This window comes from Arvicola amphibius, chromosome 5, assembly GCF_903992535.2.
Source record: "Arvicola amphibius chromosome 5, mArvAmp1.2, whole genome shotgun sequence".
NCBI classification, from domain to species: domain Eukaryota; kingdom Metazoa; phylum Chordata; class Mammalia; order Rodentia; family Cricetidae; genus Arvicola; species Arvicola amphibius.
In genome coordinates this window covers 20,070,589-20,141,130 of record NC_052051.1, presented here as the reverse complement: position 1 = coordinate 20,141,130, position 70,542 = coordinate 20,070,589, and the positions used below count along the sequence as shown (strand labels likewise).

The following is a 70,542-nucleotide window of genomic DNA, read 5'->3' as shown; positions in this document are numbered from 1 at the left end:
GGGTATAGCTCAGCTAGTTGAGTGCTGTGAGCAGGCACAGAGCCCTGAGTTTGGTCCCCAGCACTGCATGAATCAGGCCTGGTGGCCCCATCTGTAATCTCAGCCCTTGGTGAAGTCAGGAGAAACAAGAAATTACGCAGCAAATCTGAGGCCAACTTGGCCTACATGAGCCCCTATTAAAATGATTCTAGGGCCTGGAGAAATGGGTCAGCGGTTAAGAGCACTGGCTGCTCTTCCAGAGGACCAGAGTTCAAGTCCCTGTACCTACATAGCAGCTCACAACAGTCTGAAACTCCAGTTCCAGAAGATCTGACACCCTCACACAAATGCTCACTAAAAAGGTTAAATTAAAATTTAAAAAATGATTCTAATGTTATATTTGTGGAAATGCCACAGACACAATGGCATATGGGTACCCCCAATGCAAGGATACAATAGGATGTTATGTTAACCAGACCTTGCAGTGTACCTACTGTTCCCCTGCCTGCTGTTACACAAATAATAAAAACCCAGAGACAGATATTGGGGTTCAGGCTGAAGACTGCTGTATGAGGCTACTTGTTCGTTTCTCAGCTGCCCAGACTCCAGAAATAATCACACAGAGAGTATATTATTTGCAATACTGTTCGGCCTATTAATTCTAGCTTCTTATTGGCTAGCTCTTACATATTAATTTAACCCATTTCTATTAATCTGTGTATCGCCACGTGGCTGTGGCTTACTGGGTTAAGTTCCGGTGTCTGTCTCTGGTGGGGCTACATGGCTTCTCTCTGACTCTGCCCTCTTTCTCCCAGCATTCAGCCTAGCTTTCCCTGCCTAGTTCTGTTCTGCCCTGCTGTAGGCTCAAAGCAGTTCTTTATTAATCAATGGTATTCACAGCATACAGAGGGGAATCCCATATCAGAAGATCAGAAAAGCAAAGCAGCAAACCACTAGAGAGATCTTACCTCTGCCAAGGCTCAGACAAACAAAGGGGTGATCCTGCAATGGTCTCCACCAACCTCAGACTCCACACACCACCGAGTTCCAGTCTCTTCCTCTTTATATTCCTCTATCCATCCAGCCATATTGCTCCTGTCTCCACCTCCCTTAGAGCTGGGATTAAAGGCGGTGATCCCAAGTGCCAGGATCACCTTTGTGTGAGCTCTGTTTCTCTTTCAGACAGATTCAACCTTGCACAGCCCAGGGTAGCCTTGAACTCACAGAGATCCCTCTGCCTCTGTCCCGGGATTAAAGGTGTGTGCCACCACTCCCTGGCCTGTATGGCTGACTAGTGTGACTGCTTTGCCCTCTGATCTTCAGGCAAGCTTTATTTATTAAAACACAAATACTACACCTCTATAGCCTGCCCAGTGATTGTTCCCAGCAAGTTTATTTATGGGGGTGACTGAATGACAAATTGGAGACACTAAGGCCAGGGAAGAAAAAATTTGTGGGTGAGGTATGCCATGCCACCTATAGGAGGCAAGACATTGGTAAAGCCAAGAACTGTCCTTAGGTTCCACAGGGCAGGTTAGGAGGGAGACAGGGCAGAGCAAGCCCCAGAGCTACTAGAGGAAAGAGCCTGCAGAATCCAGGCTCAGGGCCAGTCTCTAGCTGTCTGCCCCTCTGTCCCCACCTCTAGCCCCCGGGAGACTGTGTGGTTTACCAATCAATTGCAGGCTTCTGAGCACAGGTGTGGGGCTCCCTTCTCTTGCAAGTGAAAGGCTGAGTCCAGCCAACCTTCTTGTTAATCCAGGCCAGAGCAGACACTATTGTTTGGTTGCTGGATTTTTTTTTCTTTTTTTTTTAATCTTAGGGGGGCCCACCACCCAGTTCCCAAATAATCACAGGAAAATTTAGTCTTAAGAATGCCTGCCCTAAGCTTGCTGGCTTGGTTCTAGCCAGCTTTTCTAACTTAAATTATCCTGTTTCTCTTTAACTACATTTTGCCTCTGGGCTTTTTACGGTTCTTTATTTTACTCCATGGCTGGCTTTGTGGCTGGGTGGCTGGCCTCTGGCATCACCCTCTCCTCTTTTTCTCTCTTCTTTCCCTCCTCCCCAGATTTCTCCTCCTATTTATTCTCTCTGCCCACCAGTCCCAACCCTATTTCTCTCTCCTGCCTTGCTATTGGCCATTCAGCTCTTTATCAGATCCATCAGGTGTTTTAAGCAGGCAAAGTGACACAGCTTCACAGAGTTAAACAAATGCAGCATAAAAGAATGCAATGCATCTTCGCATCATTAAACAAATATTCCCCAGCATAAATGAACAAGCCACCTCTGCTCAGTCAGAAAACAAAGTAAACAAGCATTTAAAAATCATGAGCCGCACAGCCACTCCCTCCAGGCCCCGGTGCCCAGACATTGATAGAAACCCTTGACCAGAATGGGTGTTCTGTCGTCGAGTTTTACCGCTTACATCTAAGTCGATAATCCATGCACAATGGATTTCAATGGGCAGTGTGATGCAGCGGTCATGTTCACATGAAGGGCTGGTTATTTTGGCATTATTGGTTGGGAAGACCCTTTCTCCTTCCAGGACATGCCATGGGAGCTGTGTGGAAGCCTTCCACATATGCTCAGAGAAAGGGGCATTAAGGGAGGATAAGAGAATGAGTGGCAGGTGACTCTGTGCCAGTAAGCTCATATCTGGGAATTTATCCTGAGGACATAACTGTAAATAGGATGCTGCTTTAAGAGCCAAAATTAGAAGACAATCCAAGAGTGTACCAACACGTCAGGATCGTTTAATGAAGTTTGGGATATATATATATATATATATATATATATATATATATATATATATATATATATATATATGGAGAGGGGGTAGGGATGTAGCTCAATGGTAATTCTACCATGACTAGAATGTACAAGGACCTAGGTTCAATCCCCAGCGTGGAAAAAAAAAATAACAAAAGCAAAACAATGTGGAAGCTCAGGAAAAATTTCCCCTGTAAGAGCCCTTCCTGACATAGTTTCCCAAACCTGTCAAGGAGGATCTGTGGCACATCCATGTGAGAGGCGAACTATGAGCACAAAGACACGCACACAGATGCACACTGGAAAAGGGCCTGCAGGACACGCACCTCTGTGCGGACTGATGGAAGCTGTGGGCCTTTATTTTCTTTGTCTCTCCTTTCTCACAGTGGCCACACTTGGCTCTGGCTTCAGGACCCTCTAGAGTCCAGGACTGATTCAGGGAGGATGGAGGAGGCTGCCCGCCGTGGGCCATGCCGGAGGAGCTGCGAGCTGCAATTAAAGTTCCAGGTGTCAGCGTACCAGAAGGGAATTCTCTGATGGGCCGGGCTCGTGTAGACAAGGCACGGGACTGCAGACCCCAGAATATCTTTTGCTTCTGCTGTGCCTTTACATGTTTGCTGCGGCTCTTTCTCTGGTATCTAGCTTGGCATGAATGGATGTGGGAAGATCCCCCACTACCTGTAATACAGTGTGTTTATCTCTTGGAAACTTCCTGTTCTACTGGGCATTTCTACCTGTGGATTGTCAAGAAGACGACCCCTCCCTAAGCTGTATGGTCTAATTTGATAATAATAATGATAGCTTATACAGAGTTTTGATGAATAAAAATAAATACAAGGATATGTTTCACAGCCAGGGTCTGTGAGTCTCACCTAAGGAGCTGCATGGATTGTCGCTCAAGTTAATGAGTAACAGTTGAGTCCCAGTAGCCCAGCTAATTTAAGTTCTTTTAACCTTAATGTCGGGAGATGTGTTCATAGTCAGAGGGCATCAGAGCTGAAACAAAGCTGTGGAAATAACAAAGTTAGACTAAGATGTTGTTGTTAAATAACTTGCAGGTGAAAAACCCAAGAAGACAATCTGAAGTTTAGGAAGGTACTCTTTAAGGTCAGGGAACAGGAACAAAGCAGCCCAATTATTACTGGCTGACATATTCTCCTTGCTAGGTTTGGTTGATGACCAGAGGTGATGATTAATTCCTTATACCCATTTCCGTCCTCAATCTCCTGATGTAAAAAATCATTAATGAATGGATATGTAGCCCAAAGATTTAAAGTAGAGCTGACTAATCCTTTTTCATATATAAAAGTTAGGTTTGTGATTCCTTTAAGATTCCTTATAAGATTACCTTTCAAGATAACTAATAAAGTAATTGGCCCTTTCTTTGTAACTGCAATGCAGCCTGCCAGCAAGAGACCTGATAAGAACACCTTGCTTGCCCACACGGTTAATCTATAACAAGTTGCTTGGGTATGAATGTATGTGGGTTCTTGGGATAACTGGTTTTTCACCTGTAATATGTAAAATGTTTAATCATGTGAGGAAGATGGAAAACATGTTTTTACCCAAAATCATTCACTTGAGAAATGGAGTACAACCGTTTTGACTCTTGCACTGCCTGGAAAATTCTGTTGGGGTATAAAAGCTGTGAAGAAGCATGAGAGGAGAGAGAGAGAGAGAGAGAGAGAGAGAGAGAGAGAGAGAGAGAGAGAGAGAGAGAGAGAGAGAGAGAGAGAGAGAGAGAGAGAGAGAGAGAATATAAAGAAGGAAATCATCAGCCGGGCGGTGGTGGCGCACGCCTTTAATCCCAGCACTCGGGAGGCAGAGGCAGGCGGATCTCTGTGAGTTCGAGGCCAGCCTGGTCTACAAGAGCTAGTTCCAGGACAGGCTCTAAAAAAGCTGCAGAGAAACCCTGTCTCAAAAAAACCAAAAAAAAAAAAAAAAAAAGAAGGAAATCATCAAGAGAGTTTGTGAGTGCCTTTTCCCCTAACTCCTCTCAGATAGAGAAGTCTGGCTTTGCCAGCCCCGTGGGTTCCTATCAAAGCCCTGGGCTGCTGGAGGCTGGCTCCCCACACAGCGGTAGCTGCCCCTCCACAGCTGGGAAAATAGCAGTTGCACATGAACCCTGGGTCCCACCCTGTTAATGTTTAGTTACCTTCCTGGGCAGAGGAGGTTGAAGATTGAAGGCATGGGCATGAATCCAGGCTCAGGTCTTCAGATGTCCCCAGGCAGCTGGGCTCTCGGAGCCTGCGGTTCCCGGTCAGTGGCTATTTCTTGGGAAAGAGAACTAAGAGGTCACTCTCTGATCAACTTCCCACTTGTCAACTTAGCTTTGAGGCTCTGTGCCTTGTCTGCATCTAGAACACTGAGATAGCTATTATGCCTGTCTCTTTGGGGTGTCTTGTACATAGTCTGCACATAATAAGCACATGCACAAGCCCCCTTAGAACTGCACCCAGACTCCCTTACATGCTCAGTAATGATCCCAGGTTACAGAGCATCGTTTCTGGGAAGTCAGAATGGTGGGAACGTGAAGCATCAAGTCACAGCCGCAGTCAAGAACAGAGAGAGGTTGAGTGTGTGCCTTCTAGTGCTCAACTCCCTTTCTCCTTTTGTATACAGTTAAGCACCCAAGCCCCGGGAATGGTGCTGCCCACTTTTAGGCTGGGTTTTCCCATGTCAATTCATGAAGGGAAAACAACCTCCACCATTGCATGAGCTCCCCAAGCCAACCTGATCTAGACAAGCCCTCACTGAGACTCACTCCCCAAGTAATTCTACATTGTGCCAAGCTGATAATTGAAACGAGCCATGACACTCCTATCTTCATCTATAAAGGAAAGCCTCCCCCCACCACTCGTCAGATGCAGTACAGGAAAACATTTTGTAGTGTTCATCTTCCTTTTCTCTCAGGAAGTGTGCTAGCTAGTTTTATGTCAACTTGACACAAGCTAATGTCATTTGAGAGATGAGAACCTCAACTGAGAAAAAAGCCTCCATAAGATCCAGCTGTAAGCAAGACAGTAGGGAATTTTCTTAATTAATGATTGGTGTTGGAAGTCTTGGCCCTGTAACACAATTAATAAAAACCCAGAGACAAGTACTGTGGTTCAACCTGCAGGTCAGGAAAACAAAGCAGCCAACCACTAGCTCTTACTTCTACCTCAGTCCAAAATGGCAATCCTGCCTCCAGTAATCTCAGAATGAGACTGACTTGAAAACTGTCTCCTTCCATCTTTATTCCTCCCTAATGCTGGGATTAAAGGCCTATACCACTACCACCCGGGTTCTATGGCAAGTTAACGTGGCTACTGGGATTAAAGGTGTGCGTTGCCATTGCCTGGTCCGTAAGGCTGACCAGGGCGGCTGGTTTACTCTCTGATTTTCAGGCAAGCTTTAGTTATTAAAATATAAATGAAATATCACTACACACCCCATTGTGGCTGGGGTACCCCTGGGCTGGTGGTACTGGGTTCTATAAAAAAAAGCAGACTGAGCAAGCCATAGAGAGCAAGTCAGTAAGCAGCACCCCTCCATGGCCTCTGCATCAGCTCCTGCCTCCAGGTTCCTGCTGTATTTGAGCTCCTGTCCTGACTCCCTTCAGTGATGGACTATGATTCAGGCTCTATAAGCCAAGTTGCTTTTGGTCATGGTGTTTTTCATCACAGTGATAGTAACCCTAACAAGAACAAGAAGGAAGCCTCCACCTTCAGGACAGAAGACTCCCAGGACAGTGCCAGTGATGGGTGGCTCCTGTGGAGTGGCTACCTCGATTACATATTACCTTGTACATAGTCTGGGGTGCCAGAGAGTCCTTGGGTGACATCGGAAGATATGCCAGGCTCTGCATACCCTGAGAGCAGCCCTGAGTACATTTGGTACCTACCTGGTGCCCAGACACTTCCTGAAGCCCCCACCCTGCTTTTGTGACTCCCTAGTCACCTGAGACTATAAATCCATTGCATTCCACAAGAGGGCCATGCTGATACCTGTGGGCTGGTGCCCCACCTGCCAGCATTCTTCATGTCTTGTCAACCCACCCGAATCACAGTCTACAGCAAGATCCCTGGCAAGGGACAGTTGACTGCCACAGATACTGTTCTGGGAAGGCAGCATCACTGCCAGGTCCCCTGCTGGAATGTCTGCCCTAACTCCGACCCCCAGAAAACATCAGACCATCCCTAACTGACGTTCTTCAGATAGTAGCTGGCTTGTTCTTCAGAAATGTCGAGGTCATGAAACACAAGGGAACACAGAGGAGCTGTGTCAGCTCACAGGAGGTTTGAGGGACACAAGTGACGTCAGTGGCAGATCCTGGGTCCTATGGACACTACACATGAGACCTGAATGGGGTCGGTGAGCTGGCTGCTGGTTCTGGAAGGATGTCGGTGCTGTGATCATGTGGGAGAATGCCCTTGTTTCTAGGAAATACATGCTACGTTTATGCTCAGACAACTCTGAGAGAACATTTAACATGCATATCTATACACATAGATTCGTATGTGCACACAACAGTGTTCTGAAATGTTAATAACTCCGTGAGCCTGAAATTTTTGTGCATAGGTGTGTGCATTTGCAGGCCATCAAGTGTCTTCCTCGGTCTCTCTCTGCATATTTAAAACTTTTTAAATATTTTACGTGGATAAGTGTTTTCATTCATGGTCACCACATTCTGACTGGGGCCCATGGGGGCCAGATAAGGGTGTCAGGTCCCCTGGGACTGTAATTACATAGTTGTGAACCCTCATGTGGATGCAAGCAACTGAACCCAAGGCCTTCGAAACCTGAAGGGACAGGTCTCTGAGGTGTTGCTGGGCCGTGCCAGCTTGGAGATGGAAACACTGGCTTTTTGTCCTCTATTTACAAACGCCTTCCATGTGACACCTGGAGTCCCGACCTCCCACAGTCTCTTTTGAATTTCCCAATGTGACTGTGGACACTGTAGGTGTGAGAGACCCTCATAACTGCCTTCTGCTCTCTTCCTGTGTTCCTGTGGGGACTCCCGGAAGCCATGCAGCCTCCCCTTCCCTCAGGAGCCCTTTGCCGCCTCTCAGCTGAGGAGTCCTGAGTGAGTCGCTTCACTTCTCTGAGCCTCAATTTTCTGGTCTGTGAAGCAACCCCCCTGATAGCTCTGGAAGTTAGAGGAAGATTAAAAGTGTCAGTCAGGACCTTGGAGGGATTTTGTTTGTTTTGTTTTTGGAATAGATTCAGCCCTTCCAAGATGGTGACTGTTCTTATGGTTAAGGCCTTGGAACCCAGGGGGGCACTGAGACATCCAGGCATCCAGAGGAGGCAAGTTCATGAGCAGGCTCTGTCCTCTCCCTCCTCCTGTCCTTCTTTGTCCTCTCTGGCCCTGGTTTTAGCTCCCTGTACCACTAAGGGCAGAGTGAGGTCTGCAGCCGAGCTTGGCAGGAAAAGCTGGCTTCAGGACAAACCCTTCTCTTCCTCAGCTGAGCACATGCAAATTTCCCAACAGGCTGTGTGTGACAGCTCCCCTGTCAAGTGAGGGGCCCTTGGACAACTAACTGCTGGCTATTCTCTTCCTGGGGTTGCTCCCTGGCTTGGTTGAAGCAGAGCCTGCCAGGAGAGCAAGAATTCCAGGCCTTGAGAGTAGCAAGAGGGAGACCCGCTGTCTGCCCTCTCAGGGGAGTCACTTGGTGCCTTTTCATTCTCACTATCTATGGCTCTTCAGGGGACTGCTTCTGCTACTGCCTCTGAAGCCCCCTCCTTTCCCAGCCCTAAGGCCCACCTGGCTCCTCTCACCCTCTGGAAGTCAGAGGGCAGCTGGGAGAGAGTGGCTGTCTCCAAACGCATCCTCCATGTATGCCTCACAGGCTACACAATTCCTGGCCTGGGTTTCTCCTTTGCTTCCCTCCTGAGCACTAGAGACTAGATCTGCTAGGCCAAGTCAGCTTGGCAGCAGTCATGATGGTGAGGAGGAGGAGGAGGAGGATGGTGATGAGGATGGTTATGGTGATGGTGAAGATGGTGATGAGGATGGTTATGGTGATGATGAAGATGGTGATGAGGATGGTGGTGGTGACGATAATGGCAATGGGAAGTATCTGTTTGTCCTGATCAGATTTTTTTTTATCAACCAGATACTAGAGTTATCTGGGAAGAGGGACTTCAGTTGAGAAAATGCCTCCATCAGATTGCCTATAAGCAAGTTTCAACAGTCATTGCCTTGATTAGTGATAGATGCGGGAGGACCCAGCCCACCGGGGGCAGTCCCACCACAGGCAGGCGCAGTGGTTCTGGGTGGTAGAAGAAAGCAAGCTGAGACATCCATGGAGAGCAAGCCAGTAAGAAGCACTCTTGCATGGTCTCTGCTTCAGTTCCTATCTTGAGCTCCTGTCCTGACTTCCCTCACGATGGACTTCAACTGTAAGCTGAAACAAACCCTCTCCTCCTCAAGTTGCTTTTGGTCGTGGTGTGTATCACAGCAACAGAAAGCAAACTAAAACTTTCCTCTGCCTCCTGGTGGTTAGTGTCTTCCAGTACCAAGTAACTCAGAGGGCCCCTGGGAATCTAGGAGAGACTGGGCAGCATAACAAAGTGTCTGATGGCCCTTGGGTCCTGGTCCATTAGCCCAGGTCTGCCCTGTGCCTTCACACCCTCCGTGTACACCTCCACACCTGCATCTCCAAGCCAAGAACAGGGGGTTATCACAGCATGTACTGGAAGCCAGGTACCCAGCGGAGGAGGAGAGTCCCAGGTGGGGAAGGTGGTGGAAAAGGCCTGAGCATGCATGCTGAGGCAGGGGGAGAGGCCTGTATGGTTTCGCTGGCCACAAGATGGCCTCACGGGAAAGCTGAGTGTTCAAGGCTAATGAGAGGCATGATGCCTAAGGATGGAGTAAGGAAACAAAGGAGAAAAGATAAGATTCAGCAAAATTAAGTCACTAACAAACAAGCAGTTTGTCCAGAACTTGGGACCATGAGAGTCCACCCCATTCTCAACTGCTGCTGCTGCTGGGGCCTGCTGACCACGGGAGTGACTGAGAGAAGGCCACAAGAGCCATGGAGTCCTCTGTCTGCACTCGCTCAGGACAAACCCAGAAGCCAGAGGTTCCACAGCTCTGCAGTGGGGCCCTAGTGCGCTGTCATAGAGTCTGGGCCTCCCAGCCAGCTCAAAGCTGAACCATGACTAAGCTGGCATCTGTGTGTGCAAATACACTCCTATCTGATGGCTCACTCTGTCGTCAGTGCACCCCCAGGACAGGACAGGTACTGTCTCTCATGCATAAATGAGGAAACACAACTTCAGACAGGGCTTGAAGCTTAGCCAGACTCTCGCAGGAGCAGAGATGTCAGGGCGGGACCAGGAACCCAGGTCTGGATGGCTCTCACCCACCCTAGTTTACCTTTCAACAGAGTAAGGACCAGGAGCAGAAGAGTGCACAGAACGGGACTCTGGACCAGCCCACTCTTGACAGTCCGCATGAAGTCCTGCTGTGATCACAGGTTTCTGTTCATCACTGAAGCCATGTTGAATCAGGATGGCAGAATAGGCTGTGGGGTGGTGATGAAGCAAGGATACATTCTGAGGAGAATAAAATTCCAGGCCAGAGAGGGCTCTGTGGTTGAAAGAATGTATTCCAACTCAGGAAGAGGACCGGGAGTCAGCAGCCAGCTTCCACTTCAGACATCTCACAACTGTCTGTAATTCCTGCTCAGGGATCTGATGTCCCGAAGTCACCTGCGCTAATGTGCGCGTGTGCACAGACACACAAGCACACAGGCTATATATAATTTAAAAAAAAAAAATCTTAGGAAGATCAGAAGTCCATAGGAATAAAAAAAAATGACCCCGGGGTATATGAACAATGTCAAGATTTCATAAGCCTGGGGCATCTGTGTGTGTTTGTGCATTGCTTTACAATTTTATCTTTTTTTTAAAAAAAAAAAAGATTTATTTATTGATTATGTATACAACATTCTGCCTCCATGTATGCCTGCACACCAGAGGAGGGCGCCAGATCTCATTACAGATGGTTGTGAGCTACCATGTGGTTGCTGGGAATTGAACTCAGGACCTCTGGAAGAGCAGTCAGTGCTCTTAACCACTGAGCCATCTCTCCAGCCCTACAATTTTATCTTGTTAAAGATGTGTTTAGTTTCACTTTGCACAGGTGCTTTCTTTGCCTGAGTGTATGTCTGCATGTGAAAGTGTCCAAGATTGTTTTCTAAAATGGCGTTTTTATGACAGATCATAGATTCTGGCTGCTTGTGGGTAAAGAAGGAAGGTTCTGGGTGTAGAAGTGCAAGGGGGGAAACCTGGTGACAAGTCTTCCTGCTGAAAGACAGCGACCATTACCTGACTCGGTATGGTCACATGGGGGAGCAGCCAGCCCTCCTTTAGCCGTGGCGAGGATCTCTGGGAAAGATCTGGCAGGCCCTGTGCACACAGCTCTGTGCTCCTTCCTAGGCAGGGCGGGAGACTCCAGCTGGGACAGACAGCAGGAGCAGGGACCGCTTAGAACCAGCTGATGGAAAAAACAAACAAACAAACAAACAAAAGAAAACCTCAGGAAGACCCAGGCTTCTTAGATTTCCATAAAATCCACTGGGTGAGAACCCCTGAGCCCCGGAAGCCCAGCCCTCTCTGGTGACCACGGAGACTAGGGTAGCCTGACAGGGTCATGCCCACAGGAACCCTGAGGCTGCTGCAGCCCCAGGGCAGGGACTGTAGAACTGCCCTGTCCTGTAAGCAAAGATGAAAGGGGTTGAGTGGTCCCCATCTCGCCCCTCCAGCCAGGCACCCCTAGTTTCCATGGTGTTAGAAGTATCTTGGTTCTCAAAGTAGCCTACTGTCCCTACTGTCCCCGCAGGAAGCCTCGAGTCCTCTTCCCGTCAGAGGTCGGAGGGAGGATAAAATGTGGGAAAACAGATACGTGGTTGAGAAAACTGTGGGCTGAGGAAATGACGGAATATTGAATGCTGGGTGAGAACACCCGCTGCTTATTATTCAGAAAAAGGGAACTTTACAGAGCTACCTAGTGTGATCCCATTTCTGACAGAAAAACAAACAGGCAGGACCAACTGCACACTCTTGCCAGGAAAAAAAAAATAGGACAGGAGAAAATTAAAATATGTTTGGTCTTGTTTCTTGGAGAAGAGTCCAAAGTTATTCTCGTGTTTATTTCTGAAGCTCTGGCTGATGCTGCCATCTGGATTCTCTTTTCCCTCAAGGCAAATCGCCTGCTTTCCCGGCTGTAAGGCCATCTGGCCTCAGTCCTCTCGGTAAGCTAGGGGCAGGGGTGACAGTCTTCCCTGCGCTGTAGAGGAGGAGACTGAGGCTCAGCTTAGAGAGTAGCAGAGAAATCAAGGACAAGACTCCAGAATTAGAGCAGTTAGAAATCCCCCTAAGGCCTCCCAGGGTGGGGGGTGGGGGTAGGGAAATAAAGTTCCCAAGGTCCTGTTTTCTTCAACATCTTACTAAGGAAACTATCAAAGGAATAGAAAACGGATAAAGCGACTCTCAGTGTGGTCTCCACTCCACTTCGAAGAAAGCCTTAAATGAGGTGGGGAGGGGGACTCAGGGAAGGGATGGGGGGCTTAGGAAGAGGGATCAGCCCCAGAGCCACAGGCCTCAACAGGCTCGCAAGTGCATGCACGCATGTGCGCGCGCACGTGAGCAGCACATGCGCACATGCACATGCTCGCACAGACCTCTAGGCTCCACCGGGACAGTCCCGGGACTGGTCCCCAACGTTGATGGGGAACCGCAGCTGCCCTCCCCCTCCCGCCCCCACGGGTGCCTTCCTCCTTCCTCTTTCTACTACTGCCCTGCCCTTCCCCAGGCGGATTCTTTATAGGTCTCAGGTTCCCCTCCGAGGCCTTGAGGTCTGGGCTGCCCTGGAGGACATGGCCTGGGCCCCTGACAACGTGCGGAAATGGTCAACCCTGGCGCTGCTGGCCCTCATGGGCACAACCCTGACAGCGGCCATCAACCCTGGCTTCTCGGCCGTAATCTCCCAGAAGGGTCTGGACTTCGGTAATTGCCTTTCTCCCTTCCTCCCTTATCCTGGGGCTCAGGGGGAGCACTTGTTGATCACTTAGGGTGCACAGCCCTTTAAATCTGGCGGCTGGCAAGTTCATAGCTCTGCTAAGGAGACCTCCTTTCCCTTGTTTTATGTAGGAAGAAACTAAGGCACAAACTCATAGGGCTGGGTAGTAGTAGATCTGGGACTTGGCCACACTATTCTTAAAAATTCCAAACGTCCCCGGGGCCCTAAAGGTCCTATGGTTCCCCTCTTTCTACACTGTCGCCTGGCACAAATTTCTAGGCCTTTCTTTCCAAAGCCTGACGTCTGCCTTGCCTCGTTTGCTAGAGGCTGAGCAGGCTGGAGAGGGGCTCTCACCAGTGAGATGTTTAAACTCCGCTGGCAGACCCAGAGAAAGCTACCCCAGACTACTCCCCCAAGTCCAAGCAGGTAACAACTCCGCTCACCTGCTTCGCTGCCAGGCGCCTCACGGACCTACCGGGTCCCGTTTCTTCCACCGAAGGACTGGGTGGGACACACTACTCATGTCCACTCCTGCAGGTGAGCACATCGGAGTTGCCCAGAGGCTCTGGGAAGTGCACACCTGATTTTCAGCTCAGGTCATCACTGAGGCCCTTCACAGAGCTTCTTCTTGGTGCTGCCCCCTAGTGATAGAGAGAGGAACTGCAGTACTCTGGGTGATCCCAGCTCAAACCAGACCAGACAGGTCCACAAAACCAGTGCGCACAGGCCCCAGGGGATCTGCTTTTCTACCCCAAAACTCAAGTTCTAGCCTAGGCAGGACTTTTCAGAATCTCAGGGATGCGGAAAGATTCCCCCATTGAGCTTTGAGGGTTGTGTTTAAACCCAGAACGTGTGTTTGTGTGTGTGTGTGTGTGTGTGTGTGTGTGTGTGTGTGTGTACATGTCCTCACAGAAGTGCACGTTTGACAGCTTGGGGGGGGGGTTCAGAGGCTCAGTCAGAACTCCTCATGCTGCCACAGCTGCCTCGCTTTTCTCTTCTGCTGGTGTCCCATGTGGCATCAGGAGTAGGATTTTAAAAGTGCGACAAGCCTATTCATGGGTGTGCCCCACACCCAAAGGCTGGCCCTGGGGCCTAAGCTCAGGGAACAGGAGACCTGCATTCCCATCCTACCTCTGTCTACCACAGGTCAGCTGTGGGCTCTTGAACAAAGCACTGGCCTCCCCCAGCCTGTTTCCTCTATGGGGGATGGGAGGGGTGAAAGGATTTCTCGGATTGCTCAGCCTTGTTGCAAGCAGGGCTTGGTGGACAGGAAGACCCCATGCGCTTTATTGTTGCTGTCCATCCCACTTGGTTCTCGGGGAAACCAGAAGCCTGTTCGGCTCACCTCTCTGCCTCCCTCCTCTCCCCTCAGGCGACGGGTTTGCCTGGTTAATTGGATCCTTGAGCTGTTAGCCGCTTCCTCACTGGTGGCAGAATTCCTGCCTTTGGGGCATTCATTTATTTACCCAACAAACAGTAAGTGCCAGGCACCCCGGTAAATACCAGAGATGCATTAATACATAACAACCGACATTGCCTCCAACTTCCAGGGACTTTCATTTAGTGAAGGAGAGCGACATCAACAGAGTCATTGCGAATAGATGCCTAATCACAAAGAAAGATGGGTGCTTCGAATGAGATGCTCAAGACTGCCAGGATAGTAATATCTGTGTCAGGAAGCTTCCCGAAGGAAGTTAGAGGTAGAACAGGGGACTCCAGATGAAGGTCCTGTAGAAAGCCTGGAGGCTGTAGAGGTGGGTGTCAGTGGGAATACAGCCCAGAGCAAGGTGTGGAGGAAGATGCTTGGCTGGATGTTTGGGGCTGTTATATCAGACCGGGATTCACAGTCTATAGCCCACAAGCTCAATGTGGCTTGCTGTGTATTTCTGTATCAGCTATGATCTAGTAAGGAGGGATGTTCGTTTTGAGTGGTTGTATTTGTACATGATCATGGGGGTGAACACATGGGTGTGGGTACATCTGGGAGCAAGGGGAAACCTCAGTTGTTGTCCCTCGGCACCATGCACTGTTGGCGGGGGGGATTCTTCACGTTCATGTATGTGTGTGGGCACACATGATTGTGTGAGCGAGGGGTCATGTGGATGCCAGAGGTTGACACCGGGTGTCTTTCTTGGGCGCGCTCCATTTTACATTTCGAGGCAAATCTTCAGTTCGGAGCTCACTGGTACAGCTGTTCTAGGCAGCCGGCTTGCTCTGGGACTCCTGGCCCCCTTAATAGCCCTGGTATTACGGACAAGTCACCACACCATCCAGCATTTATATGGGGCCTGGGGATCTGGGCTCTGGTCCTTATACTGTGTGGCCATCACTCTAACTACTGAGCCATTCCCCCCCCCCCCAGGCAGTTGCTTTGTTTCTTAGAAATAGGGTCTTGCTCTATGGCCTTAAATACAAGCCCTCGGGCCTCAACATCCCCAGTGCTGGCATTTCAGGTGCACCCACACACCCCTTAAAGACTGTCTTTGGACTTCAAATGGTTGGAAAAAGTTCAAAAGAATGGCCCATTGCATGTGAATGACTTATCCCAGGGTTCCCCGTGCAGTGCTGGGACACGGCCACCTTTCTGTCTTTGCTTCAGTGATATCGAAGTGGCAAACAGTGCAGGAGGAGTGGGTGAGCCAAAGGCTCAAATCCTGGCTGTCTGAAGACAGAGCCTGCTCAGCCCTGCCCTTTCCGCTGTTGTCACTGAAGCCAGGCCCAGGGGTCTGGAACTGCTGGGAACCTCCAGTCCTGCTCCTAAGCTGAGCGTGTCTCTGCTCTGCCCTCTAGCATGCCAGGAGGGTGTGACCGAGCTGCAGAAGGAGCTAGAAGCCATCAAAGTTCCCAACTTCTCTGGAATCTTCAAGACGAAGCATATGGGAAAAGGTTCCTATGAGTTCTACAGGTGAGGTTAGCTGAGGCTTAGGCCTCCCAACACAGGTTGCGGGGACCCGAGTCCTGTGGCCAAGTTCTCAGCTCATGGACTTCAACCCTCCCAACCCAGCATGCACACCAGCCCAAGGTTTACCACGCCTCAAGCTGAGCCTGGAGGTTGTCTTTCCAACACCCTCCACCACTCCATAATAGACATCAGGAAACCCAAACCTGCGCTACACACGTGGATTCCAGGGACAGGAAAATGGCCTGTGCCTGAGGCACAGCCTCACACGACCGGGTAGCCTAGCTGCAGCGCCTGCTTGAGCCAGGCTCTTGCTTCACTGGACGTTGGTCTCTCTTACCACCTCAGCGTCAGGTCCTTTCAGTCCCCCAGAGACAAGAGCGTCACCAGGTAGTTCTAAGAGCGCAGTCCCTAAGCTCTCTGTCCAGGAAGAAGCCTTCTCCTGCAACACCAGCCAAAGCTCTGAGGTACACTCTGATAGGCCAGTTTAAATAATGTACATGCCCCTAAATCAATCACTGTGCCAGAGGAGTTAAAAAACAAAAACAAACAAACAAAAAAAAACTAACCTTCTAAGCTTAAGTCGACCCCCCACCCCAGAAAGACAGGTGGGTTCCTATCACGGAACGGGTGAGATGGGCTCCCTAAATACACTTGCGTGTCTGCTGTCCCAAGAAAGGGGGTGTAACTGCTGGACAGAAAACCCCCAGTGTTTCCTTCAGAATTTCATGCCAGGTCCATTCAGCAGACATCTGAAGCACCTACTGTGTGTCTCTGGCAGACATTGGGCGGGCGCACCTACTATGTGTCAAGGCAGCATATCTCAGGTTTCCAACAGTGAGAACAGGTAGACACTTAACACCCTATACAGAGCCCGTGGTCAAGGCTCAGTGTTGGCCATCTTTGTTGACTGTCACTCACCCTACGAGATGGAGACCGCCTGTCCGCTGTGAACCCAAGCAGCCCAAATGACACACCTAGGGTGGCGCGTAGGTGAAGGGCCTCACGAAGCCCTCCTGGCCCAGGATGCTGACTGGGCGCTTTTTCCTCCACAGTATGACAGTGGACGGATTTCACATCCCTAATCCCCGGATCAGTCTGCTGCCCACGAGCAGGCTCCAGCTGTCTATCAAGGATGCCAGCATCAACATCAAAGGAAGATGGAAATCAAAGAAGAACTTCCTGTGAGTCTCAGGCGCTAGGGTTGCTAGGTGGGCTGGTGACACTTGGAGACTTCTGAGCCAAGGTGTTGGGCATGTCCACTTCTGCCTTGTCTAGAGACATAGACGTGTGTCGCCACCGGGTGGGAAGGTCACTTAAAAACACTCCACCTTGCATGAATAGCTGAGTTGGGTCACATCCTAGTGCAGGACGTGGCAAGGCAGAATGGGTGAAGAGGGAAAGCTAAGCAGGACTTTTTGTTTCTTCCTGTGTTCACCGGCTACTGCTGCTGTGTAACAAACATCCCCGTCTCAGTGACTTGAAACAGTAACCGTGATGTGTTGTCTCTATCTTGTGTATCAACAAGGCCCAGCTGAGAGGTGCGGCTTCTTCTCTGAAGTCCTGTGTGTCACCCAGAGCACAGTCTTAGAAACAGAAAAAGTGCAAAAGGCAGAGTTGGTCAAGCACACTGTGTCCCCTGTCTTATATAAATTCACTTTATGCCTACAAGGGAAGTGATTAATTAAGTTCATTAATCAATTACTGGGTCAGTAACTGCTTAAAGTTGCGACACGAAACCGTCAAATCTTGAGTGATGAAACTGAGATGTACATGCGCATGTTTAGCTGCTAGTGAAGAAACAGAAGCTCAGAGAGGTTAAGAAACCTTCACAAAGCCACACAGCAAAGGCTCTGGTGGGACGGGGCGTGGGAGGGCAGAATGCCAAGTGAAAATCAGGTTGGGATATCAGGTTAGAACCCCGAAGTCAAGTGCTGCCTCTTGTCTCTGACACACCCCTATCCCCAGGGCGGTGCTGACAGGGAACCTGAGGTCCCCCGCTGATGGGAGAAGTATGAGGAGGAAAGGGTTTGCTCCAGGTCACTTCTCTCTGTCTCCCCATCAGCAAAGCCCGCGGCAAGTTTGATCTGAGTGTCCAAGGCGTCTTCATCTCCGCTGACCTGCAGCTGGGCAGGAACCCCCCAGGCCGCCTCACTGTGGAATGTTCTGCCTGCATCAGTCACATTGACAGGGTTCATATCCAAATCTCGGGCAGCATGCTGGGGTAGGTCTCCTGGGGCTGCAATCCCAAGAGGAGACTGTCCCTCAAACTCCTTTCCTCAGAAAGTGTATCAGTAGACTCTCCTCTGTACAGACCTTCTCAGAGCCTTGGGTGTGAGCAGGGCAGGACGTGGTGGTGGTGGGGTGTGTGTGTGGAGAGACATTGCCTCAAGGCCCAGCTCAGTACTGGCAGGCATCCACCTGCAGACCTCCAATCACCTGTGTGCTGGCCCTAAACCAGAAGCCTGCACAGAAGATGGCAGGCCTTAACCAAACCTCACAACTAACTTCATCAACCAGAGCCTCACTGTGCAGCCGGCACTGCTCAGCATCTCTCTCACGCTGTCTGCCCAGGGGCCACCCGGAGTAGTCAAGACCGGCTGTCTGACCCTAGGCCCTCAGGCAACCCAGCCTGTTCTCGTAAAACTACAGGTCTGGGGTGGTTGGGGGGCGGGGGACCTTAGCAAGGTTATTACATCAGTGAAGGGCTCACTTAGGGCGGTAAGAACCTAGACTTTAAAAAGGTACAAAGTGCCCCGGACACTTAGAACTGGAGACCTGGCCCAGTCTGGGGGCAGGAGAAAATGACATTTGAACCGAGATGAAAAGGGTGAGTAGGTAGAAGTTGGCAATGGGGTGTTGGGACGGGGGAGGGGGGACCCACATGTGCAAACGGTGGCGAGAGGAAGCTGAGATACCAGGGAACACGGCAAGCCAATGTGGCTGGTTTACAGAGGGGGAGGGCCGTGGGGAGGTGGGTATGGGGTGGGGCAGGTGTCTGTAGCTATTAAGAAAATAGTCCCGTAAATGGGTTGCTGCAAGTGGGGAGAAATGTCTAGTGAAGGCTGCATGAGCCAGGGCTAGTTGCCAAGGTTCCCAGGCACACCCAAAAATCCCTTGTATATCCCCACACATCCCCTCCAGGTGGCTGATTCAGCTGTTCCACAAGAAAATCGAGACTTCCCTGAGAAACAGCATCAATGAAAAGGTAGGTGGGCATCAGTGGTGGCAGAGCCAAGGCCTCAAAGCGACATCTTAATCGTGCTGGGCACCTTGGCCTTCATCTCAACCCCTCAGCATCCACAGAGCCTTTAAATCCATAGAGCCCAGCGGCGTGCTTTACAGACAGTCCCACAAACAGAGCAGGGAAGGGCAGGGCCCCCTACTCAGCAAGCCTTCCTGTAACTGCCAAGAGGCTTCTGCTTACCTCCCGCTAGCTCCTTCACAGCAGCTTCTGCTGTCTCCCCCTAGCCTCCCTCCCCTCCCCTGCTCACCCCTGCTGAGCCCTGCCCTAGACTACACACCACTGAGGAAGACGCTGCGTCTCCGTGATTTCTTGCTGCCACTAGGAGGGACCCCTGTGGAGTATGGAGCAGGGTGATGGCAAGGGTACAGATGGCAAGGTATCCCCCATGCTGAGGACAGACATAGCTTAGCACTATTACAAGAACTCTCTGTATGTGCTCTGGCATTGGGTCCCTGAAGGTCATCACCAGTAGAGCATCCTGCTGGGCAGTAGCCCTGGCTTGAGAAAGTGAGGTGTCAGGTGGCACAAGGCTACAAGTGGGCCTGAGCAGGCTGGAGTGGGCTGGGGAGTCAGCCAAGAGGGGAACTGAGGCCATGGGAGCCACAGAGACTCCACGAGAATTGGATGATTTGGGGCCCCCCCCCCCCCCCATTGGCCTGTTGGGTGAGCAATGGGGCAATGGAGCAGGCAGTATCTGAGAAGCAGCCAGAGTGTTCAGCCGTCCCCTACCCCTCCCAGTCTGGGACAGTGAGAGAAATGACACAGGAGCCACAGAGGATGGTCCAGTTCCTATTGGGACTTCAGAGCCTCCTGTGACAGAAGCACATTCCAGGGCCAGCTTCTCTTCCCTTTTCCCTTCTTCCTTGCCAGATCTTCCATCCCTCCTTACCTCCCCCATCCACTGCGAAGACCTAGGAGGTCTTGCAAACCAAGGTCCAGCAAATAAGTGGACACTTTATTCCTTAATCCATTCAGCCAATCTGCATTTTTTAGGTTGTTTTGTTTTGTTGTTTTTCTATGTAGCGCTGTCTGTCCTGGAACTCACTCCATAGACCAGGCTGGCCTTGAACTCAGAGAGATCAGCCTGCCTCGGCCTCCTCAGTGCTGGGATTACAGTCTGCATCTTTTCATTGGCGAGTTAAGACCATTTACATTAGCAGAGTGTGTGTGTGTGTTTGTGTGTACACACTGGGTATGTGTGTACTCATGTGTGTGAATGTAGACACACTGTGCCATTCTTCTTCTGGGCACTTTTCTGCCACCACCTTCCATCTCTCCATAGGGAGCACCAGGGTTCCAGGTGCTTGTGCTACCTGCCCAGCTTCTACATAGGTTCTGGGGATTCAAACTCAGGCCCTCACTCTTGCGTGGCAAGCATTTTTACCACCAAATTGCACATTCAGGGTTGTCACTGAGGGGTGCACACTAACTTCTTTCTCCTGAAGGCTTTCTGGTTTACTGTGAGAATGTGAGAGATGTATCCTTGCCCGAGCTCTCAGGCTGTTGTGTGTCTCCACTGTGTCACGCACCCCCCTCACCCCAGTTCCTCTAAGTATCACCTGCAGCACTGGTGTAGTAGAAAGAGTTGCTTTAGCTTGCGGATGGACATTGTAGCTCTAGCTTGCGGATGGACGCTGTAGCTTTAGCTTGCGGATGGACGCTGTAGCTTTAGCATGCAGATGGGCATTGTAGAAGATCTGTATTTCCCTTGGTGTTGTCCCAGGATAGCTGTTTTGGGGCAGAGCTCTTGGTTGGAAGTTCTGTTTCAGGGCTGAAATGCATCACCGCTCCCATTGCCTTAGGGCTTCAGTGGTCAGGTATGCTTTGCTCTGCTCATTTTGCCTTTGTAAGCGCCCTTTCTCCTGCTAGCTTCTTGGTTTTAGCTACAATATGACCTGAGATGGTTTTCTTCCGGTAGAGCCAACACGAGGTCCCAAATACTTAGTGTACTTAAATGTCATTTCTTTCCCCAGACTGAGGGAATTTTCACCTCGCTTGCTTGTTTTAATTGAGTAGGGGTCTCACCCTAACTCTGTCTTGGTTCCCTCTTCACCCACTCATCTTGTCATCATGACCCAGCGTCTTGGATGTTGTCATCATAACCCTCGATCCCTTGCTGCTCTCTATGTGCAGTAGCCACTCAGCCTTGTCTTCAATTCCCAACATTCCTTTTTCCTCTTGTCCTAGTCTCTCAGCAATTGCATTAACTACTCTACTCATTGCTGGTTCAAAACCTGACAAAGGTAGGAAGGGTTAATTTGTGATTTGCAGGCCTGGTCCATCATGGAAGGGCAGACAGGGCAGCAAGACACCGAGGTGGCTAGTCACAGAACATCCAGTCACGAGCAGAGAGACGAATACTGGGGGATCGTCTCCTTTTATCCAGCTGGAGGCCCGGCCCATAGAATGCTGTCACCCCATTCCAGCCTTTTCCTGCCTTTAGGGACAAATCTTAGGCACTGTATCAGCCCAAGGATGAAACGCATCCTAAATGAGCGTACGCCGTGGCTCAGATTTGATAAGAGACCGTTGTAAGGGTTCCTGCTGCAGCAGGCCCAACCTTAGAGTCTGTTTCAAGTCAGGCCTGGCTGCATGAGCACAAACACGGAGGTCAATCTGAGGACCCGTGTGGCTACTGAGTAACTGATCGCAGGTAGTGTATACAGCTTGGATAGGAAGGACAAAGGGGCCATTCGTGTCTTAGGTGGGGTGGAGGGAGGTTGCATTATCTCTTCAAACTGACCCACAATTTAAAACTTGAAAATTCTTTATTTCTAGAACTTTTCACTTAATAGTTTTGGATCGTGGTTGATCATAGGTAACTCCAGTTTTGCCAAAGGCAGAGGTCTGGTTATCCAGGCTGCTGTAATTGATCTGTTCCTTGCCGCAGCAGAGGGAAGAGGGCTCTAGAGAAAGGAAGAGAACAAGGTCAGCCAGTGAGGTGGAGAAGCTGCCAAAAACAGCTTCTCCAGCCACAAGGCTAAGGTGAGGGCGCCTACACACACCCAAGCCTAGAAGGTGCCCTGCTATCCAAAACCCGGAGAAGGGAAGCTGACCATGGACCACCTTGTATTTGTTTGCCACTTCATTCTGTGAAGGATCTGCGATAACGAAAAACAGATAAAGAGAAGAAAAAGTCAGACAACTGAGAACAACAGAGAACACAACACTATAGCCCAGGTCCCATAAATACCCGTTAGGGAAGTTCTCATGCAGGAAAAACACAGGGCGCAGATATGCAGACAATGTAGTCTTATACAGTTAATTGTTTCTGAGCTTCCAGTGGCCAAAGACAAAAAGGAAACTTGATTAGCTGTGTGATTTTTTTCTTTTTCTTTTTTTTTTTGGGGGGGGGGGGGGGTCCAGACAAGGTTTCTCTGTAGCTTTGGGGCCTGTCCTGGAACTATTCTTGTAGACCAGGCTGGCCTCGAATTCACAGAGATCCGCCTGCCTCTGCCTCCCAAGTGCTGGGATTAAAGGTGTGCACCACCACCACCCAGCTAGCTGCGTGGTTTTTAACAAGACACTAAAGGAAGACAAAGCGTGTGCTGTGGTTTGGATTTATCTCCACAGAGTTCATGTGCTGGACTCTTAATCCCCAAATTAATCTGTTAATGGTGTTTAGCGGTGCAGCCCGTGGGTTAAATGAGCCCCGTGGTGGCCTTGGTGGCTTTATATGGGTAGAGGTGGGGTTCCTAAGCTAGCACATGCCTCTGTCTAGCCATGTTACACTTTCCACCTCGTTACAATCTGGAAGCCTCTTGGCAGACTCTGCCCCCTTGTCGTCGTGGACTTGAAGGAGCCATGAGCTAACTAAACCTGTGTTCCCTGTGAATCACTTGGTCTCTGGTGTTTTGCTGTCACCACAGAGAGAAGATGGAGATGGTGTGTCTGGACTCTCACCACTTCTGGAGCTCACTGGCATTTCTTTGGTTGTCCCTAGATCTGCAGAATTGTCACCATCTCGGTGTCCACCAAGCTGCAGCCTTACATCCAGACTCTTCCAGGTGAGGGCTGGGAGTGGCTGAGGATGGAAGAGGATGGGGGGCAGCTAGAAGGGGGGCAGCGTGGATGGAGCAGGCCTGAGCCTGGTGGCGAGGGGAAGGGCGGGCTGCAGTCCTCCACAGCTAGCATCGGGCCAGTTCCTTGTGCATTCAGAAGTGAAGTGGAAGCCAACTCCTTCCTCCAGCCAGGCAGAAGGCTAACACCCTGGACCCCAGCACTCCAGTACCCCTGTACCTTGGCACCCCAACACCCCAGCATCCCCGCACGTACCCTGGCTCTCTGAGGCCAATGACACACACAACCTGAGATGAGAGACTGCCCACTTCTCTCTAGACCTCAGTTCCCACGCCCTGCAAAGGGAACAATATCTCTATATACAGCAAATGACAATGAGTCACAGCTCCTGCTGGCAGGCATCCTCCTGCCCCAGCCTTCTCACTTCACTCCTGGAGAAACTAAGACTCAGAGAGGGACAGAGCTATCTAGAAGAATCCAGATCCCAGTGTGGAGATCAAATTTTATTCTTGGCAATTTCATACATTTATATGGTGTGTCTCGATTACACCCACTGGAAGCTGGGGTCTTAAAAACCTCAGATAGGACTGCCCCCTTGTGGACTATGTGCTGCTGGCCCATAACACATGTTCTGGTGCAGGACCAAAGAACAGCCTCCTCTTTCTCTCTCTTCTCCGATTTCACACTGCAGCCCAGGCTAGCCTCAAACTCTCAGTCTCTGCCTCAAACTCCCACCTCTGCCTCTCATATGATGGGATTACAAGCATGTTGCCCCCTCACTGAGCCATTGCTATCTGTGCAAATGCGTGCATGTATGTATGTGCACGCGTGCATGTGTGAATGTATATGTGTGTGTATACATGTGTACATGAGTCTGGGGACTGAACCCAGAGCCTGATGTTGACACACTGGGTGCTCCAACCCAGTCTCCATCTCCAGACTTCACATCTTTTCTGGGAACCTCAGGGAGTCCTGCAGGGGTCCTGCAGGGGTGATGGAAAGAGACCACAGTTCCCCTTGCAGCCGTGCAGGCTACTGCCACTGGAGCCGGCTCACAGCCCATCTTCTCTGTGTCTAGTGGTTGCCAGAGTGGATGAAATGGCCGCAATTGACTACAGTTTGCTGACTCTTAGAACCACAGTGGAGTTCCTGGAAGGGCAGCTAAAGGTGAGGATTCCACAGAGATGGGCATCTGCTCAAATGACCCTGTGACCCTGGAAACTGACCTCTTCCTATTTGCTTTGCCCCACTCCACACTCCCCTGCATCCCCTGCTCCAGTCATGCTGGCCACCAACATTCCAGAAACTGACTGTGCCTGCCTGGGCCCCAGGGCCTTTGTGCTCACTCTTCCCTCTGCCCAGGGTGCTCCACGGCAGATATGCACATTGCTCTCCCTGCTTCCTTCCGGTTCTTGGTCAAACTGGGCCCTCCCAGGAAAGTCTTCCTAGGGATGCTTTCTCCAACCACTCTTGCTGAAATAGCCCCCAACACTGCCTTTATCTCAGCAGAGCTAATCACACCCCAACACCACCCACCCACACCCACACCCACACACACACACACACAGTATGTCAGGAGAGGACAGGGACTGCATTGTTCACTGCCATATGTACAGCACCTGGAAATAGGCCTGGTGAAGGGTAGGTGTCGGGAAATTTGTTGGATGGGGGTAAAGGTTGGCAAGACAGAGGGAAGAACAGGAGTGACATTGCCTAAATCAGTGGTTTTCAACTCTCTTAATGCTGTGACCCTTTACCACAGTTCCTCATGTTGTGGTGACCCCAACCATAAAATTATTTCATTGCTACTTCATAGCTGTAAATTTGCTACTATTATGAATCATAATATAAATATCTGATATGTGTCCCCTATGGGGATCGCAACTCATGATTGAGAACTACTGGCCTAAATCATACCATGCAGAAATAAGCACACTCAAGACTGATTTAGAGCCTCCAAAACTTCTCTACAGTAATACAACATACACAGAGAGAGCAAGAGGGGGAACAGACACAAGGAGAAACAGAAACAGAGCATACAGAGGCATAGAAACAGATCCACACAGCACAGATGCAAACACACACATACACACACACACACACACACACACACACCATGATCCTCTTGTAAGCACAGCTATTCATCACTGAGCCAGAAGAGTACAACATGGACGGCTCCTAAGACACCCACAAAAATGTCTGCTGTGGCCTCCCATTGATGACTCTGTCCTTCAGTGAACAGCCACAATGAGGTCCCACCCTGGACAGCAGTGCCCCACCTGAGACAGCTGGACTTTACTCAGATGTCCCCATGCAGCTAACCAGAGCTACAGTTGGTACCAAACCAGACCATTTTGTCCAGTGTGTGGCATGCTGGTTACCAAAATGACAAGAGTTATTCATATGATGGGCAAGTGTGAGTAGGGAGCCTGGGTCTCTATCCCCAAAGACAAGCTTGGGGCATTTATGGGCTGGGACCTGGGGAGAGGTGATGGATGTTAACTGGGCAGATGGAGGATAGAAAAACAAGGAACTTGGGGCAGGCAAAGCTGCGTGGTGATCTAGGAAGAAAGAGCAGGCAGCTGCATCCTCAGGAATCATCCTGAAAGCTCTCTGTCCACTCAAGACTACTCTCTAGAGGTGCCAGACAAGACTGAATGCTCAAAATACCCACATATACACAAGCAGTGCACACACCTACACATACACATGGACACACATGCATGCACACACACATACTCCACACACATGCACACATCAGGGTACATTCATATGTGCAAATGTATGCATGCACCTACACATAGTGCACACACATGCACATACCTATGGCATACATACATGTACACATACACACATGCATATACATACACACTTGCACACATATATACATATACACACATGCAAATGCATTCACCTGCTCTTGGCTGGTGACCTGTTTTGCATGGGGGATGGTGCTGTCCTGCTCATATTTCTCTCTAAGGATGCATATTGGAGCTAGTGTCCACTATCTCTGAGAACTGCCTGGTCAGCTGGGTGTGGTGATGCAGGCCTTTAATCCCAGCACTCAAATGGCAGAAGCAGGAGGATCTCTGTGAGTTCGGTCTGGTCTACATAGGAGGTTTCAGGTCAGTCAGGGCTACAAAGAGACCCTGTCTCAGAAAGAAAGAAGGAATGGAGGAAGGGAAAAAGAAAAGAAAAAAGGAAAAGAAAGGAACTATATGGTCTTCCACTGTATGGGCAATGTGGAATTAACTTTAAATGGCAGCGTGATTCAAAGGCTCAGAGAACATGGCTGGGCTGTAACTCAGTGGCACAGGCTCACCAGCACGAATGATGCCAAAGCTTCAGGGAATGTTCCCCACTGCCCTCCTGCCCACACCAGGCACCACACTGAAATGACGTTTGTCCTTTGGTACACATTTAGACTTTCTGTGCTCTTTAAATTTTACGTAAGTGGTATTCTACCATATGTGTCTACAAGTGGCTTTCCGAGCTAGACATTGTTTTTCTTCCTAATAAGCAATCTGTTCTCGTCGCACGTTGTCAGAACACTTCTTAGAGACACAAGGGACAGGTGTCCTCTCAGTAGCATGTGATGCTTACCAAAAATGCACACTCCAGCCTTCCTGAGTCTGTTAACGGGACAGAGGAAGCAACCTGGAGGCCACTGTTCTTTTGGTGGCTGCTGAGCTGACTGGCAAGAGGGAGGGCAATGGTGCAGTGGGAGGAGGTGTTGGGCTGTGTGACCGTCTTGTGCCCCAGGATGCTGGAAAGTACCCCCCGGTGCCCCATGCTGCCACCAACAGTTCCTGGTTGTGCCCAGCTGGTTCCCTCCCATCTTGTACTGGACTCGAGTTGCTCACCTGCAATCCTAGGACACCCAGACCTGCTCTGTGCTTTCTACCCAGGGGGAGTTTTTCTGGAGGAGACACCACGACCCACTCCCTATTACCCCACCAGCAATGAGATTCTCCCCCAACAAGAGCTACATGGTACAACTGGGCATCTCCGACTACTTCTTTAACACTGCCGGGTTTGCATATCAAGAGTCTGGAACCTTGCAAATGACCCTGAGGGACCAAATGGTGAGTGTGGCTGACTAGCACAGAAGAGCATGGACTCCATGTCCAGCAGACCTAGGGAGGCTTTGTTCCCGGGGGTAGAGCCCCAGGGTCAAGTGTCTCAACCGAGGGACTCTAGGCCACTAACGTATCCCTGTACCTCAGACTCAACTGTAAGTCACCCACACTAGTGTCCTCCCCAAAGGCCATTGTGAGTTTTAATTGAAAGAACAGTGCAAGAGGCTGGGAGCCCAGAGCTCAGTGCATAGCAGCCACACCCCACAATATGCTATTCCCACTGCTGACTTAGCATCATTGACTCTTACAATGTGTTCATGGCTGGACTCGCTCTGGACCTCAGTTTCCCCATCTGTATATGATGAAGTAACCCCCTTCTCTACAGCCTGGGAGGTACAGCCATCCCAGCCAGGCCACTTGCATTGTGGCCCCTTTTACAGCACTCCTCAAAACCGTCAGGTTCTCCTCTCTTTATAGGAAGACATGCAGAATGGCCACGGCTCACTATGGAAGCAAACACAGACCACCCATGGGGGCCAGCCAGGCTGCTTACCCCAGCAAGACTGGGCCCCATGGCTGGTGTACCTCAGGAGTCAAAGTTGGCAGGGGTGGGGCCTCGCGGGATTGGAGGGGTAGCACAGAGGCAGGCTGGATGAAGCGGGCCATCCTGTGACTGGTGTGACAGCAGCAGTCACTGACCACGCCCACCCTTCCTTGCCAATAACTAACCAAGTTGTAGAGCAAAGTGGTACTGGCACAGGGCCCCAGTGTGTGCTGACATGCAGTGTCTCACCCCCGGCCTGGCATGCACCTATTCCTCTCAGCTTTAACCGTCTCCCAATGTCCTCACCCCTCCTCACCGCAGTTGCCAAAGGATTCCAAATTCCGCCTGAACACTGAGTTCCTTGGGACCTTCCTGCCCAAGGTAGGAAAGCCTTGTCTCCTCGCTCGCTCTCTAGAGTGCCAGGGAGGCTCATTTACCCATCAAATCTCTGCCGAACTGGGGACCAACAGAACAGACTGCCTACCCACCGTCCCCCCACCTATCTTTTCTGCTTCCCCCCACCCCTGAACGTCCCTCCCTCACTGCCCTCCTCTCCTCTCTCTATTCCTTCATGTTCCTCTCTCAGTCCTGTGAAGACAGAACTTTCCATTCAGGTGCACACGAACAAACCATGCGTGTGCCCTGTGATGGTGACAGCAATGGGTGGATGAGGTTGCGGCAGACAAGGTGGACAGGCAGATTCCTTCTATAGGCTGAATGGCTTAAGCCAGAAATTTATTTCTCATGAGTTCTGTGGACTGGAAGACCAAGGTTGGGGTTCTGGGAGGACAGTATGCCAGCCACTAGTCCACAGGGAGGGAGAGGGATGCACTGATGTCCCTTCCTCTGAGAAGAGCCCTCAGCTCAGAGCTCGTTCAGCCTGGCTTCTGTAGACAGCCATCTCTGAGCTCTATTGGGAGCTGCAGAACAGAGGCACAGCAGGCCGTTTCCCATAGCGTCTAGGGATTTCGACAAGGAGGTGGCGGCTGAGGAGGTGTGGCGGGTAGAAGTGCCCAGGAGGTTTGTCTCGAACACTGGCCTTGTGGCCATTGCTCTTACCTCACCTGGATGGCCTAGTGGGAGGATGGATGGCTCTCATGGGTTTCAGATAAACGGGACCTCTTCCGTCACTCGTCACTTGTACCGCACCGCAGGTGGCCTTGAAGTTCCCCAGTGCAGAGGTGCAGCTGCTGATCTCCGTTTCCTCGCCTCCACGTCTGAGCATCCAGCCCTCAGGCCTCTCACTCGACCCTGCCCTGGAGGCCCAGGCCTTTGCTGTGCTCCCCAACTCCTCCCTGGTCCCTCTTTTCCTGGTTCACATGGTAAGCTGGGTGGGGACCCAGATCCAAGCCTGTGCCTGGGTCACCGCCTCACCTGCACCTCCCACAGACCCTTCTCACCAGCGTCCCCCATGCACTTGCTTGTTTATGTGTGGATGTTCCTCCCTTGTCCTTTCATTCATTCAGTAATTCATTCCTCCACTGCGCAAAACAGCTCCCAGCTGCCTGTCTTGGATGATTCAGATATGCGTGTGTGTGGTTTTATCTACCCATACACCTATTTGTCCAGTTTTTAATTAAGTCAATTACTCATTCTTACGTGAAATATGCTGTCCCTTTTCTGGCCCCTATGCCCATCACTTATTCGATTACTCACAGATTCATTTGCTTAACCCTTGTTCAGCGGGTCCGTCTTCATCACTTACTCATCCATGCATATCTTGGAGTGCTCCTTCATTTGTGAATTTGCTTAACCCTTAATTTGCTCAAATTTTCATTCCTCTGCTGATTTGTATCCATTGGTTGGGTCTCCCTGTTGGTGGCCCCTGCATGCGTCCAGCATCTCCCCTAGTAGGGGACACTAGAGGCCTGTGGAGCATCTACAGGGATGTTCCCATCAGGGGGCGCTAGAGATATGTGGCCGGTCTGCCCAGTTTCAAGCTGTAGCTCACTGGGCAGGTGAAATGGGTTCTGATTAGGCTCCCTGAGGCCATAGGTAGGCAAGGGAGCTGAGGTGGGGCTTCTCTTCCTTAGTAGCTTTTGAGGGAAGCAGGGGGTGGCTATTGTGATGACAGGCCAGCGGGACTTTCAGCCCTTGCCTCTTCCCAGGCTGACAGCCCAGGACTCTCAGAACCACAAGGCCGAAGCCTTTCTCCCTGCTTCCTGGGCTCTGTGGGTATGACCCAGAGGTATGGTCACCCTGCTGGCCCTCCCCTGCCAGGAGTCAGGCCGTTTACCTGGATCACTTGCTTTACAGAACACAACTGCCTCTTTGGAAGTGGACGCTGAAGTAGACAAGCTTGTTGGGGAGATGAAGCTAGAAAAGTAAGCCTGGGGGGCCAGGAGGAGGTGGGTGTTTATCCATTCCTGGGCCCGCAAGAGAGCAGTGGGGGGGGGGCAGGAGGAGATGGGTGTTCATCCATTCCTGGGCCTGCAAGAGAGCAGGGTGGGTGGCAGGAGGAGGTGGGTGTTCATCCATTCCTGGGCCTGCAAGAGAGCAGGGTGGGGGGCGGGAGGAGGTGGGTGTTCATCCATTCCTGGGCCTGCAAGAGAGCAGGGTGGGGGGCAGGAGGAGGTGGGTGTTCATCCATTCCTGGGCCCGCAAGAGAGCAGGGTGGGGGGCAGAAGGAGGTGGGTGTTCATTCATTCCTGGGCCCGCAAGAGAGTAGTGGCCTTCCACACACTCAATACCCAGTCCTGGCCTTGGTCCACCTGACCAGGCCTCAAGCCACAGGTGGTGACTGGGATACTCAGGAGAACTGGACCTGCCTGGGCAACCGAATAAGACACCGTCCCAAAGCAAGACTGGAAAGGGCTGAGACTATGACTCGGTGGTAGGGCGCCTGCCTGGAACGTATGGGGCCCTGGGTTTTCTCCCCAGCACTGCCAAAGAAACAAGAAACCAAACTGATGCTCAGAGACAAGCGACTCCCCAGGCTCATACATAAGTGACCACATGCCCCTGTTTACCCAAATGGCCTGGCTTTAGTGAGTAGGCTGTGGGTTCATCTAACTGAGAAGCCTGAGGCTTTCAGGCTGAGTAGAGCCTGGTGCCCCAGTGATATCATTCTGTCTCTTGGCTTTGCTGTCCCCTGGGCTGGCTTCATTCCTTGCAAGTTGTCCCCACAGGCAACATCACATGTGGCAGGAGAGAGACACTCGCTTGCCATCTAGAAGCTTTGCGACCAGCGCCCACTGGGCAGCACATCCCCCCTCCCCCCCCCACACACACACACTAGCACTAAGCAGGGAGGTAGGCTGTACCCAGAGCTTAGGGTTTGGTCAGCAGCACTAACCATTCTGGGAACATGTGACTCTCCTCAAGGGAGAGCCTGGGGCATGCCGAGAAAGCACACTGGGTCAGAAGCCTGGGTGGTATTCATGGGTGGGTTCCCGGCCACTCAGGCCACCCAACGACCTTGTCTCCCCTCCCTGCAGGCTGACACTAGAACTGAAGCAGTCTGATTTCGGCTCCTTTAAGGTGAGTCCTAGCCCTGCCGAGGAAGCTCCCGGCTCACCTGCACATAGCTTGTTCTGTGGGCAGGCCACCTGAGCCAGAGTCCTGTCTCTTACAAACCGTGTGGCCTCAGGCCAGTCGCTTGCCTTCTCAGAGCTCATTCCTCCTCACCTGGACTTGTGTGCTGAGACAAAGCACACACAAAGAGCTATTCGGTGTGTTTATTGATGGGACAAATTAATTACTTTACTGAGACTCCATTCCTAGGTATTAGACGATGAGATCAAGCTGAGTGCATTAATCCCAGCCCTTGAGAAGCAGAGGCAGGCAGATCTCTGTGAGTTCAAGATCAGCCTAGTCTACATAGTAAATTCTAGACCAGCCAGGACTACATAGAGAGACTGTGTCTCAAAGAAAGAGGCAGGCAAGTGAGATCAGAGGAGGCCACCCTGAGGAGCTGATACTTGGCCATGAGAATGAGCCAGCAGCAGTGGGAATAGCAGGGGATAAGGCCCTGTAGCAGGACCATCTTGGCATGTGTGTGGAATGTAAGAAACTAGGGCCGCTGGTGACCGATGAGGAGAGGATGTGAGAGATGTGGCCGATGAAGCAGGCTAGGGCTGGGTCGCCCAGGGCCTTCTAGCTAAGATGGAGGCGAGAAGACAGAGTTCAAGGGCAGTGAGCAGCCTCAGGGAGCCTGTCCTTACAGAGAACAAGGAGCTGTGATCTATGCCACTCTTAGGGTCCTGTGGTCAGACGAGGGGGACAGCCACAGGACACAAGAGTGTGACCACAGGGTGTAAAGCCAGGAACAGAGGAAGGAGGGATTTGGAGGAGAGGCTTAGGTGGAATTGATGGGAGAAGATGTTTGTGGGAAGGCATCATGGTGGTATCTGGGTTGTGGCTAAGTGACTGAGTGAGCCAGAAGAGGCCTGGCCATTTGTCTGTCCGAGCGCTGTCCTCCTCCCTCCAAATAGACAGACCCATCCATATGGCACCCCCACACAGTGCACACCCCGGAGGCTGAGACTCCTGAGCACTGACAGGAGTCTTCCTGCTTCCCGCTGCTTTGCAGAGCACCCCCTTTCCCCACTGAGGGCCTTGGAGCCACCAGCTCCAGAATCACATGGTCCCAGCCTGCCACCTCCAAGTCTGCTGAGAATCCATCTGGGATAATAGCAAACAGAAGGCTAGGCTGCCCTTCCTGGGGCTCCTCTGGCTTCCCCTGCCCAGGCTGCCTCCAGCTGGTAACTAACTTCTGCTCCCGCAGAAAATGAAAATGGGCTTTCCCAGATGTAGGGCTAGGAGGGTAACAAACTGAGATGCCCACGGGAGCACAGCCTGGGAAGCAATAACGGCTACTCCAGAAATAAAAGCATACACATTTACGAGCTGTAAGTGTCACTGCTCCAGGCAGGCATCTTGACGTGGGTCCAGGTTATCATTTGTTTATTTGTTTATTTTTATTGTCATCAAAACAACACACATGCAGCCCTGAGCACTGGGAACCTGCACTTCTGCAAACCCAAGCGGTGAAACTCATTTGTGTTTCTACCATTCGGCTCCTGATTCAGAATACAGCCTTCCTGGCTTTTCAGTGGGCATCTTTAATTAAAATTCAGAATTCCTTGGTCCTCAGAACTTCCTTTTCCTGCCTCACACTTTGGCCCATTGCTGATGGTTACATTCCTACAATATCCTGTTTAATGGTTCCCTACTATTGCTTGGTATCAAAGTTGCGCCACATCTCCAAGTGAGTGCCCTGCTGTTGCACTTGGTAGTTTTGCTAGTTTATTATTTGTGTTAAATTGTCTTGTGGAAGACTCTTGCTTCTCAGGTTTTTCTTTTACTCCATGTTATTGCCTGCTCCCCAGCCCCCAACAGGAAGGATGTATGAGGTCTGTTACTGCCTAAAAAACACACATTTGAAATAAAGCCCTTCCTTCCTTCCTCTTTCCCTTCCTTCCTTCCTTTTTCCCTCCCTCCTTCCCTTCCTCCTTTCCTCCCTTCCTCCATCTCTCTCTCCCTCCCTCCCTTTCTCCTCCTTCTTTGCTTTGTGTTTTTTGAGGCAGGGTTTTACCATTGTAACCTTGGCCTGGATCTCACTATGTAGACAGGCTCATAGAGATCCACCTTCCACCAGCCTGTGGCTTCTGAGTGCTAAGATTAAGGGCATTGCCACCACGCCTGGCTTGTTTATTTGTTTCAAGCCAGGGCTCAGGGTCTCAGGAGTCTTGTGTTGATTTCAAACTCATGATGCTCCTGCCCAGCCTCTGAATCACAAGCATGTCCTCCCGTGTCTTGCTCATTTGCAAGGCTTTTGTTGGCCGCTGTGGAAGAAAAACCCATTCAAAGTCTCCCAACCTTCTGTGTCCTTATGGCCTTACAGGTTGCCTGGTTTCCTCATATTTTGTCTGTCCTGTGCCCACTCTGGTGCTTCTCCAGGTTGGGAGGCTGTGGAGAGCCGGGTGGCAGGGGGATGAGGTGTGAAAGAAGGGCGGTTGCCTTGATGACATAGCTCCCCCATCCCTCTCATCCGAAGGTGGAGCTGCTGCAGGCTGCCATAAACTACCTCATGCCCACGATAGTGCTGCCCAAGATCAATGGTAAGGAACTCTGAAGAAACTAATGGTTTTCAATCTCGCTCAGAAAGATGGGGTTGCCTGCCTGCAGGTCCTGGTTCCTGGCCTAGCTTAGAGGCCAGAGGATGGGCCCCTCAAGTGACCTCAAATGACATCTGACCAAAAAGTTCAGAGGATAAAAGGAACTGGCATGCCCTGGGCTCCTCCTCTACTCCCATCCCTTACATCATTCCTGCCTGTGAGGTGGCCGGGGGGCAGTTTGTTGAGTGACTTTTTTTTTTTTAAATATTTATTTATTTATTTATTTATTATGTATACAATATTCTGTCTGTGTGTATGCCTTCAGGCCAGAAGAGGGCACCATACCCCATTACAGATGGTTGTGAGCCACCATGTGGTTGCTGGGAATTGAACTCAGGACCTCTGGAAGAGCAGGCAGTGCTCTTAACCTCTGAGCCATCTCTCCAGCCCTTGAGTGACTTTTTCAGGGAGGTGTAAAACTAACATCTATCCCCAACTGGGCTTCACACCAGCAGCCTCAAGACTGACCTAACCAAGTTCACCTTCATGGGCCAGATGGGTCTAGGACAAATTCCTCGGGGCTGACCCAGGCCACTCCAGGTTACTAAACTATCCCCTGTACTTGCATGCCTCGGTTCCACCTCAGTTTATGGAGTACAGGGGTTGTTCCCCCAGCTACTGCCCACTCACATCTTCGTCTGCAACACCAAGGGGTTCCATGTACAGATACCCCCAATTCCAGGTCCATGCTCTGCCTATAGAGTCCCCAGTTTCACTCAGGTGTGGCACAGAGCAATGGTGTGTACCGCCATGTCCTGCATGTGGGCCTGGGGGTCAGTGTAGTAGAAAGGGGCAGGGCACAGACACCAGAGCAGCCTTCCTTCCTGGCATACAAACCTGTGCTGGCCCCTGTTTCATGTGTCCCTCTTGTCTCACACTATAGAGAGGCTGCATAAAGGTTTCCCTCTGCCTTTGCCCGCTGGGGTCAGGCTCAACAACCCTGTGTTCCAGTCCTACCAGGTAAGTCCCCAAGGTCTCCGGTCACCAAGTGGCTCGTGAGAATAGCCACCCACCACTGCCAAGCCTCCTGTGTGCCACACCCTACACTGAGCCCTTCCTAGCTTCACAACATCCTTAGGACACAGAGAGAGTTGGCGCTTAGAAAACCCGGGCTGTTGCTTGTTCCTGTAAACGTGGACTCACCAAGTAGACACGCAATTCTTTTTAGGTGGGTGTGTTTAAGTGCCAAATATCAGATTATTTTAAAAAGCAACTGGAGATGCCAGGCGGTGGTGGCGCATGCCTTTAGTCCCAGCACTCGGGAGGCAGAGGCAGGTGGATCTCTGTGAGTTCGAGACCAGCCTGGTCTACAAGAGCTAGTTCCAGGACAGGCTCCAAAGCAACAGAGAAACCCTGAAAAAAAAAGCAACTGGAGAGAGAGAGGGTGGAAGAAAGAGAGGTTTGATCTTACCTGAGGAGGACCATGTTCATACATAGATAAGGGATGTCTTTGTCACCCACATGTTTGGTTGGCCAAAATCCCTGCACCCCTGCAGGAGATGAAATGTGACTTTGTTGTTGTTGCTTTTCAAGACAAGGTTTCTCCATTAAATAGTCTTGGCATCCTGGTACTCACTCTGTAGACTAGGCTGGCCTCAAACTCACAAAGATGCGCCTGCTTCTGCTTCCTGAGTGCTAGAATTAAAGGTGTGTGCTACCACTGCCCTGCCATGGGATGCAGCCTCTTGTAGGGGTGGAAATGACTTCTGTAGTCCACAAGGGAAGCTGGGAAGTGTAGTCTTCCTCAGGAAACTATCACCTAGAGCATGGTGTATAGCACTGATGCACCAGCATCACCTCGGTACGTTTACATGAAGAGTTCTATCCACGCCTGTCCCGCAGGAGTGTGACACCCCGATGTTCACATACCTTCCTCTGAGTTTCCAGGCTCCTGGGCTCCTGGGAACTTTCCCTCAACTCTCTCCGTCTCCCCTTCTCATTCTGTCCGCTCCCTGCATATCAGCAATCCAGGCCTTCCTCTCAGGCATCTTCTCCCCAGGTCACGGGCATTCGTGGTCGCTCTCGGCATCCACCCCTGCAGCACCCAGCTTTCCTCTGTGATATACATGTCGGCCACCTCCCTTCCACAATGTCTGTACCCCTTCATCCCTAAACATCCCACTAAACCCATAACCCCACAGGCAAGCCCTCACCTGGCCCCGAGTTCCTGCCTCTGCTGACAGCTTGCTTTTCTGATACAAGGCCCTTATGAGAAAGTCCTATGTCACCAAGTTCCTCTCTCTAATGCATGGTGGCAGTCAATCCTAGTTCTTTAGACCAAGGAGCGGCTGAAGATGAGACTGGAAAACAGGCAGCAGAGCAGAGGAATCTGCCCGCCTCCTCCAGCATCTCTGTTCCTGATTTTTATCAAGGTCATCGTAAAAAAAGAAAAAAAAAGCCCCTGGCAAAATTTAATTGCTTCACTTAGAAACAGAGGGAAGGAAACTTGGGGCAGAGAGTAATTTTTCAGTCTTGATTGGAACCAGGTCTTTTGAGCTGCTGCAAGGCAGGGGTGACACACAGAGGCCCCCAAGGTGGCCGAGAGAACACCTACCAGGGAAGCTGCTGGCAGGATCTCCAGCTGTCACTGCCGTCACACAGGCCCAACTGCTGACACCCTGCCTTTCTCAAGCAGACTGGCTTCACCCCGCCCCCATCTTAGCCAGGCCCCCAAGTTTGCTTTTCTTAAACATATGTATGTGTATGCTTAAGTGTGTGTATGTGTGTATGGCTTGCACACTGTGTGTTTGAATGTGTATGGGTGCACGTGTATGTGCATGTGAGCATGTATGTGTGTGCACATGTATGTGGAGGTCAGAGGTGACAAGTGACATCCATCACTCTCTACCTTGTGTCTTGAGACAGAGCTTCCCAGCCAGGCCACCCTTCTTAAAATCCCAGCCCAGCATCTAGGGTGCAGTTCAGCTAACGATGTCTGTCTCTCCCTAGAATTTCCTGGTGCTTGGAGCAGATGTCCACCGGACCTGAGAGATCACCACAGGCCCTGGGCCTGGGAGCCCTGCAGCTGCTCCCAAGGGGGCCACTGCACTCTCAAGACATCCTGCTCCAGGAATCCTTTAATCTTTGGCCCCATCCCCTTGCTCACTTCCCCAAGCTCAGCTCTAGAAATCACCCAAGCCAGTGAAAGCTGAGCACAGGAAAAGAGGGAGGTTTGTAAGCCAGGGCTCCTTGCCTCTTTCAGTGCGGCCCCTCCAGCACCGGCCTTTCTGCTGGAACTGTGACATTACTTTGGGCTTTGCAAAAGCACCTGTCTTTTTCCTGCACATCCTGTGTGTCGATGTGGCTTCTTGTCCATTGATTGATGGGCTCACTGGCTGTCGCCAGCATGGCCTGCATGTGTACTCTTGCGTCCCTTACACCTGCGTTAGCACCAAGTCCCGCCAGTATCCTTGGGGCTTTCTTAACTGAAGGGATGAGCAAGGGTTCAGCAGTTTTGAGAGGGGCCTTGTCTACTGGGCTATTGTTCCTGTCACTGCCACCTGGTGTCGCTGTTTGGCTGGCACTCCTGTACAGCCTGTTGACCTCCTGTGGCCAGTGCTGAGACTGCTGTTTCTCACTACCACGTGGTGGCGCTGTTGAACACATGACCCAAAAAGAGGAGGGCCAAGCTAAGTCCCTAGCGTGGGAGTCATCAGTCCCAGGCTGTGCAGGACTAGTGTTGGATCTTACTGGGGGCTTTGGGACATTTCCTTCCTTGAGACATCTAATGTTGTAACATGTCAGGACTGCCCAAGCCTGTTAGATGTATATACGGATTAAGTGACCCCAGGCCTCTGTGGACTGGGGACCTTTGGTCTGAGATCAGAATGATAAACAAGAACACATCTAAAAGTTGAAGCTGGTGGTGGGGCCTAGGTGCAAGATCAGTTTAGTTTTTCAAATGGTATTTTAGTGACATCAGAGAGCTATGAAGAGGCGAAAGGGGAACAGAGTGACTGGAAGGAGGGGGTCTCTGGAATTCAGATTTCAGCCTGGCTGCTGACGGCAAAGATGGAGAGAAGTGTTTATCAGAAGCAAAGCAGGTGATCCTCCTAAAGAAGGGTGCACACACCTGCAGACATCTTGTTCTGTTACATAGAGGCCGAGGTTCCAGGGCCACTAAACACAGGGCCGGGCCAGCCCAGGAGGGCCTCATTCATCCTTCCGTTCCCTCCTTCTGGGACTCATTCATGTCTTTCTGATTGGGTCCCTGCCAATCACAAACCCCACTTGTAGCAAAACTGGGGTTCCTACACTCCTGCCCTGCTTAGAGTCCACGTAACTTCTGTTCCTTCCAGATGTCAAAGCTGTCTGGGGGGCTTGGCACACAGAAGGTAGGAGTTCTGTGTTCAGTTGCCTAGGTCACACACTGTAGAAAGGAACCAAGCCTCAGGAAACAAAAATTCTTCCTCTGATTTGTCCACCAGGAAGGTGCACCTGCTTCTGTTTGCTGATGGCCAGTGGAGGACCAAAGGGCAGCCAGGAAGGTGAGAGGAAAGAGAGAAGGAAGGCACAGTGTGAGACAAGGCTGTGCTGATCTCCAAAGCACCTGAATGAGGTGCTGTCACAGGGTGGGGCACAAGCCTGAGAGTTCAAGTCAGGGTGAGCATCCTGGAAGCAAGAGAGAAACCGGATATCTAAACCCAAGGAGGCAGGAGCGTGGACAATGAGTGAACCAGGAAAACATGACCCCTGCCAGACTGTGGGTCAGGAGAAGCATCCTGACCTCTGACCTCATGCACTCTGTCCTCTGGCTGAGTCCAGGTTCAGATGAGGAAACTAAGTCATAAAGAACACAAAGCCAGGCCTTAGGCCCAGAGACTATAAAATTCATAGAATGTTTATCCTTCAACTACTTCCTACTGTGAGCTCTGCAGCACCGTGAATTCCCATTCTTGGAATTTCCAGCCAACACATTTACACATTTGTAAACATGAGAGAGAGAGAGAGAGAGAGAGAGAGAGAGAGAGAGAGAGAGAGAGTTTTCTCAACAAAGGACTGAGGCATGGCCACCATGTAAAGCACCTTCTGCTTCGTGCTTATTCACTACGCACTGTGGTTCATGCCTGTACTATGTGACGATTCACAAGTCTCGGGCAAGGGCCTGGAGATTGGCACACACACAGACAGAGAGACATAGATGTGAGGACACGGGTCATTCTTGACTTCCCGAAGAATGCCCCCTTTATTGTGTTCCAAGGCAGCTTACATAGGGATTCTTAACTGATAGCCACGCCCCAGCCAAACCCACCAGAAACCACTCCCGTGCCATCAGGAACTCCTGAGGGTCTTGTGCTCAGAGCAGCTGCAAGCATTGGAAAACAAATTGTCTACAGGAAATTCAGGGTCTGGGGTCCACAGCCCCCACACCACTGTGGATGTAGACGGCCTGCTGGAAGAAAGACTCCGGGGTCTATCGGCATCAGGGCCATGTGCTCCCCGAGGTCTCTGACGAATCTTGGAGTGTTAGTAGGGACCAAGCCAGAAAGGCCATCAGTGGGCAGGAGAGGGGTGGTGTCTAGACCTGGGGCCGTAGCACACTGACTGGAAGCTCTGACTGAGGTCCTAAGGTCATTGCTGTGGGAATTTCCCATTCCTGAAAACAGCTTCCAGCTGGGACTGTCCTCAAATCACCTGAACTGGGAAGAAGAAACTCCCATTGCCACCAAACCGCGGCTCTCCCCACAGTCCTTCTCTGTCCTCTAAGCTCCAGAGCCCAGAAGAGTCTCCTGCTCATCCCTAGCACCTCACACAGGAGAAACTGAGACCGGAGATGAGGCCACTCAAGGTCTAGGCATGGACCTGGGCATGGTGGGAACACACCATTCTGGCCAGGTTCGGGGGAAGCAGAGGCTCCCTGGGGACCCCTGGGACATGCTTGTAAGCTCTGACCTGCCCCCAGCATCTGTCCCTGTCATTGGGACAACTCTTCTTATCCGAGTGCCTGGCCCTAGCATGTCACCTCCTCAGACAGGCCTTTCTTGACCAGTGTTTTGGGATGGAACCCCATAGCCCCGGACTCAGGACCTGCTGGTAGCCATGAGCTACACCAGTTACCCACCAGAGATTAGAATATGCACCCTAGAGGACTGGGCAGGCACGGGAAGTAGTGCAGGCTTGACCAAAAAGGGTCTGGCATGTATAGACCTCAATAAACACAGCTTCCTTTTTACCCCTATCAATCCTTAGCAGCAGCCACAGGGTGGAAGACATATGTCATCTGGAAATACCAGGCTAGGGGTGAGCCTGGCGACTAAGGTCCCCACATGGGGGGGGGGGCTGCCTCACAATAATAACAGGGTGCTACATGGCACAGACTGTCCTGGTCTGTTAGTTGCACATGCAGAGTTTGCATCTTAACCCCAGGGCATTCAGTCCTTCCCATGAGCCACAGTGGTCAGCCCGATAGCTTTTCCAAGACACCCCCAAGTCTATGGGAAGTGAGCAGGATCCACCTTTAAGGATCTTTTAAAATTATTTTTATGTGCATAGTTATTTTTCCTGCATGCGTGTTTTATGCACCACATGTGTGAAGTGCCTAAGGAGACCAGAAGAGAGCATTGGATCTCTTGGGATTGGTGTTACAGATGGTTGTAAGTGACCATGTGGGTGCTGGGAATCGAACCCTTCTGGAAGAGCAGCCAGTGCTCTTAATCACTGAGCCATCACTCCAGACCCAGGCTCTATCTTTTGATGAAGAACACCAGAAGATCTTTGATCATGTTTCCAAGTGACCACAGTCATCAAAAAGCAGAATGTAGCTAAGGCCACGCTGGGGAAGGTGCAAAGGATTCTGGGACTCCAGGGGCACATGGGAGTGGTCCTGGAGACAAAGGTGAAACAAAAGTTATAAATATTGGGAATGATGGGATAATGGGGCAGTGCCAAACACACAGGACCATCCCTACTGCAAATTTTGTTTTCTGCTGTGAAATTTTATTATATTTACTTACTGTAAACATATATACCAGTACCCAGGAAAATACGGTAAATGTCATGTGTGTGCTGAGTGAGCACTCTACTATGGAGTTCTATCTTGAGCCCCAAACACCCACAATCCTACCCAACTAACAGAGACAACCTTCATAACTCCTTGAGTTTTGATCTTGATTATCATAAGGCATAGAACCCTACAATATAGTGTCGCTGGAAATGACACTTCCCATTTATTTCTGTAACTCTGTCACCAAACCAGACCCAGAGGCGGGCCGCTCCCCTCCTGGAAGCCAGTCCTTGGGAGATGAGAGCTGGTGGGTGGGAAATAGGGTTTAGAGCTGGCCACACGGATGGTGCAGAGAGCTCACTCTCAAAGCTCCCACACGACACTCAGAGCTCAGCAGCACAAGGGGGCTTCATAGAGGCTAAAGGACTAGGCTGTGGGCAGGAAGGCTACCTGCTTCTCGGGCTTTCACGGCCCTGCATGTACCAGGCTCTTTCTTTTGGGCCACCTACCAGCTAGCTCCCAAATCATGACACAGAAACTTCTTATTAGTTATGAATGCTTGGCCTATCTTAGGCTCATTTCTGGCTAGCTCTTTTAACTTAAACTAACCAGTTTTTCTTTATTTACCTTTTGTCTTGGGACATTTTATTTTTCTTTCCTTCTTATATCTTAATTTCACTGCTTCTCACATCAGGCTGACTGGTGGCTGCCGAGCTTCTTGCCCCAGGCATGTCCCTGTCTTTCTTCCTTATTCTCTTCCTCTTCCTTCTCATTCCTCTCCTTTTTATTCTCTTAGCCTTCTAGCCCCACCTATCCTTTCCCTGCCTAGCTATTGGCCATTCGGGGCAAGGTTAAACAAACGCAACAGACCTTTGCATAATTCAACAAACGCAGCATAAACAAATGTAACACACCTTTACAAGTTAAAGTGATATTTTGTAGCATAAACAAATGTAACACATTTGCCTAGCTAAAATAATATTCCACAACACCTGGGTGTGAATCTTCCTTATTTTCCTAGATTCTCTGGCTGTGGAACGCTGCAGCCTTGGCTTCATGGGGCTGGCTCCTAATAGTGGACATATGCTCACACCCACAGGGTTTGTGCCTGCTGGGTTAGGACTGTGCCGTGGAGCCGTGGCACTCGATTATCCATTCTCTTTACACACTTTCAGCTTTTCTGTTAGCCTTCCAGGAAGTTCAGGGTTTTGTGTTCATTTATATTCAGAATGAAAACCTGAAGAAGGCAGGCACTGCCTGCTCTGATGTCGTGTGAGGGGCCCCTGATGCTCTGATGTTGGGTGAGGGGCCCCTGATGCTCTGATGTCATGTGAGGGGCACCTGATGCTCTGATGTTGGGTGAGGGGCCCCTGATGCTCTGATGTTGGGTGAGGGGCCCCTGATGCTCTGATGTCGTGTGAGGGACACATGATGCTCTGATGTTGGGTGAGGGGCACCTGATGCTCTGATGTTGGGTGAGGGTCCCTGACACTCTCTATTCTGTAAATCTGAGTATGTTTAGCAGTTAGCATCTATCTTATAAGCTTCCACCTCTTGGAATTTCGAATGCCGGCACTAGGGAAGTGGAAAGGACTTGAAGGGGATCAAGAGTTCAAGACCAACCTGGGGGGTTGGAGAGTTGGCTCAGAGGTTAAGAGCATTGCCTGCTCTTCCAAAGGTCCTGAGTTCAATTCCCAGCAACCACATGGTGGCTCACAACCATCTGTAATGGGGTCTGGTGCCCTCTTCATATTGTATACTAAATAAATAAATACTAAAAAAAAGACCAACCTGGGCTACATAGGGAGACCCCATCTTCAAAATCAAAGAACCAAACAAATGGAAGAATTCTGTAGAATACCAGGAAACAGAGGACATCCGATCCTGTAAGACCAGCTCTTCCATGAGCTTTGCCGTTACAATCTCGCTTGGGAGAAGCGCACAGCGTGACCAGTCGCTCTTCCCTGACACCTTACGCGGGGCTCACTCCTCCACCTGGGTCACACAGTGCAGCAGCTGACACACTTGCACACTGGCTGAGTTATGCACAGCAAGTTCCAGAAGGAAGATTTCCGGGCTCGTGGGGCACAAGGCTGTTCTGAGAGCTTTTGGGTGGTGTTTGGCTTGGCTTGGTCCTGGATACTAACGTTTGAAGACTTGCCAAGTTGCCTTCCAAACAATTATGCCACAGCAAGACTGGGAGGGGAAGCGGTTATTTAAACAGAGCTGAGAAAAGGGAAAATAGCCACACCTATTATCTCATCCAGCCTTCTTGGGCTGGCCTGTTTCCGGTCTGTGACTCCAGGCTGTCCTAGCAGAGAGGTCAAGAAATTGGCCAAGGCAAGGCAGAAACTCCAGTGAGCGCGGGCTTCCCTCGGTGGGCGGGGCTTAACCCTTGGGGCCAGGCCAACCCTCCTAACCTGAGCAGTGGCAACAGCAATGACCCCAGTGGTGTCGCAAGCAGGTTCCAGTCCACAGGCCTCCCTTTCCCGCTTGCAGGAGCCCGCCCTCCCTCAAGAACCACTCCCAACCCTGGGCCTCGGCTACTTTAAGGGCTCCAGAGCCAGCCCACATTGACACAGTCCCCACTCACCCAGGGTCCAGGATGGAGGCTGGGACTGGGCTTCTGCTCTCTATACTTCTGGGGTTGCTGCTCCTTTCCACGCCCGGGACTCGAGGTGCCAACCCCGCCCTGGTGGCCCGGATCACCGACAAGGGCCTGGATTACGGTAAGAAGCCGCACTTCAGGCTGGCCTAGGAGATCGGACACCAGGCACAGCGAAGACAGGGGAAATGTGCACCTCTGGTAGGGAGCCTGCCACATGGGTTATGTGACCACAGCTGCGATTCTGGCCAGGTCACTCCCCAGATGTGTTACTTCAGCCTACCACCTGCGTTATCTGACTTCTGCACCCGAATGGGGAGGAAGGGTCCCCGCAGCTGAAGCAGGAGGTAATTGAGAGAAAGGCAGGTAGCGGTGGCAGATGTCAGCGGAGAGCTTAATAAACAACTCCACGCAGGGACCTGGCATGGTTCCTTCAGGAAGAGTCTTGGTGGAGTTTGAAACGTGACCTAAAATCCATGCATCATAGCTGGAGGCAGTTAGAGGCTGGGAGGGACTAAGGGAGGCCTTCTTTGGGATGGGATGTTCCTCCACCCTGGGATCTGGGAGGTGGTCATACGGCTTACCAAACTTTAAACCGTTATGATTGGCACCTTCAAGACAAGCACGCCTCACACGCCTATACTCATGTTACTCCCGTTTTTTTTTTTTTTTTTTTTTTTTTTTTTTTTTTTTTTTTTTTGGTTTTTCATTCATTTATTGCAGTACCAGGGATCGAACCCAGGGCTTTGCACATGCCAGGCGGGTACTTGACCACTGATGTACAGCCAAGACTACACATTCTCTTTTTCAGTTTTGAATTTTGGATAGCAAACTGAATTACCCAGGCTGGCTTTGAACTCACTCTACAGTTCAAACAGGACTTGAACATGTTACAGTTTTCCTGCCTCTGCCTCCCAAAGTAGCCTGGGTTGTAGTTCTGTGCCACCGGGCTTGACCCCACTTTAAAACCTGGGGAGAAAAAGTATTTGATAAGCTACTGAAATAATACCACAGAATTATTGTGTCCAGGGGGCAAGGCAGCTGGGGTGCTTGTACAGCCATGACATGCCACATCTGGAGAGACTCCACTGCCTCGTCTTCCGGAGGTCACAACATCTCTCAGTTGGGTAGGGATGCTGGGATCTCAGACAGGCAATGGCAGGGTAAAATCAGGGAGGGCTTTCAGGAGGAAGTAAAGTAAAAAGGCAGTAAGAACTAGCCAGGGACAAAAGGTGGCAGTCTGTCAGAGGGCTCCTGCTGGATACACTCTAGAGAAGAGGTTGCATTGCAGGAGGTGAAAGGGAAGCCTCTAGAGACCTGTGTGTGCAGCCCAACTGGGGCAGACGCTTGGGTTCTGCTCCTGTCAGAAACACAGTAGGGCCACCAACTGCATTTGTTTGGAAACCCTAAGTCAGGTGCATTTGTCTTCTGCCCTTCCTGCTCCATGCTCTGAGACTGATGACATGTACCATGCGTGTGCCCAGAGCTCTGAGGTTGGTGCCATGTGTGTGCCCAGTGCCCTGAGGTTGGTGCCATGTGTGTGCCCAGTGCCCTGAGGTTGGTGCCATGTGCCATGTGTGCGTGTGCCCAATGCCCTGAGTTTGGGTGTTTTGTCCTTTCCACACTTTTAGTAAGGTTAATCCCCCTTTGCTGGTCTGGGAATTTACGGAGCACCCACTGTCTATGCCAGCCACAAGCTCTGAGCACCTGCTCGGTCTAGGCTGCCACTGGTGTGACAGGCCGGGCCCCATCTCACCCATGAGGAGGGTACTATTGTCTTGTTTGACAGATAGAGAAAGTTGAGCCTAGGGACTTATTCAAAACCACTCAGTTATGTCCAGGATTCTAGCCCTGAAATCTTTCCAGTGTTTGCCACACCCCAGGCCGGCAGCACTCCTTTTCTGGTTGTGTGGTTGGTAAAGGCCTCTCCATCCCCTTATGTGTGGGCACCAGCCTAAGAACTCCATGATATGCAGGCGCTCTTCTGACTCTCTGGCACAGGTGGGCTGGGCAGCCTGTGCTGTGATTACTGTCAGCAAGGACACCAGCCTCTCTAGTCAGGGAAGGTGGGAGCCACCGAAGAACCGAGAGCACAGGAGAGGAGGCAGGGTGGCCAGGTTGACCCCAGCTTTTCCTTATCTGCAGCGGCCAAGGAGGGGCTATTGGTGCTGCAGACAGAACTACAGAAGATCACGCTGCCTGACTTCACCGGGGACTTCAAGATCAAACATGTGGGCCATGGGCATTATAAGTTTCACAGGTGACTGGGGAGGGGACAGAGCCCAGGAGTAGTTCTGGAAGCCTCTTGGCGCAGGCAGTGGGGGTTCAGAGGGGGTTTGTTGGAGTGAGCTGGGTCCTTGCATTCAACATACAGCAGTGTTAATACCTCCTGAGTGTGTGGCCTGAGCCTCGGTTTCCTCACCTGTACCATAGAGCTGCTGCTCCTCTCTCTGCCTTAGAGGGCGAGCTCAGGATCCACTCACTTCAAGTAGCCTGGAAGAGAAGATAGGCTTAGATCTTAAAATGAAGTAGTATCCTGAGCACTAATGTCGCCTTTTGTAGGTGGGGTAGTCAGGGAAGGCTTCCCAGAGGAGGGGGCACCCGAGCTGAGTCTTCAAGGCTTTACTAGACGTAAGGGGCTCGTGTTTATTTAAAGAAGCATGGAGGGTAGACAGCAGAAAGAGGGCAGTCAGGCCTGCAGCCTATGAACGCCCTCTGTACTTAATGCTCCCTTCTGTTATTCCTTTTGTTAGTGCACATTTATTAAGCACTTGCTGTGTACCAAGCTCCCCCAGCATCTCCACCCCAAAAGGAATTGACCTATTGTTTCCCATGGACAGCCCTAGCCCCTTCTAGTCTTCTCTAAGGTCTATCTCAGGCTTTCTTAAATCTGGCCCCCTTACTGGGCATGAGGAGGCCAGGGTTGGAGGAAGGATCTGCCATCTGACAGAGCGTATCTGCCCACCCCTGGAAACTGTCAGTGGCCACTGAGGTTCACAGGGCCCAATCCTGTGTTCCTGAAAGCCCCTGAACCCCTTCCTCAGAATGTATTCACCCAGCCTGCTGCGGGGACCCCAGTGACATCAGGAGGTGTCCCAAGCCTGCCCTGTGCTCTGCCAAGCAAGGCTGAAAAGGAGGAAGCGTGGTTCCTGAGTCAATCATGTCCTGAAACCAGCCTGATACCATCCTCCTGTCTCCTTACAGCCTGGAGGTCCAGAGCTGTGAACTGCGCGGCTCCTCCCTGAAGCCGCTCCCAGGCCAAGGCCTGAGTCTTGCCATCTCCGACTCTTCCATCAGGCTCCGAGGCAAGTGGAAGGCACGCAAGTCCTTCCTGTAAGTTAAGTCCCATCTGCCCTTGGGCCTGTGGTCTCTCTCAGCCTTCAGTTCTTCTTCCTGGGTCATTGAAAGACCAGACAGGTGTCCTGAGTCTCTCTCTCTCTCTCTCTCTCTCTCTCTCTCTCTCTCTCTCTCTCTCTCTCTCTCTCTCTCTCTCTCTCTCTCTCTCCCCATGTCTTCTAAAGGAACAGGCCTGCTTCCCGAGGATTCGTAGTGAAATAAATAAGATCATACTGCCTGTTCCTGGTTTGTTTCCCACAGATCCAGACCCCAAAGCCAGGACCTCCCATGAGCTAGGGCTGTCCTTGGGAAATGACCTTCCAAATGTCCCTTCCCTCAGAGGGAGGAACAGAATGGGAGGAGTAAGCTTAGAGACAGTTGGAGCTCATGGAACAAGATTCTGGAGACTGTGAGAGATGCCCAGAAAGTCCCCAGTTCAGCCTGCTCACTCCTTCTACTGCACAGCATCAAGAGCTATTTGGGGTCACCAGCATTCCAGCCCCCAGATGGGGCAGCCCCACAAAACACACATGGGTGATTTAAGGGCTCTAGAGGTGAGAAGGCTAAGGAGGAGCAAGCCTGGCTTCCCCAGGGGCCTCTCTCCTCAGCTTGCAGATGGCATGTGCTTGCCACATTTCCTTGTGGACTCTGGACAGCACTGAGGTCTGCTTCCCTACATTCTAACCTCCTGTGACAGTGGCTGTCAACCTGTGGGTCGCCACCCTTTGGGGGCTGAATGACCTTTCACCGAAGTCACCTAAGACCATTGGAAAACACAGATGTTATCATTCCAATTCATAACGGTAGCAAAATTACAGTTATGATGTAGCAACAAAAATAATTTACGGTTGGGGGGTCGCCACAACATGAAGAACTGTATGAAAGGATCGCAGCATTAGGAAGGTTGAGAACCACTGTCCTATGACGACACTCCCTCCATGCCTCTGTCAATCACATCCACAGGGCTGTCTCCCTGTGGTGTCACCACCAAGGGCTACTGGGGGTGGGGCTTTAACCTGTGCGTTTGGGGGCACAACTAAGCCCAGGACCAGTCTCAGCTTGGTGGCCAGGTCACATCTACTCCCAAGACCTACAGTATCTGGTATAAACTGAGCCCTACTACAAGTATTAGATGACCAAATTTACAGATTTGGTGTAACTGGGGGAGGGGAAGGGGCGCACAAATCTTACTGATTCTTACACAGGCCACTGAAGCTTACATGCTGAAATGGCAACATCCATTATTACAGTTATCTGGGGAACTGGAGAGAGAGCTCAGCAGTTAAGGGCACTGGCTGCTCCCGCAGAGGACCTGAGTTCTGTTTCACGCGGGGCAGCTCCCAACCGCCTGTAACTCCAGCTCTAGGGGACCAGATGCCTTCTTCTGTCCCCCATGGACACCTAAACACACGCAGATGCAGACACAGACACATAAATAAAAATAAATCTTAGAAAGATGTTCTTGCCACTTTCTCTATCATTTTAGGGTTTCTCTGTGTAACAGCCTTAGATATCTTGGAACTCACTCTGTAGACCAGGCTGGCCTTGAACTCACTGTCTCTGCCTCCTGTGTGCTGGGATTAAAAGCGTGCACCACCGCCCAGGCACCCAGGCAGGGTGGTTTTTTTTTTAGGTTGGTTTTAGTCTGTATGATGTATATGAGGAATAGGTGAGAGAGGGGGGGCATGCTCACCCGTGGTGGCCATAGGCATTACATCACACTGGACCTGGTCTGACAGATCCTTGACGGCCCTCTGGGTCCTCCGCAGGAGCAGTACACACATTTAACTGCTGTGATCTCCCCAGGTCCCCTCAGGCTGTTTCCTGAAGGTACTTCTTTGTGGGTTGTTTTTGTTTTCTCTACTACTCATGATGCTTCAGTGAGCCACCCCACACACACATCACAGAGAGAGTTGGGAGTCAGGTATCTGGCCTGACTGTGTGTTCCGGAACTCGGACAGCTGTGCCGGGTGGGTTCCAGGAAGTGCTTCAGTGTCCTCTGGGGCCACAGCACCTGCAGTGCTGATTCTCACCTTCATCTTCAAAAGTCTTCTGAGCTTTGTGGTGGGAACCGGCGTTGTCGTAGGTTCATTTTCCGTAACTTTTCCTGTGCTCAGCGCTTGGCAGAGCTTGGGTTTCTTTCCATTGCTTTCTCCCTTCCTTGCTACTTTGTTCATTGTGTGGACTAAGAAATGAACCCCCACCCCCGTGTATGCTCATATGTTAAGGAGGCAACGCCTCCCAACCCCACCGGCTCAGAAGCTGGTTCTTGTCGCCGTGTATATATATATGGGGTTTGTTCGACCCCTGGCCTTCTACCAGCTCTTTTATTTGTGATTAAATCTTTATTTTTTTTCTTACTTCTGATTAACTCATAAATCCTTCCTGGTGTCCGCTCCTTTTGAGTAAGAATCCAAGTTCCTCTTTCCGCCCCAGTGGCGGCAGATCCTAGCCACAATGAATAACTGCCCCTCTGGCCTCCAGGAAATTGCAGGGTTCCTTTGACCTGGACGTCAAGGGTATTGCCATCTCAGTGAACCTCCTGCTGGGCAGCGATCCCTCCGGACGGCCCACGGTCACTGCCTCCAGGTGCAGCAGCCGCATCTATGACGTGGACGTGGACATATCAGGAAATGTGGGGTGAGTCACCACGGGGACCCCCTGGGTATGGTCCTCGGTGGGCTCTGATAAGTGTCCAGATCTGGGTGGAATGCTTAGTGCCCCACTGACAGTAGAGACTATCCCTTGGGGACCCTGCTGGGACACACAGGTACAGACCCAGGCAGGAATGCTGAGGTGCCATTTCCACAAGTCAACAGACTTAGGGGACCTCGTCAGGGGAGAAAGCTTTGGGTAGTTGGAGGAACATGTGGCTTTGGCCAAAGTTCAAGTTTATGGTCAAGTCATTTTGCCTCCCATTCTCTGTTGCCCTTGCTAGAAAACCAGATTCTAGTTCCAAGCCCAAATCCCCTGATCTTATTAGCTATGATAGGAGACTGAACCAGCCATACTGACCATGGCAGGACTCTGGGACCATGATTGTGAGCCACCTGATATGGGTGCTGAGAACCAGACTTGGTCCTCTGCAGAAACAGTATGTGCTCTTAATCGTTGAGCCATCTCTCCATCTCCAGATGGCAGAGCCTGGCTTTCTCCATCCCCACTGTCCCTCTACCCAGTGGCAGACAGCTGACTATGTACTCTATACCCTGCCCAGGTGGCTGCTGAATCTCTTCCACAACCAGATCGAGTCCAAGCTCCGAAAAGTATTGGAGAACAAGGTAATTAAGGCCAAGGGAGCCAGGTGGATCTCCTCACAGGCTGCTGTCTCTGGACAGGCTGTGGGGGCCTATTTCACACACACACACACACACACACACACACACACACACACACACGTCAGTTTTGTGTCCCTCCCCATGGTTGAAGCAGGAACTTCAGGAACTCACACACACACACACACACACTCTGTGGTCCTGGGATCTAGGTAAACTTGATATGCATGTCAGCCTCCGCTATGACACCTTACCAAAGTGACTTACACTCCCTGCTGCTGCTCCTGGTAATGATTAGCAATATATCTTATAGCAATGTACATCTCAATAATTATCACAAAATACAGGGGTATAATTATTGTTTTCTCAATTAATATAATTAGTGCAGAATATACTATTCTTATTTATAAAGAACAGCTGCTGTTTTATGATCCTGTGCTTTGGCCAGGAATCATGAATTCTCTAAGGTTCTTTTGCATAGTCTTGGCCCATTTTTTTCTTTTCAATGTTATGAGACAGGGTCTGACTACACAGCCCAGGCTGGCCTCAAACCTTCCTGGGGTTATGAACATCAACAACAAACTGGGATTGAACCTCAGACTTTGAAAGAGAGAGTGGGGTGGCTCAGAGGGGTGTAGAAAACTAAGTGGTGCTAGACCAAGATGGAGACTTTCCCAGCCCTGGGGCCCCATATGCCAAAAAAGCCTTAGGAGTATTTCGGAGGAGTTGAAGATCTAGCTTGGCCCCTGCTCTCTATAAGTTTTCAGACATCTCTTCCCTGCAAGCTCCTGTCTCTGGCTACTACAGGACACGCTCTTCCCCAGGCTAAGAAAACATACTCTTGTCTTGTTGCCCTGAACCCCCAAACACCTAGGATGTGGTTGGCCTTGGGTCCTGTGAGCAAGCAGCCAGAACTCAGAGATACAGAGGTCACAGGGCCAGCAGATACTGATCAGGACTTGAACCCAGGACAGGGGCTTCCTCCTCCTTGCAGCACCCTTAGCCACCATGCTGCTATACCTCCAAAAGACCCCCCCCCCCAGACATCTGGAACAGAGGACCTCTGCACAACCACTTAGGTCTCTGAAAGAATAGGGTACCCAGGCACTGGGCCAGTTTCCCTGTCTCTCTCTTTCATTGAACACGTGGATGGATACGTTGCAATCAGTGGGAACTCACAAATCCAAAAGAGCTGTAGCTAGGCATGGTGGCACACACCTGCAATCCCAATACTGAGTCAAGAGGATCTCAAACCTGGGGTACATAGCAAGAATCTGTCAAAATGGAGGGAAGGCAGGGCAGAGATGGCTCAGTGGGGAAAGTGCTTATTGTACAAGTTTCAGGGATGTCCAGCCCCATGTAAAAGGCAGCAGTGTGGCGCATCTGTAACCAAAAGCTGTGGGGTCACAGACAGGCAGGTCCCAGGGGCTTGTTGGCCATCTAGGTTAGATGATAGTGAGCTCCAGGTTCAGAGAGAGATCAGTCAAGGTTCAAAACCAAGGTGGGGAGAGAGGAAGGGGGGGAAAACACCCAAAGCTGGCTGGCCTCTGGTTTATCTGCATGTATGGGTGAGTGCATCTGCACACAAGTGCACACATGCATATATGTGTGCACACATGCACACAACATACAACACCTACAGAAGAGAGCAAAGACATGCTGTTTAAAGTTTCCACTCTCCTGTGCATGTATAAACAAAGAAAATACTTATACATTGGTGTGGAAAGTCCTTCTGTATATGTGTTGCTTTTATTGGTTAATGAATAAAGAAGCTGCGTACAGCCAATGGCTTAACAAAATAAAGCTAGGCTGGAAGAGATATATATAAAGAGAGAGTAGGCGGAGTCAAGAAGAAGCCATGTAGCCCTGCTAGAAACAGATGCCAAATGCCAGAACTTTACTCGGTAAGCCACAGTCACATGGAGATACACAGATTAATAGAAATAGGTTAACCAAAGATATAAGAGCTAGCTAGCTGCATACCTTTAATCCTAGCACTTGGGAGGCAGAGGCAGACGGATCTCTGTGAGTTCGAGGCCAGCCTGGTCTACAAGAGTTAGTTCCAAGACAGGCTTCAAAGGTACAGAGAAACCCTGTCTTAAAAAAAAAAATCTAGCTAGCAATACGCTTAAGTGATTGGCCAAGCAGTGATTTAAATAATATAGTTTCTGAGTGGTTATTTTGAGTCCGGGCTGCCGGGAACAAACAAGAAGCCCCCTACAACAACGCATGGGCTCAGATGTAAATAAATGTGAGTTGACACAGGACATGCAGTTGTTCTTTGAGATGGGCTCCTGGCAGGCACAGCCCTTGGTCTTTCTCACCTGTGAGATCAGCTTGTTGCAAGCTCCACTTCCTCAGCCAGCTGCGAATGAAGAGTTCACTCACGGATCATCGCCATGTTGGCAACGTTTACTTATTTACTTATTATTTGTGGGAAGGGCACACGGGCCGTGGCGCACATATAAAAGCCAAAGGGCAATCTGTGGGAGATATTCTCTCCTTCCACTCTATAGGTCCTGGGTATCAAACTCAGGATGCTGGGACTGGTCACAAGTGTCTTTATGCACTGAGCCACCGCGCCAGCCCCCATCTCTATTTCTAGGCCCCCTTTCCTCCTCCTGGCTTCTCTGTTGTCCAGAGGGAACCACATGGTTAGCATCTCGTCTTTCAGAGTATTCATGTCTGGTTTTCTTGAAACATTTCTTCTTGGTCATATTTTGTTGGCTTATATAATAAATAACTCAAGTGATTACAGCAGCCAGGACAGCAAACCGGTTTGAAACACATATTTCCTGCTCTTGAGAAGCTCACGGCTCCACTGGTGGCAATAAATTGTGTGTAAGTGTCTCATACACACGACCACTGGGTGTCCTATGGGTACCCAGGGAACAGGGACAGCCAAAGCTGCCATGCCCAATGACAGCCAGTAGGGGACCACTGTACGACCTCTATGCTTACTTAGACAGGGGATCACTTCTGCTCTGGTGGCACCTAGTATGTGCTAAGCATTTACAGATATTTGCAGGTAGATGATTACTGAGCCAATGTCACCGAGGGCTTGCACAAGTGGAGACTCATTAACCTTCCCCTTCCTGTTCCTCTCAGGTTTGTGAGCTGATCCAGAAGTCCGTGACCTCTGACCTGCAGCCGTATCTCCAAACCCTGCCAGGTAGGGGCACCCACATACTCCTAGGGACTCTATTTCTCTTCATTTTTCTTAAGTTCAGATTTGAATCCTATCAAACAGAGACAAAAGAATAGAAAGCAGTGATTTTAAATCCCCTTTTCTCCTCAGCTTTTCTCCCAAAAGGTAGCCTTGATCTAGGCCATGCCTATAAAATAAAGCATTTAACTGGGGCTTGATTACAGTTTCAGAAGCTTCGTCCATTATCATCATGGCAGGGAGCATGGTGGCTCACAGGCAGGTGCTGGGACACCTGAGAGCTACATCTTGACCCAGAGGCAGAGAGAGAGAGCCTGAGCCTGACATGGGCTTTTGAAACCTTAAAGCTCGCCCCCAGTGATATATTTCTCCAAAATGGCCACATCTCCTAATCCTTCCAATCTTCTCAAATAGTGCCACTCCCTGGTGACTAAGCATTCAAATATATAATCCTATAAGAGTCATTCTTGCTCAAACTACACAGATGTCTAGTATTTGCTATTTTTTTTTTTGCAATGGTCACAAGGAGGGTATTTAGGGAAGCAGTTAGGGCTCACCTCCTCTTCACCTGCTGCAGACCACACCTGGCCCTGCTGCCCCTCACACTTCCTGCTCTAACTTGCAGTCACAGCAGAGATCGATGATGTCCTGAGCATTGACTACAGTTTGGTGGAGGCTCCCCGTGCAACGGCCCAGATGCTAGATGTGATGTTTAAGGTGAGGGTATAAGAATGGGAGTTAGCAACAGACACAGGACAGTCAGCCCACTCTGCTTCCTAACCTCAAGTCTGTCCTTATTTTGGGGGGTTCTTGTTCCACCCAGGGCCCAGAGTTATGGAGTGGTGGGTAGCCTTCCCAGAAGTGGGAGTCACACAAGAGTGTCTCTATCCCACCCTCAGCTTCAAAACTCCCACTTGCTCTCCCCAAATTCTCCAGCACCTTGCCCGCCCTGATGACTGGGGGCATCAGAACTGGGTGGGGCAGAGGGGCTGGGCAGCACACATCCTGCTGTTTCCATAAGGCAAAGTTCCTAGGGCCCTTTGTGCCATAAGAGACACAAATTTGCCCAAAGGACTTCCTCATTAAAGGGGCAGTTTATGACAGTGTTTCCAGCCAGTGCTATTCATCAATTAATCGTCGCAGGTAAGCCCTGAGCTCTGTGGCTAGCCGTGGGGTAGACTTCAAACAGTCCACTGTCCCCACTTCTCTCTCCAGGGTGAAATTTTTAATCGGAATCACCGGTCCCCGCCGGCCTCCCCCACTCCAATGATGAGCCTACCTGAAAGCAAGTGTAAACAAATGGTCTACTTTGCCATCTCAGATCATGCCTTCAACATAGCCAGTCGGGTCTATCACCAGGCTGGGTACCTGAACTTCACCATCACAGATGACATGGTGAGAATGTGGGCTTTGTCGTGCTCCCCAGGGACAGTGTGGCTCATCCTTCCCTCCGTTCTGTTTGTACTTTCACCAAAAAAATCATGAGTTATAGCTAAGCAAATATCAAGACTAGCAAAATATATTAGCATAATTTCTCTTTATTTCTTGGGTCACCAGGAAACTCAAGGCCAAAGTTCTTTCTCCCTCATAACTATCAAAGACTTGTTTATGTGTCTCTGTTTGACCTTCTAGTCTAGGCCTATTCTAACTCATATTTTCTGTTATCATGATAACTTCTGCAGGCTTATTAAAAATAATTTAATGAATGAAGCAAAGTCGCATTACAGAGAAAGGAAATAAAAACCAAATAAAAAGTAAATGACAGTTATGAAGACACTAGATTTGTAATTTTTCTTTAAATCACAGATCTGTCTGGGAGCTTCCCTGCAGCCAACGTGAAAAGGGTACCTAATTTAGTGATTCGGAGTGAGAGGAAGAAACAGATCTTCCTAAGACACATTGATGTCACTGTCACTGGTGGGATTTGCAGAGATGAGAGTGACTTTTATAGCAAATCACACCTTATAACCCAACCCCCACCCCAGTTCTTTTAGGTTTTCTAGGGTTCAAGGGTGGTTTGCTGTAGCACCTCTTAAAAATTGAGGTCTGTGGCCAGTTGTGGTGGCGCACGCCAGTAGAATTTGCTGAAGAAGGCAGAGGCAGGAGTATCACAAGTTCGAGGTCAGCCTGGGCTACACATTTTATTTAAAGAAAAAATTGAGGTCTGTGAACTATGTCAAGGTGGTGGGGACACAGAGTGATCACCCTGGCCAAGATGGAAGGCCATCTGATGACAGATAGGTGACTTTGATCTGGCAGTGGCTTCTCCCCATGTGACAGATCCCTGAAGGCAAGGTTGAAAACCCTGGCCCAAAGTCTAACTCAGAATCTGGGAGCTTCAATCAGGTCTCAACTGAGAACTGTGAATGATGCCCACAGGATCACAACTATAGCCCCATCTCCAGGAGGTTCACATGCTCTATAAGACAGAGGCCTCATGGTAGCCAAGGCAACTGGACCCATAGGGAGAAGCTAATTAATCTACACACACACACATGCACACACGCACGCACACTGTAGTTCATATTGCTTGTCAACCTAATAGGACCTAGAATCACCAAAGAAACAATGACAAAACCCTGGCATCTCTGGAGGAAGTATACAGGTTGGGTTAACCGAGACTGAAGACTCAGTCACCTGTGGGCGGCATCATTCTGTAGGCTGAGGTCTAGGCTGAATGGAAAGGAGAGAGTGAGCTGAGTCAGGGCCATCTCTGCTTCCTGACTGTGGGTGCAGGGTGTCCAGTTGCCTCAAGCTCCTGCTGTGATGGGCTGTACTCTTGAACTGTGAGCCAAAATGAGCCTTCTTCAAGTTGCTTTGGTCAAATATTTTGTTACAGTCATGAGACGTGACTCACTCGTCTGTCTCCTCAATTCTCTTCTAATGAGCATTCTAAACCCCCCCCCCCCCACACTGTGTCTTCTTTCTACAGTTACCACCTGATTCCAACATCCGGCTGAACACCAAGAGCTTCCGCCCCTTCACTCCTCAGGTAAAGCCCCTTCCGCTTTCCACAGGCACAACTTGAGCCCACCAGTTTGCCAAGGTTTCTCTCTAGAACCTCTGTGGCCCTCTCCACTTGACACAGAATCACAGGCTAGTGAGGAGACCCTGGGGACTGCAGACTTGAGGACTCCCTTCCAAGTCCTTGCAGCGTGGACCTATGCTCCCTTAATCAGACTTCCTCAGGTTTTTCCATCTGGTTTTGGTGTTAAGGAGCCCAAGGGAATAGTGGGAAGGGAACCTAGTTAATATCGCCTAGCAACCAGAGAGGGTTTACCAGGATCCAGGCTTGTCCCACTTGCTTTAAGGGGTTCTTACAACATTTGATGTGCTGGGGATGGAACCTGGGGTACGCATATGCTACAAAACCTCATTATCCCTGAGTTACAACCCAGCCCACAGTTTTCTAACACAGGATCTCATATGCAGCCCAGGCTGGCTTTGAACTTAACAATCTCCCTGCCTCAGCTTCTCACGAGCTTGAAATTTCAGATGTGCACCACTATACCCAGTACTGACAGTTTTCTGAATGGAAAAGAAGTTCTCATATCTCACCATTCCAGAGATATAAAAGGTTATAGAGGCAAGGATTCCTGACCCCTGCTGGCTCCTGGCACCCACTTCCCATGAAAAGGCTCCCAGGTTCCCAATAGTGTCAGATCCCAGAAGAGGGTGTCAGATCACAGAAGTCATGAAGCCCCATACAGGTACGAAGAACTAGACCCAGGTCTTCTACAAAAACCAGATATGCTCTTTAACCACCTCTCTTTAACAAGCTCTCTCCCGGGGGCCCCCTCCTCAGCCCCTCTTTCATAGTCTCTACAGGAGGCAGTGTGTGTTGCCCCAGGTTCTTTTGCACAAACAAAAGAACTCCCTCTTTCCTGTCTGTGGGAAACCCTCCATACTGGAAATTAAGTAACTTCCTCCCCCTCTTTGGTCACAGTGAGGCAACCTGCCCTTGTGTGTGTATAGTCTCCATAGAAGGGCACATGGGTTTGCTTGCAGTCCTTGGTGACACCAGCATCACAGTGAATAACCCCCAGACCTTTCTGTATGTGGCTTCAGTTCGTCCCCTAGATTCCCATTGGCTCCTCTCTCAACTTTTCCAATCGTGTCCTGCATAAGGCTAGGTACTGTGCAGAAAGGAATTTAAAATGTGAGAAAGAATTGAAAAGTTTGGTTTGGAGAGACGGCTCAGCAGAGAAGAGCCCTTGCTCTTACAGAAGACCTTATTCAGTTCCCAGCAGCCACATGGTGGCTCCCAATCTCCGTAACTCCAGTTCCAGGGTATCCGCTGCCCTCTCCTGACCTCTGGCCACCAGACATGCATGTGGAGCCCAGACATACATGCAGGCAAAACACTCATAGCCATAAAACTAAACAAATAAATCTAAAAACAAATTAAAATTCAAGAAAGGACTTGAATGTCCAAGTCCTACATTGTCAGGCCCTGTCCCTCCTCAAAGTCACAGATTTGTCCCAGCTAGCTCTGCGGCATCCTTGGTCACACCCTGGCTCCAGCACCCCTTGGCTCTCGACTGCCCCCCTCCTTCTTCTTGTCTTCACCATACTTGTCTAGCAAAGCGGCCACCTGCTATGTCCCCACCTCCTCCAGCTCCCAAACTCCCCTGACAGTAATAGATGAATCTGCCCTTATAGAACCAAAGGCTCATGGGAGTTTGTTTCTCCACCAACTCTGCCCTCCCCAGTCTTTTCCCAGATTAAATTCCATGGCCACCATAATTCAATAATTCAATAAAATGCTGAGCCCCCTTGCAATGATGAGATCTGGTTAGGTCCAGTTTTTGAAAGCTAGCCCAAATGCTATAGTACTCTCCTCTCCCTACTGGCCAGGGAGGATGGGGTGGGGTGTCTACAAGGGCAGATCAATGTTAGGAAGGCACAGGGTATAGCACATTTTGTGAAATGTAGAACCAGACCCAAAGTGTCCCCTTTATATTTTCCCTCGAGACTCTGGAGACGTATTTCCTTCTTCTGACACGATCTCCAAATCCTACCCCCAGATAACCAGAAGGTACCCCGACATGAACTTGGAGCTTCGTGGAGCAGTGGTCTCTGCCCCACTCCTGAATGTCAGTCCTGGGAATCTATCCTTGGCCCCTCAGATGGAGATCGAAGGCTTTGTTCTCCTGCCCAGTTCCACCACAGAGTCTGTCTTCCGGCTTGGTGTGGTAAGGCTCCGAGTCTTTGCAAATACTGTTCCCCTTCACAAGCACTTTTCTCCTCCCTCGCCTCAGGTCTCAACCGACACATTTCAGCCCCGGAAAGGGCTTCCTGGCTTTTTCTTTTCACCAGTCTGTCTGACCATTTGCATTTTTAAAAATTTGTGGCACTCTGTTAACTCTCTCAATGGTGTTTATTGCCCTGGCATTTGTGTAGTTAGTTGGAGATTTGTTTATTTAATGTGCATGTCTCCCTCTGAGTCAGGACTGTGGTGGGGAGGGTCATTGTCTTGTTGCCAGGGCAGTGTAGCCATTCCCTGAAGACTACATTTCCCAAGCTCCCTTGCATTCTGACTTCCAGTTTTATTGGCCAATAGCTGCAATATCAGAATACTATCTGGCTTCCAGCTTTCACTGAGTTCTGATGCTCCCATACCCCCCTCCTACTCCCTTTCTTTGGGGGGGGGCTTATTAAGGTTCCTTCATCTACATAACCATTCCCTTGAACCAAATTCCTACTAAATTAAATAATAAGAGTGTTTTTTGTTTCTTTATGGCCTCTGGTTCATAGATTTTAGAGTCCTTTGGGGGACCCTGTACCCTGGATGAAGAATTTGCTGTCTTCTCTCAGGCTTCAGCTCAACAAGGCCAAAATTCTGAAGGGCAGTTCCTCTCAGAGGGCGTACCCGTCTTTCCGAGTGTTACTGCTGATATCAACTTTTTTTAAAAATAAAATAGAATTCATCACTATCATCCTAGAGCTGAGCAGGGCCCTGGGGGACCTGGCCCTGACCTCTGAGAGCTAGCTAGGGATGCGAATTCCAGGTCTTCTCTTGGTGCCCCATTCAAAGTTTAACTGCTGTGTTTCTCAGCAATTTTAAATAAAGCTGTTCACGTCCAAGTTCAATCCCTTACTTGACAACACATTGAGTGCCGTGGGAGGCTGCAGCCCAGCGGGCGAGTTTCTGAGGCTGCTGGTGTCTGCCTCAGCCCATGCATGGCAACTACCATCAGTAAAACTTTTCTTTCTTTCTTTCTTTCGTTCGTTCTTTCTTTCTTTCTTTCTTTCTTCTATTTTTTTGGGGGGGGAGGGTTGTTTTGTTTTGTTTGTCTTGTTTTGCTTTTCGAGACAGGATTTCTCTGTAGCTTTGGTGCCTGTCCTGGAATTAGCTCTTGCAGACCAGGCTGGGCTCGAACTCAGAGATCTGCCTGCCTCTGCCTCCTGAGTGCTGGGATTAAAAGCGCGCACCACCACCACCCAACTAAGCTTGTTTCTTTCTACTGCCTCTTCCAGGTCGCCAACATGTTTGTCTCATTGACCTTCAACAACAGCAAGGTCACCGGGATGCTGCATCCAGAGAAGTAAGGAGCCTCAACAGGGAATGGCGTCACAGCAGGGGAAAGCTGTGCGTGGGCGTCCAGCCGGGCTCCATCTGGACTCCGTAATTGGGGTCGGGGTGGGATGTGACTCCCCGTATCAATGTTGAGGACCTGCCACTTGGGAAGGAAATTTAAGTATTACTTACTCTGGTTGGTTTAATTCTTCTGCTGTACTGTTCCACAAATTTCAAATGTCTGGATAACTAACTCACTGCTCTTGCTTTGTCTATGGATTTTAGCTCTCAGCTGTATTGACATACTGGAATGCTAAAGACCGCACTTTGACACTTCCCCAGTCCCCCCTGGTCTTCCCAATATTATCATTGTGTCTGTTTCTCCTGCCCCTCTGGCACCTGCGCCTCCTCCTCTCTGGGGACCCACTTAGCCCCCCTGCCATGATGCCCACCCCTGTGATTCTGCTTTGTTACAGGGCCCAAGTGAAACTGATAGAGTCCAAAGTCGGCATGTTCAACGTGAGTTACTGTCCTGAGTTATGACATGATTAGGATGCCAGTTAATTGAGATGTTTTTGAAGCAGTTGCCATGGCACCTAGAATAGGAACGGGAATAGAAGAGCAGATCTCTGCCCAGGCCCCTGTCAAACCTCTCAAGAATGCAATACAGGGTCAATGAATAATTATGTCCCAATATAAGATTGGCTGTTGGTCAGAATTATTTTAACTGCAATGAAAAGAAATCCATCTCAGGTTGTCTCGAGCAAAGAGGTCAGATTCATAGGGTCACAGAACTAAAAATAAAAGGCAGGGCTTGAGAGATGACTCAGTTGGCAATGTGCTTGCTGTGTATAAGGACCTGAGTTCAAATCCCCTGTGCACAAGTAAAAAGCCAAGCATGGTAATCCCAGGGCTAGGGAAAAACAGGTGGACCCCTGGTGTTAGGATTAGCCCCGTATCTTACACCTAGAGCCCGCTGGCCAGCCTAGTCAGTGAGTCCCAGGAGCAGTGAGAGAGCACGCTCAGAAAATAAGGTGGAAGGCTCCTGAGGCATGACAGCTGAGGCTGACCTCTGTCCTTCATAAAGACACACACATGCGCACACACACACTTACACACCCCCACACACACACCCGCATGCACACACACACACACACACACACACAGGACAACTAGCATCACAAAACTAAGGGTGGGCATTTCAGGTAGAGCTGGACCCAGGTGCTCAGCTCTGTGCATCAGGAGCCTCTGCCCATCCCTCAGGTCTAATTTCACCCGTCTTGGCTTCATTCAGAGACGGGTGCTTCCACTGGTAGCAACCCCAGAGTCTCCTGTAGAAGAAAAAAAATCCCTAAGCTAGTTCTCATTAGATTAAGTTTAGGTGTGGGTATTGTTTTGTTTCAAGACAGGGTCTCACTATGTAGCCCTGGCTGTCCTAGAACTCACTACGTAGACCAGGTTGTCCTCAAACTCACAGAGATCCACCTGCCTCTGCCTCCCAAGTGCTGGGATTAAAGGAGCAAAGATTTGTAGTCAGCTTCATTCACCACCACCACACGGGCTTAGGTGAACTGCACATAACTGTTTAGTGGGGCACAGAATGGCTGCGTGGTCACCATGCGCCTTTTCTCTCCTCCCCCAGGTGAACCTGTTTCAGGCGTTCCTCAACTACTACCTTCTCAACACCCTCTACCCTGATGCCAACAGTAAGAATGGCTCTAGGCCTTCCCAGGTCTGGAGTAGACACCGCTTCTGGGGAGAGACTTTACCCTGGATTGGAAATCAGGGTCTCCTGAGAGCTGGGTGACCCTGAGAAGTTACCTGACAGAACTTTAATGGCCTATGTGGGATGGAATATTGAAGGCAATCTCACGTTCTTCCAGGCTCCAGTGGGGATTTGGGATTGAGGCAGTTCTTTGATGCACAGCAAACTCCTTTTGGGGAAGGAGAGACTTCTGGAAATGCCCACACTTCCTGGGGTAACAGGAGAAAGACCAGGATTGGGTCCTGCTACCCTGTACCCGCCACTTCCTCCGTCAGGCCATGTCTAGGGGCTTAGGTACCCTGCCAGACATTCTGGGTTCAAATCTGCAGTTTTCTTGCTTTAGAACCCAAAACAAGTTACTTGGCCACTCTGTACCTGAGTTTCCATATCTGTAAAATGGGAATAGTGGTAACACCCACCTCACAGTCTTAGGCCATCACTGAGTGGGAACACACTACCTCAGGCATATATAGAGCTCTGAGCTTTGGTAAAAAGTTGTCTGTCGCTGTCAGTTACCAACACATCTCTTCAATGGTGTTGTCAACCCACAGATGAGCTGGCCAAGGGCTTCCCCCTCCCTCTCCCAAGGAATATTCAACTTCATGACCTTGATCTCCAGATCCACAAGGTGAGTGGGCCCAGTGGGGCTCTGGGGACATGAGGGGTGGCAGCTAGGCACCTTACCAGGTCTGGAAGCCACCACTCAGAGAGTGGGCCCAGTTCAGTCCTGCAGTTGAGAGAAGACTCATGAGGACAGAGCGTCCCCTGGAGTTAAAATACGCCGGGAAGTCAAGGTTGGGGTTGGCGGACAGGAGAGATGGCTCGGTGGTCGAGAGCAAGCATTGCTCCTCCAGGGGACCATGGACTGTTTGCAGCCCCATAATGGGTGGCTCACAGATGTCTGTAATGTAACACCAGCTCCAGGGGATCTGACACCTCTGGGCTACGTGGGTACCTGGGCTCACATGCACAAACCCACACACAGATGCATGTGCCCACTGCACCTTCCTGGCAGCCTCATGGATGTTCTTTGTGCCACCTAAATTTCCTCTCCTTGACAAAGGACACAAAATCGAGAGCTCCTGGGCCTCACTCTCTTTTGATGTTCTTGAATTTCCATCGTCTAGACAGGGGGCAATTGGGGCAAATTCAGTTCTTCTCCTGGGATCCACCAGTGTCTTTAGCAGTCAAATGGCCATGGTTGACCTCAAAATTCTAATAAACATGGTAATGTATGATGACTCTTATAGCCGCTTCCCAGGTGCCAGGCAAAATAAACATATTAATTATATGCACACACAATTAATAATAAAACATACAGATGTTGTCACTGTTGGGCAGGAGCTATTTGACACAGCCTGAGGCCCCAAAAGGCTCATTTTGAAAATCTCAGCCTCACCAGCATGTCATGTTCCAAAGGCCGTTGGTAAATTTTATGATTGCCCAGGTTGGTTTGTTTAATTTTCTGCTGCCCTGGGCTTCACACATGCTGGGAAGCCCTCCAGGACTGAGCCGCAACCTCAGTCCCCACATTGATTCTTAAGTGGAAGAGCTGTACCCCAAATGCAGCTTAAAGCACCCTATTTTAAACAAGTGCTATAGCCTTTACACATTTTTTTTAACTGTCTGAAGGAGCATTTCCACCCACAAGCGTGGTTGGAATTCGGTGGACTTGTCTCCAGGATCCTGGGGGCTTATTTGTTTGTTTTCTCTTTCCCTAAGGTTTTCTTATTTTTGTTTGTTTCAGACATGGGCAATATTAGCTCTCATACTGTTAAAGGGGTCTCTAGGTTCTGAGCTGTCTGAATTCAGTCAACAAACAGACAGTTTGAGGAGTAGTTTATTTAGCCAGGGCTGGTGAGATGGGCCAGGGGGTGAAGGCACTGGCCCTCAAGTTTGATGACCTGAGTTGGATCCCCAGGACCCACATGATGGAAGGAGACAGTTGACTCCCATCAATTCCCACAAGTTATCGTCTGACCTCCAGGCGTGCACCATGAGACCCCATGAGGTGTGTGTGTGTGTGTGTGTGTGTGTGTGTGTGATCTGTGCATACTCACACACCACACACACACACACACAAAACAAATAAATAAATGTAAATATGATTTCAAAGGCTAGATAAACACTCCAAAGAGACCAGAGTGGCTTCCCCAAGGTGCCCAGCTATCAGGGGAACCTACTTTGTGGATTTGAAAAATTTTATAAATATGAGATGGGTGACATTCATAGACTAAGGTAAACCTTCCTCCTTCCAAAACCATGGTAGACCAGATCTCCTTTCCAGTGTATTTCTTCCCAAGATCTTCACAAAATGGGGAGGCAAAACCACTGTGCAAGAGACAACGGAGTCATCTTGGGTTAGTACATGATGTAGACCTTTCATTAGTGCACACTGGCTGGGAGGATGCCCTGGGGCTTCAGTTTCTGAAACAGAGAACAACCTAACTGCAGAGAGGCAACCTAACCATCAGAGACACAGGTACCAGGATGCGACTGCAGTTCTCCTCAGAGACCTCAGCTTTTCTCCTAGAATTGAGAGTCATTGCTTTTCCTTTAAAAAACAAAACAACACCATTCCTGGGGCTTGCTCCTCCTCCTGCCTAGCCTCTACAGCCCAGTGATAGTTGGACACAGTCCTATTTGACACAAGGATGGTGATTGACTCCATCAATACAGCAAGAAATCTATCTGCTTCTCGCTCTCCTGACGATTGTTGTGATGGTGCATTTCTGTGGTCCTTCTGCGTCCTGAGCCTCAGTTATCTCTCTAAGCAGCATCTCTAAGATAAGATAATGGGGCTGGCAGCTGTGCAAACCCCCCTGAAGATGCTGTTGTCCATGGTCAACGTCCATCCGACTGCTGCTCAGAACAAAGGCTAGGTGACCATTCACACAGCTGGCCCTTGTCTCTCTCTCCTGTACACGGGGTATAGCTCCAGCTTCCCTGAGTTTTTGTGAAAGTCGGGGGCCAAGAATGGAAGCACCTGGGAAGAGACTACCAGGTTTATCACCCCCTCTTCCTTTTAAGATGTCAAGTCGACAGACAAGGACCGCCTGTTTCCGGCCAGACAGCCCATGGTCATGGGTGGAGCTAATACCCACTACGCTTTTGACCTCCAAAGATCACAATGGATCCCTATGGACAGAGTCCGAGCTGGCCTTGAGAGCTGACTTCCCACCCCATCCAGATGATGGAAACTTAAGAACAGCAAGAAAGCGAAGCCCAGGAACTCACGAATTCATGTCCTTTGCCAAGGAGGGGAAATTTAGGTGGTACAAAGGACATTTATGAGGGCCTGCCAGGAAGCTGCCATCTGGGAGAAGGGGCTGGCAAAGGCTACAGTGGAGAGCCAGGACCTGAAGCTGGAAGTGTGTACACTGACCTGACTCTTATTCCTAGCGGAGCTTGCGCTCTTCACAGCAGCTACATCTCTCTGGAGTAAGGGATTCATATTCTCTGTCCTCCCTCCCTCTCTCACTTTCTTAACAAGGTCTGGCCTCAAATCAGCGATCCTCCTACCTCAGTCTCCTGAGAGCAGGGACGCAGGTGTGCACTACAGTGCCTGGCTTAGAGCAATCTCTTTCCTGTTTTTTTCCTAGGGCTTCCTATACTTGGGTGCCAATGTCCAGTACCTAAGAGTCTGAGGACAAGAAGAAAGATGGACCCTGGAGACCACAACTGGACCTGACATTTGCAATTCCAGATATGCAACATCTGGAGATTTTGGACTCTGGAGAGTCGCAGAATACAAAAGATGTTTCTGTTTCTGGCTCTATTGGACCCCGTCCCTATAGTCCTCCTCATGTGTGCTCTCTTGACCCGGACTTGACTCTCTCTTCCAGGAAGCCCCACCCTCACCCCACTGACCTGGAATAGCTTTAAAAGCAGGGACTGTGGTTAAAAACAGAACCTGTAGTTTTGAAGTCACCATCTAATCTTTATATCTGGCAGTGTTGGCACGTAGTAGGTCCTCAATAAATATTTATAGGATGACTTGACATTCCAGCTGAAACTCTTTATTGCTCCCTGCTCCCTGCCCCCACCCTATCCCGCCATCTGGTCTCAGCCAGTCTTAGATGCTGGGCTCCAGCTGAGGTCTGTGAGGCTAGACTTTGGCTCGCCCCTCTCTGCTGTTGGTCCCTGCTCTAAGGGCCTCACCCAGAGAGTGAGTGGGTGGAGGACTCCACACGCCCCTTTCCCAGCCCTTGGTCTGGTGTCCAGCACAAAGGCCCTTGTCCTCTCTAGGCTCCTGGCCTCATTCTCACAGCATCGCCTCCCGCTTGCTGCAGCAGCAGGTCCAGAACAAAGCAAAAGTCACAGCCCCTCACTGCTGTCCTCAACAGGGCCTGTGCAAATGAGGAAGAGAGGGATCCAAGGAAGGTTTTGGTTGGACCCTAATCAAAAGCTCATCTGACTGCCTGCGAGGAGAGGCCCCGGTTTCTAACTACCGAACAATAAGCCTTTGATCAGACTTAATAAAGAGTCATTCCCACGTTATGTAGTTAGGCCCCCCAGGCTGGGAGTCAGAAGGCTCATTGGAGTTGGTTTTTGTTAATTGTGTTAATGAGCAGATGGCTCGCGCTGCCGGCTAGCAGATAACTCATGGGGAATAGACCCATTTACTACGCGTATGACAGAGATGGGCTCCCAGACTGGAGGATGCCCTGTCACACGTTGGTGGCAGGGTGACGCATGGCTTCTTCTCCTCTTTGCCAACCCTGTGAAGAGTGGGAGGGGCTCTCAGGCTCCTTCCTATGGCCCCGGGCAGGTCACTCCCTCCCTGCTCTACTTGTTTATGAAGATAATGGTGACGGGAGTCACCTCTTAGGGTTGTATGGTCACTTCATTAGGCCCCATTTGTACAAGGGTGACCGGAACTGTGGACTTCCTGCTGCCAACCACCACTAATGCCAGTGAGCAGACACAGGAATCGAGTCTTCGAGGTACAGTGTATTCAGGAGGGCTGGCGACCCAAGACGGTGGCATGTGCTTAGTAGGAGAAATAAACCACTTTGTATCCCATCTTCAGCCAGGAGGCCACACACAGGAACAGGAAGCAAAGGCAGCCAGTCATCTCGGAGCTGAGTGTTGCTCCTCTGGTCAGGTGGTCAGCTGAGTCCCTGAGAATCATGGTGCTATGCCTCTCTCGTCTCTACAATTTCTTTCTCACTGTGTCTCTGGCTAACCCTTTCTATTGCACACCCATGTGTACACACACACACACTGGTCTAGTCTCAGGTGGTTTTGGTTGTTCAGCCCCAACTGTGGTCTCCGAGGCTGGACCTTGGCCTCAGCCCTTTTCTTGTTGGTGCCTGCTGTAGGGGCTTCAAGGAGAGAGCAGAAGGTTCAGACACTCACAGTCATGCTAAGTTTGGTTAGTGTCTGCCAGAATCAATCCAGCATCCCTCCAAATAACACCTGGTCTGGGGCTGAACACAGAACAGGTAAACACTAAATGGTGTGTATGAGTGAGTATATGAAGTATGAAGTATACTACCGCATGAAGTATAACTGCATCCTTATGGAATAGAAAAGTGGCCTACCCATGCTCCCTGTTCCCTGTCAGGGCTGCTTAGCCACAATGAAGATTTGGTGTTCCCTGGCTGTTGTGATTGTTCGTAGAAGCCATGCCCACTCCCTCCCCCATCCACTGAGGCAGGCTGATCTTCAGCTTCCCACCTGAGCTCACTCTCTTTTCTGTCTTCCTCTCGGAGAGGCAGCTTCGCTTCTGCCTCTCTCCCCACTTCTCCTTCTCCCCCCCTCCTCTAAGTAATAAATATCCAATTCTATTCCATATGATGTGTCTGTCCACGTGTCTCCCACCTGCTTGCCTGCCCAGCCACTCGCCCCTGGGAACCTGCACCTTCCGGGGACTCACTGTCGCCGGGACCAGCCCAGCACCGCATGACTGGGCTCTGCCCGGGGCTGGTCAGAGACCCGCTTCTGCTCCGGACCAGGCACCGGGACCGCCGCGAGCTGCTTGGGACCCGCAGGCAAATCATAACACTGGCCAAGAAGGCCCAGGCAGCATAGACCCAGCTCTGATCCCCATTTCTGAAAGCTGCCTTGGGCCTTCAGGAAAAAGCCAGTAAGGATGGTGACTGGCCTAGCCTGGCCTGGCCTGGGCCTTTGGCAAAGCTTCTCCAAGCCTCTGTGTTCTCACCTGTCAGATGAGACTGTGGATAGCTCATTCCCTGGCACAGTGACAGCAGCTTCTCATGTCAAGCTCTCATGAGTGCCCAGGGCACAGCCAAGTCCTGTAAATGGCAGATATGGCTGTCACCTGTTTTACGCTGGGCTTCCCAGAAGCAGACTCCACAACAAAAGGAAAGTCTCGGTCGTGTTTTTGAAAGATGATCCCAGGAAGTATAGAAGGGAACAGAGAGCAAGAGGGAAAAGAGAGGGCAGTCGATACAGGGCTTGGGCAAGCCGGCCGCAGCCACAGTGGCTGCAGTTCAAGTCCCTGAGGAAACTGAGCCCTGTAGAGCTCCCCTCAGCAGACCCCTCTCCCTCTGTCCCTTTGTAAAAGTCTCTGTGCTCCTTTTATTGTCATTAGGACCAAATAACTGGCAGAACTGCTTAAAATGGATGAATTGTTCATGTTGGCTCATGGCTTTAAGCCTGTCTTTATACGGCAGAGCTGAGCAGCTCATGTCTTGGGGCCAAGAAGCAAAATGGAGGAGAAAACTGCTTCTCAGCTAGTCCATCATCCCAGGAATGCCAAGTTCCTAACCAAAGTTAGCCAGCACACTGTTCTTGGCCCAGTCTCTGGCCCAGTGGAAGGAAGACCCTTGAATTGTTCAGCTGTCTCCTGACTGTGGGTTTGGCATCCCTTTTTTTCTCATTGGATTTGGAAGGCTGCATGCATCCTGCCAATGTGTTAGGAAAGTAAAGGCATTGTGGATTTCTGCTGGAGCCGAGAGCATCAATCCCCTGCAGCATGTTCTCCTGGGCCTGCCACCCTTGACACTCCAAGGAATGCAGGTAGTAAAACACAGTGGAACAGATGGCTGCCTTATGAGCCAGAAGAAGATGACTTCCCACCTGAGGCCACTAAAGAATCCAGTCTCCCTTCTCTGCTTTCCCTCAAGAAGGTATGCCTCATCTTAAGTGATCTCATGGGGACGTAAGCATTGCCCCTGCAGCAGAAACCCCAGGCACAGGAGGGCTGGTGCAGGAGGATGCTCTTGCCTACTCCCATCTCAGCCCTGAAGCATCTGCATCCCCGGGACCCAATCAAGGCTGGCTTTCTTTCAATGCCACCCTCTCCTCCAGCCAGCTTCCTAGGGAAATCAGGGCTCTAAAAGCTGCCATACTTGTGCTCAGAGTCAACACAAAACAGCTGTTAAGAAAAGGCTCCAACAAATGGAAAGAATGCAATGATCGGGGAGCCACGCACTGCTGATCGGAGCTGGTCCAGCCAGCGGCCGCTGCACTAAAGAATTACCAGACTGGGTGGCTTAAGAAATAAGCAGATATTTCTCACAGTTGGAAAGGCTGGGCAGTGAGATTAAGGTGCTGACGGACCCAGTGTCCCGTGTGGGTGTCTTCCTGGTTGAAAGTCGGCTGTCTTTATTGCATCCTCACATGGTAGAGGGCAAAGAGGCAGAAAGTCAGTTCTCTCTCTCTTCTTGTAAGGGCACTAATCCCATGGTAAGGGCTCCATCCTCCTGACCTAGTTATCTGGCAAAGACCATCCACACATGAATTGGGAGCAAAGATATTCAATCCATGGCAAAGGGAGTTTGCCCAAGTGTCAGATGGCCGTTTGCATGCAGCTGCTGAGATTGAACATGCACACAGCCCTGACCCAGCAAGTTCACTTTTCAGAACACGCTCACCAGAAATGCCTGCAGGTATTCCACATGTCACATGCCAACAGCTCATGTGGCGATTTAAATAAGAATGGCCCTGCAAGCTCATTTGTTGACTGCTTAGTCCCCAGTTGGTGGAACTGTTTGGGAAGGATCAGGAGGTGTGGTCTTGTTGGAAGAGGAGTACCACTGGGAGTGGCCTCTGATGTTTTAAAAGCCCAAGCCATTCCCACTTAGCGTTCTCCCTCTCTGCCTTATGATTGTTATCTCAATCTGTAAGTTCTGAGCTACTACTCCAACACTAGGCCTGCCCACTGTTAGGATGTAGGCATTGTGCTGGTCTCTGTCACCTGGCAGGATGCACCAGGGTTCCATGCCTGCTATGTCATTACATAGTCTCTATGCAGGTGCAAAGATCCCTTTAAGAGACAAGTTCCATTCACTCCCACTCTCTGCTGCTTCTCTGAGGAAGCAAGTCACTGTCTCTCTGTCTCTTTCCCTATTTCTCTATATCTCTCCCCCATTTCCAATAAACTTCCTTCCCATGTAAGCTCTGTCTGATGGCGTGTTTGTCCCCTGCCATGGTCTCACTTCATGCCACATGTCATTACACCCATTGCCATGCTTCTCGCCATGTTGGTCATGGGCTCATCCTCTAAACTGTAATCAAACCCCAAATTAAATGTTTTCTTTTATAAACTGTCACTGCAATATAAAAGTAACTACCACAACTCATAACACTCTTCTAACAACCCTACGCTGGAAAATAGTCTGGACAGCATCACTAACTGGCAAACAAGTTGTAAATTATTCACACAATGGGATATTAGATAGGAATGAGCATAAATGAACTCTAACCACTGGCAACAAGGCAGATAGAACTCAGGTGCCGCGTGAAAGAAACATGGCATGGAAGGAGGTGTCGCCATATAAATGTCAGGTATTTGTGGACGCTCCCCTGTAATTCCAGCCTCGGAAGATGAAAACAGAGGATCCCTGGGGCAGCCTGGCTGGTGGGCGACAGTGGCCATATCAGTGAACTCTAGTTTTAATTGAGACTCTGTCACAAAAGAATAAGATGGAAGGGCTGGAGAGATGACTCAGAGGACCCAAGCTCGGTTCCCAGCACTCACATGGTGGCCCACAGCCATATGTAATCTCAGTCCCTCAGGATCTGCTGCCTCTTCCGGCCTTCTCAGGCATGTGCGTGTATGCACACACATAAAAATAGAAATACTTTTTTAGTGATGTATTGGTCTGTAGCTGCTGTAACGAAGTGCCTCAAACTCATTAACTTAAAGTGCTGTAAACTTCTTGTCTCCTTGAGGTGGAGAGGGCAGAGAACAGCTCTCCCAGATCCCACAGGCTGCCCCTCCCCACTACGGCCATTCCTCCCACCTTCAAAGCCAGCAGCAGTCTAGATCTGCTCCCCCACCCACCTCCAGCCTCT

General features: G+C 50.3%; 2 protein-coding genes across 2 annotated transcripts; both read left to right on the top strand.

The window, feature by feature from the left end:
* Positions 1–12,614: 12,614 nt before the first annotated feature.
* Positions 12,615–36,653, top strand: Bpi (bactericidal permeability increasing protein). The gene is made up of 15 exons (XM_038331857.1): positions 12,615–12,744; positions 15,548–15,662; positions 16,712–16,840; positions 17,722–17,880; positions 18,801–18,864; positions 22,847–22,910; positions 24,002–24,090; positions 26,832–27,008; positions 27,868–27,927; positions 28,701–28,868; positions 29,803–29,870; positions 30,984–31,026; positions 33,545–33,608; positions 34,549–34,625; positions 36,615–36,653. The coding sequence occupies exons 1-15, from the start codon at positions 12,615–12,617 to the stop codon at positions 36,651–36,653; spliced, it is 1,446 nt and encodes a 481-aa protein (XP_038187785.1).
* Positions 36,654–43,096: 6,443 nt separating this feature from the next.
* On the top strand, positions 43,097–65,276 carry LOC119815007 (lipopolysaccharide binding protein). The gene is made up of 15 exons (XM_038331136.1): positions 43,097–43,337; positions 45,359–45,473; positions 46,418–46,546; positions 49,034–49,189; positions 49,767–49,830; positions 52,933–52,996; positions 53,616–53,707; positions 54,206–54,385; positions 55,923–55,982; positions 58,018–58,185; positions 59,471–59,538; positions 59,987–60,029; positions 61,153–61,216; positions 61,827–61,903; positions 64,878–65,276. The coding sequence occupies exons 1-15, from the start codon at positions 43,214–43,216 to the stop codon at positions 64,920–64,922; spliced, it is 1,449 nt and encodes a 482-aa protein (XP_038187064.1). The 5' UTR covers positions 43,097–43,213; the 3' UTR covers positions 64,923–65,276.
* The last annotated feature ends 5,266 nt before the right edge of the window (positions 65,277–70,542 follow it).

Coding starts and splice junctions, on each gene's coding strand:
- Bpi (XM_038331857.1), top strand. CDS start 12,615: ATGGCCTGGGCCCCTGACAACGTGCGGAAATGGTCAACCCTGGCGCTG. Junction 27,009..27,867: donor TGACCCTGAGGGACCAAATG/GTGAGTGTGGCT, acceptor TCCTCACCGCAG/TTGCCAAAGGATTCCAAATT. Junction 31,027..33,544: donor CTGATTTCGGCTCCTTTAAG/GTGAGTCCTAGC, acceptor TCTCATCCGAAG/GTGGAGCTGCTGCAGGCTGC.
- LOC119815007 (XM_038331136.1), top strand. CDS start 43,214: ATGGAGGCTGGGACTGGGCTTCTGCTCTCTATACTTCTGGGGTTGCTG. Junction 53,708..54,205: donor TGCTAGATGTGATGTTTAAG/GTGAGGGTATAA, acceptor TTCTCTCTCCAG/GGTGAAATTTTTAATCGGAA. Junction 59,539..59,986: donor GGGATGCTGCATCCAGAGAA/GTAAGGAGCCTC, acceptor GCTTTGTTACAG/GGCCCAAGTGAAACTGATAG.